Raw genomic sequence first — 72089 nt, 5'->3', positions numbered from 1 at the left:
ACTATACTCCGCTAACCACCAAGCGGTGTGTGGCGGAGGGCACAATTCGCGCCAAAATCATATTCCCCCCCCCCCCTCCCCCTCTGTTCCACTCGCGGATCGCGCGAGGGAAAAACGACTGTCTGAACGCCTCAGTACGAGCTCTTATTTCCCTTATCTTTGAATGCTGATCATTACGCGATCTGAAAGTTGATGGTAATAATATATGCTCTACATCCTCGGTGAAGATCGGATTTCGGAATTTAGTGAGTAGCCCTTTCTGTTTAGTGCGCCGTCTATCTGCAGGTGTGTCCCACTTCAAACTTTATATGAGATTTGTAACGCTCTCGCGATGGCTAAATGTACCAGTCACGAATCTTACCGCTCTTCTTTGGACCTTCTCGACCTCTTGAATCAGACCCAACTGGTCAGGGTCCCAAACAGACGAACAATACTCCATGACTGGACGAACTAACGTATTGTAAGCTATTTCCTTTGTTGAAAGACTGCATCGCTTCAGGATTCTACCAATAAACTGCAATCTAGAGTTCGCCTTACCCGTTACTTGTGTAATCATTCCATTTGAGATTATTTCGAATAGTCACACGCAGATACTTGACGGACGTTACCGCTTCCAAAGACTGGGCATTTATTTTGTACTCGTACATTAATGGGGATTTTCGCCTTGTTATACGCAGTAGGTTACACTTATTGAGAGATAACTGCCAGTCATTACACCACGCATTTATTTTCTGCAAATCCTCATTGATTTATTCATAGGCACTTGCAATATTTCTACGGAGGCCTGACAGTGAACAAAAGCACGGTGAGTAGATGGGCGAGGCGTCTCTCACCATCGCAACATGGTCACGAAAATCTGTCCCAATTGCCTGCCGACCGCACACAGCTGTGCTTCCCGTCAGAAACTTGAACTGACGACTTCAGCGCGTTCGTAACAAAGGAAAAAAAAATGCAACCGAAGTTCTCCATGACAACGCATGGCCACGTGCGGAGTCGAGAGGAGATCACAAAATTTCATTGGTCTATTCCTCCTCATCCACCCTATGGCCAGGATCTCGCACCTCCCGACATCTATTTGTTTAGCTCAATGAAGGATGCACTCCGCGCTGAATAATACGTGGATGATGGGGAGGTTACTGATGCAGCAGGACGTTGGCTCCGACGTCCAACAGTAGACTACTACCATGCAGACATACATGCCCTATAAGTAAGGAGGCGTAAGGCCGTCGCATTGAACGGAGATTAAAAATTAGGATTTTTAGCCAAAAGAGTGGGAAATAATATGGTGTACTGGAATACTGAATAAAAACAGCCCGCCCTCTCAGGAAAAAAACGTGTGCTGTATTACTTATTGAACGCCCCTCGTAAGAGTAGTTCTAGCTTGCAACTACTCGCACTTCCCCGATCGTTCGCCTCGCCGCCGTTATAGAGAGTTTTAAAACTGTGACTCTAATTATTTTTCCCGCCAACTACCAGGTTAGACATTCAGGTTGCCTCGTTAACAGGTATGCAGAAAATTAATAGTGATATGTACAGGGTGTTTCAAAAATGACCGGTATATTTGAAACGGCAATAAAAACTAAACGAGCAGCGATAGAAATACACCGTTTGTTGCAATATGCTTGGGACAACAGTACATTTTCAGACAGACAAACTTTCGAAATTACAGTAATTACAATTTTCAACAACAGATGGCGCTGCGGTCTGGGAAACTCTATAGTACGATATTTTCCACATATCCACCATGCGTAGCAATAATATGGCGTAGTCTCTGAATGAAATTACCCGAAACCTTTGACAACGTGTCTGGCGGAATGGCTTCACATGCAGATGAGATGTACTGCTTCAATTGTTCAATTGTTTCTGTATTCTGGCGGTACACCTGGTCTTTCAAGTGTCCCCACAGAAAGAAGTCACAGGGGTTCCTGTCTGGCGAATAGGGAGGCCAATCCATGCCGCCTCCTGTATGTTTCGGATAGCCCAAAGCAATCACACGATCATCGAAATATTCATTCAGGAAATTAAAGACGTCGGCCGTGCGATGTGGCCGGGCACCATCTTGCATAAACCACGAGGTGTTCGCAATGTCGTCTAAGGCAGTTTGTACCGCCACAAATTCACGAAGAATGTCCAGATAGCGTGATGCAGTAATCGTTTCGGATCTGAAAAATGGGCCAATGATTCCTTTGGAAGAAATGGCGGCCCAGACCAGTACTTTTTGAGGATGCAGGGACGATGGGACTGCAACATGGGGCTTTTCGGTTCCCCATATGCGCCAGTTCTGTTTATTGACGAAGCCGTCCAGGTAAAAATAAGCTTCGTCAGTAAACCAAATGCTGCCCACATGCATATCGCTGTCATCAATCCTGTGCACTATATCGTTAGCGAATGTCTCTCGTGCAGCAATGGTAGCGGCGCTGAGGGGTTGCCGCGTTTGAATTTTGTATGGATAGAGGTGTAAACTCTGGCGCATGAGACGATACGTGGACGTTGGCGTCATTTGGACCGCAGCTGCAACACGGCGAACGGAAACCCGAGGCCGCTGTTGGATCACCTGCTGCACTAGCTGCGCGTTGCCCTCTGTGGTTGCCGTACGTGGTCGCCCTACCTTTCCAGCACGTTCATTCGTCACGTTCCCAGTCCGTTGAAATTTTTCAAACAGATCCTTTATTGTATCGCTTTTCGGTCCTTTGGTTACATTAAACCTCCGTTGAAAACTTCGTCTTGTTGCAACAACACTGTGTTCTAGGCGGTGGAATTCCAACACCAGAAAAATCCTCTGTTCTAAGGAATAAACCATGTTGTCTACAGCACACTTGCACGTTGTGAACAGCACACGCTTACAGCAGAAAGACGACGTACAGAATGGCGCACCCACAGACTGCGTTGTCTTCTATATCTTTCACATCACTTGCAGCGCCATCTGTTGTTGAAAATTGTAACTACTGTAATTTCGAAAGTTTGTCCGCCTGAAAATGTACTGTTGTCCCAAGCATATTGCAACAAACGGTGTATTTCTATCGCTGCTCGTTTAGTTTTTATTGCCGTTTCAAATATACCGGTCATTTTTGAAACACCCTGTAAATGACAATAACGAAGAGCGCTGTGGGACGCCATAACGCATCAGCGACAACCTTCTGGAGTAGATGCGAAAGAACATTACGGGGAAGCGTCGACTTAACGACCACAGGACTCAGCAATGTACTGGATTTACAGTATGGTCGTGAAACTCATATAGGGGCTTCTGGTAACACGCCCTTGATTCGTTGCCACGCCACATGGAGTGCTGCAAGTTTATCAGTCCATCATCCCGCTTTCTTATTAAATGATAATTAATTGAAACCCTCAGCTGCCGACAGGTGTTGTTAATACCTCGATGGGGACAGCTGAAAATGTGTGCCCCGACCGGGACTCTAACCCGGGTTCTTCTGCTTACATGGCAGACGCCCTATCAATCTAAGCCACTGAGGACATAGATGAATAGCGCGACAGCAGGGACGTATTCCTTGCACGCTTCCCGTGAGACCCACATTCCGAACTGTCCACGATCTACATACGTAATGTTCCTAATAGATATTTGCCCATCCACTCATTACTCGCGCACACTAAGATGACGGTTCCCGTAAGAGTTCGGGCAACCTGTGCGCATTCGCACAGACGAAGGTCAATGGCTGGGTAGCCTTTAACTATTTATATGAAGATAGTAAATGTTCTCGAAAGAACAGATACCATTGATGACCGTGCAGCTTCTCTAGAATAAATTATTGGCTGATATTTAGTCTTCCACGTTTTTTTTTCATTCATAGTTGACAGAAGTTGGTTTCGTCACATTGTCCTTCTGGTTACGACTTCTCGTATGTGTTGCACCCTTTGAACTGCGTTGTAAACATGTTACTTGCATTCTGATTGAGTTCTTCTTGCATATGTACTATTGGGTGGGGTAAACGATTCCAGTTTGTTTTTGTTACATATAAAACAGAAACTCCTTTAGTTGTATGGTGCTCTGCGGAATTATGTGTATCTGTTATTGCTTACGAATCCGAGTGCGAATTGTCCGATTTATATCCATATTATTGCTCGTATTCTACGTTATTTTTGTTTGCGTACGTTTTTCGTACTTTCTCGCTTTTAATGGAGAGCTCCATGTTAGCAGGTTTCGACAATATTGGCATTAAACTTTATTAAATCTTGCCGCGAAATGAGTATAATATTCAGCTTTGAATGATCTTGCTTCTTGCCACAGAGTTCCAAGCATTTCACACAGTCTTGCAGAGTATGGATGCAGGTGCAGTTGATTGAGCAAAAAAATATTGCAAAAAGATAGCAAACGAAGAATATGGGGCATGGATAAGATGAAAGAACCAGAAATCGTTGAGAGTTTTACAGGGACTAATAACCAACGTTCGATTGAAACAGGGGAAGGAAATACGGCAAAAGACGAATGGATAGCTTTCAGAAATGAAATAATAAAGGCGGCAGAGGCTGAAACAAATAAAATGACATCCTGTAGTACTATATAGATGGGATCTATAAGGGGATTTAACTTGAAGACAATATTATTGAAGGGGAAGAGGAGGTAGGTGAAGATGAGATGGGGAAAAAAGTTTCTGGTAAAAGAATTTGAGAGAACACTGAAACATCTAACTGGAAACAGGGCCCCTGAAGTATGTCTTTCCCTCAGAATTATTGAGACCCTTTGGAGAGCCAGTCTTGGCAAATTATTCCACCTGGCATGCAAGATACGGTATTGGTCCGAAAATGAGTCACCGCCGCATGCAAACCGCATCCATAAATTTCAAAGAAGAAATAAAAAAAATATTTTGGGTGAAAAGAAGAGAGGAGAAAAATTACCAAAAAATTATTTGTACTTACATGTAAGACGTAGGTATGTACACTACAGATTTGTTCTAATATTAGATACTATATATTGCAACATATTTTGTCTTATTTACTCTTATCAGTATCAGTACCTGTATTCACTTCATCATTCTCAATCCTATAATTTTTTTCATTCTGTTCCCTCAGTACGTCATCTTCACTAGCATCCAGCGCATTCGATATGCAGCATTCCTTGAACCCCTTGATGACGGACTCTGATGATATTGAGAACTATGAAACAAGAATCCACTGGCACAAAAGGGTGACTAGTGGCTTCTTATTCTTAACAGACGGTATAAGAACATAGTCTTCTTCCAGAAGCCAATATGATTACATTTTTTCGGTGGTTGTCTTTGAGCAGATTGTTTATGGTCACATCTAGTAACTGTAGTTTTGGAGTCGTTCCTCTAGGTATTACGACAAGATCTGTATTTTGTGCAACAAATTTATCTTTTACTTCAGCAGTTAGCTGTCCCTTAACAGCATCCAAAATTGACATGTGTCTGTTACCAAGTAGTGCTCTAGGTCTGCGATTCCAAACAATAGACAACCAGTCAACCATAAGCAGCGTTGTCATCTAGCTGTTGTCTTGGCAGCAAATCACTAAGCCCATAGGGAAGTTTTCTTAGGACGTGGTTTTTACCTTCAGAATTAGAGAAGGGAGAATCTTTCCCCCATCGGCAGTAACAGTTAACATCACGGTTATTCTTTTTTATCATTCCTTGTTGCTCTTAATGAGATACTTTTTGCCCCCTTCATGCCTACTGTCCTATTGCGCGGCATGTCAAAAAATACTGGTGTATCATCAGCATTGCATACCTTATGAAAAGGCTATGAGTGACACTTTCGCAAGTGAATGACGTAACGCTTTAAGTTGACCAGCTCCTCCACGAAATCTGCTGACATTCTCTATGCTAGCGTAGTACTTCGTCAGAGAGCAAGGCCATTTCTCCTCATAAACCGACGACAACAACCAGTACTTGCACGAAATTCTCGGTATGGCTCGTTTAAGATTTTGGCGACTTATAAGGCCTCTCGTGAGATAGGCATCTCATCTTTCCTGTTATCTACACGTAGATAGGAACCTTAGCTTCAAGTTCTGGATACCACGTTTCGGTCCCCTGAACAATTTTCTCGCTGAAAGTGCCTTTTTCCATTTTTCTTCTGAAGCAACCCAACGTCGCACATTAGATTCGTCAAATCCATATTTTCTTCCGGACTCTCTGTTGGTTGTGGTTTTGACATAACGCACAACTGTAAGTTTGAACCTTGCGTCATAACTACGCCGAATTCCTTGTCTTGATAATGGTTTTCGCTCTAAATGGTCATTCATACCGTCATAAATCAGGCTTTCTTACCGATATCCAACGGAAAGTGAATTATAAGCTAACGAAACGATTCTAATAGACCTATGCAATGTTAATATCAATTTCACTGGTAAAAGTTTGCATTGTTGCGTAATGAAATGGCTTGTCGCCAGTTTCGGCTACAGACGCTAGATGTGGTGTTGTAAATGAGTTTCAGTTTTGTACAGCAATCGTTTGTAAAGGGACAAGGTAGTGAACATAAGTCGAACCACAACTTTTTGAGGGTGAAATCTGGATAAAGAGAGCGGGTCAATACGGTATATGAGACAGGTAAAATAACCTCAGACTTTAGGATGAGGTAATAACTCCAGTTCCAAGGAAAGCAATATGGGGTCCTCATAAGTTTTCATGGAACGCAGTTACACGAAATATATATGAGACTGTATGAAGTTAGCAGAACACATCATGTGGACGTATGGACCAACCTATTATCAAAAATAATTAATTTTGTAAAACTGAATCACAGACGATATGCCTCGTATGGACATATTATGGTAACTGTATTAACGAGAATTACTGTCTATGGTTTTTCTGTATGTGTATAAAAGACAATATACGCTCCTCTTCTCTTGTTCGTCGTCCGTCTTGTTCTCTGGTTCTCTTGTTCTCGTAAATGTGATAACAGCTTACGTAGCCATATTAGGTCGGTAAACGTATATGTAATGAACTAACTTTTAAAGTAGAGAATCGATTAAAACTAGTTATTTTATACCTTTATTTTGTAGTTTTGTGTGTCGTGTGTCAAATATCTGCATTATTTTAGCGTTCATAGCAGGCAGACGACGAAACAAACTAGCAGCGCCTGATCGATCAGATCGCTGCCATTAACCGGGAAAATTTGAATTTAAACCTTTTTCTTCGCAGCAGTGCTCATATTGGCGCAACAAATAGTTATAACTAAGCGGACCTGGTGTAGACAGTATCCTTTTTTCAAACAGGTATACTTCAAACATTCTTTTTTGTTGTTGTCCTAGCTACGTATAACAAATATTTTCTCTGTTAAATATTATGAGAGCAGTTAAGTGAGAATTGTCTGCTACTTAATTTTGTTGAGAGATTTCACATGGAGATTTGTGTTACAATATCTGTAGTAGTAGTACATAGGGGGTTAGGACTAGCCATAGATGTGTGTTTGTTATTCTCTGATTTTAAAATCATTCTTTTATGCTAAATAAGGTAGATGGTATCATTAATTGCAATAATTCATTACAAGAAAATGAAAGAAACACGTGGAAAAGTTGATAAAAGGTGCGAGGTGCTGGGGCAAGCAGTGTATTTAACACTAAATTCTTCTAGAATCTACATATGTAAATGATGCTCTAAGCCCCCCCTATTCTAACTCCGACTTTTGCTGTTGCATATGGATTAAAAAAATATACGCCAACTGACTGTAATCAACCCTGCAAGTGGAGTAGAAAAGAGTTTGGCACCTGCAATAATTTAATTTGATAAATAAGTTAAATAAAGGAAGGTTTCATTAACGTAGTGAGAAATGATGGGTTGCTCTACCGATTAACAGAATGAAAGTTCTGTCCAAAATAACAATATGATTTATTAAGACTAAACACAAAATAATAAACAAAAACACATGAAACATTTATAATACATCAAATTGGCTCAAATTGGATACTCAAACAAACGCTGTGAAGGTGAAGTTGTCCCTAAACTAGATTGTGAGGTTTATGACGAAGTGGTATGTGGAGCCAATTCCTTGCCACTCAAATCTTAAGAGAGACACACAGCTAACCCAACATTAATTGCTGCTACTCAAGACAGAACAAAGTTAGAAAAAGACGAACAGGCGCGCTCTGCTGAGCTCTGATTATCACCTAGGAAAATCCCTATCTGCCGGTGCTGCGCACATACATTACCAAACTGTCTTCTTAACTGCCAGAACATGATCTGGCGTACCGGAGGCGATGGCTGGTTGCTTCGACGTCCTCGACTGAAAGGCGAGAGCCGACTACCTAGAGCATCCGTACAGGCCGAACACACAACATTCCCGCCCCCACGACAGTGGCCGTGGTTAAACGTTCCAATCAGCAACTCGAAAACCGGTGCAAAAATTCCACTCCATTGCTGGAGCACTACCATTCCACCAATGGAGATTCTTGGCGCCAATTTCTGCGCTGATTTTGCTACGTCACGGAGCTATGCCCTGAGCAAGCCAATCACAGTTACTATTTTGCAGAAAGCGCGGGAATTTTCCCGCCACAACTGCCTGGGTACACAAGTCATTCCCACGCCTCGCTGGTAGCCCGCCAGAAAGTGTTTTCGCTAAGATTCTGCGAAGTAACGGAACCTCTAGCCCAGCCGCTACTTCAGACCTCTCCGGGCGTGTCTTTTGACAATGTCGGCGTCTGCAAAGCATTCACTCGACTTCCTCACACCCGTCGGCTTAACCCTTTCCAGATCAGCGGAGCCCGCCTGTCACCGGACCACCCGGGTGACGAGAGACGCTGCGTGGGAAGTCCGCGTGTGAAGGAATAGCGACTTTTCACTGCATGCAATTAGAGAGGAAAATCGTAAGATAGAAATATGAGAGGGGGCTCATGCCACCTCTCAAAGGCACATTATGTATGTAGGCTTGAACCCAAAGAAAATACACCAGCCACATTTTCTATAAATGAACTTCAACTATGACAAACCTTAAAAGCTAAATAATAACCAAAAGTAATAATCAATATTCATTAAAACATTTTCTCATTAACAATAACATTTTAGAGACATTATATCAGTTACTTACAGGTATGAATATTACCGAGACACTAGTTTAATAAGTCTTTACAAAATCTTCACACAAATTATTTACAGACCAGTGGAAAAACTGGTAGAAGCTACCACTCAGGAAGTCTGTATACAGCTTGCACAGAAACAGGGAAACAGCGATTGATAAGAGAGTAAGACAATGTTGCAGACTATCCTCAATGTTATTCAATCTGTAAATTAAGCAAACAGTAAAGGAAACCAGAGAAAAATTTAGAGATGGAGTTTAACTTCAGGGAGAAGAAATAATAACTTTGATGATTACAATAACATTGTAACTCTGTCAGGATCAGCAAATGACTCTTAAGAGAAGTTGAACGAAATAGATAGTTTCTGGGGAAGAGGTTACAAGATTAGCATCAACGGAAGTAAAACAAAAATAACAGTATGTAGTAGAATGAAATCAGATAATGCCAAAGGCAGCAGATTAGGATACGAGACGAAAAATAGTAGGTGAGTTTTACTATTTCGGCAGGAAATTAACTGATAATCACCGAATTAGGATACGAAATGCAGACTGGCTATAGCGAAGAAAGCGTTATGGAAGACATGAATCTGTTAATATCGAATATACATTTAACTGTTGGAAATACATTTTTGAAGGTATTTATTTGGAGGGTACCTTTGTACGGAATTGAAACTTGGATGATAGCCAGTTCAGACAAGAAGGGAATAGAAGTTTTTGAAATGTAGTGCTACAGATAAAGATTAAATGGGTATTTCGCGTTGCTAATGACGAGATACTGAATCGATTTGTGGAGAAAAGAATTGTATTAAAAAACTTGATTAATAGAAGGGATCCGTTGATAGGCCGCGTTGTGAGGCATTCGAAAATTGTCAGTTTGCTATTGAAGGGAAGTTTCTAGGTGTTTGTGGGGGAGGGTGTAAAAATTGTAGGGGGAGACCAAGGTATGATTACGTGAAGCAGCTCCAGATGGACGAAGGCTGCAGCAGTTACTCGGATATGAAAAAGCTTGCATAAGAGAGACTAGCATGAGGAGCAGCATCTAACGAGTCTTCGGACGGAAGGCTACCACCACCACAACATTATCTTGTACAGGTATTTGAATTCGTGACGGTAAGAGTTACCGTGAGGCTGCACAGTATCACTAATACCGTGTTGCCTGCAGCAGTTTGTGATTTATTCAGTATTATATTAATCACCATATTAAGTGATCCTTAATTTATAAGTCTCAAAGTTAAGGAAAATAAATTTTACGACCCCGTAACTACAAAAGCTGCTTCTGTGCGGGCAGTGACTGACGTCACCAGTGCAAGGATAAATGATTGTTAAGTGAATTCGAAAATAATTACAACTAATTAATTCAAAGACAAATTGTCTGCTATAGGACTAACAATCGAGCTCTTTTATAATTTTATTAGTGTTTCACTGTAATGCGAATGTTAATCAATCTCCAATGAACAAATCTTAACTGCACTACACTTTTCATTAATTAAGTTTCTAATAAAAAATATAACAAATTATCATTCTTTTCATTAGATTGTCACTTTCCTTATCGTTTTCATTACAAAAGCTTCGAAATTTATGTCTTATGGATCTACTAGCCTATATACAAGTAATCACGACTAAGCTAAGGGCCCTGGAAAGCCCTATCCTTCCAATGTTAAAGTAGCGCTTATAAATTACACTTATTCTCAGAAAGTATTTGATCTAGGAAGTTGAAATTCTTACAGGTTATTTATTGGAGTATTGGTTACAATTTAACGCAGGTATTTTTAAAAATTTGATTTCAGTTGTGAGGATTTTTTCTATTACGATGAAAATTCACCACTTTTTTTGTGACATTTTTTGCTTATAAATTCAACAACATACAGATTTTTAGAAAAAGTCTGTGTTAAGTTACGCAGAAGGGACTGTGTAACATTTCCTGAAAATCTGAAGCAAATTTGTTTAGCAGATACTCAAAAAACTTGTAATTTATATGAAAAAATAAAACTTTTGAGAATCGAGAAACGAAGTTTGGATTACCTTCATCTTCTGCAAACTCCTCCTCCACCTTCCTCCTTTGTCCTCCTACTGTTTACCCTGGCTATTTATAGCCATTTCAGCAGCACGAAGACGTTCATTATCTAAAGCAAGCATCGTTCGTACATGTTGAAACCTATCTTTATTCCCATATTTCGAAATGCATTGCACCTTACAGCGTTACCATCATTGAAAGTAGCAACAGCATCATACACACCAAAGTGAAGTGTTTCCGTTCCAACAAATGAAGTCTTGGGGATTTTGACCATATAACACTATTTACACCTTCATTGGGGTTTTGAGTTTTTCCATGAACACACTTTTTCAACAGTTCAGGTGCTACTGAGTCTCTGAAAATAGGTTTTATCACCTCTATTACCGCATCAGGCGAACTATGTTTATGAGTGTACACTCCGTCAGTTAGTATTCCCTTGTACTTACATCAGTTGTTTACTCCTTTAGGAAACAAGTGATGATGAGGGCTTTCATCGGTTGAAAAAGTATGAAAAAAAGAGAGACCAAACAGCCTTCTTAATTTCATCAACACTGTGTGTGTTTTGCCTAACAGTCACTCCATAATAATGCTGTATTTTGTCAATTACACTGACAGTTAACCTTCCGTTCTCATCCAACCCTTTACCATCACCGAGTTTTTGTTTTTTGTACGAAGGTTTCAGTCGCCGGAGTCTAGATCCCATTCGTTTCTGTACGTGTTCAATAACTCAAGTTTTAGCACTACAACAACACTAACATAGGGTTTCAGTTCCTGAATACCTTTCAAACTTGTAGAATCACCGTCACCAAGGTAATTCGCATATCTCATTTTATCACACGCAACAGAACTTCGATATATGGTAGCAACACCAGCTACTTCCATTCCTCCATACTGCCACTAAAGGTGCGATTGTTTTCATGTGTATCTTTATTTTTTTGTGGGCATCTACAATATTTAGCTATTACTGCTACATCTAAAACACTCCCTGTATACATACTGGTGGCAGGTACTACACCATGAAGAGATGTATGGCCACATTTATGCCAGGTACCATCGAATGCTGCAGTCAAGTCTCTGTTGCCACAGTTTTCTATTATTGCCTCTTCCACAGCTTTCTTCATAGAGTCTATACAGACACATCTTCTATTTTTGACCCTATACATCTATTATAGTGCTTAAACTTGGTTCGTGGATTGGAAGATTCGTCATGCCACAGAAGACTGCAGCTGCAGTAGCACCCTTACCAACTGCACGCATGGCATAAACAAATCTAACGTTGTGTTAATAGATTTTGCCACCATTTTCTTCATTTGGAGCTACTGCAACACTGTTGCAAAGGTGGTCATGTATGAGCACTTGCCACACTTCAGTTCCATTTCACTGGCAAGTCCTACGTGATTTTTTATAGGGAGTTTCAGACCGACTTCACCATACTGAATGCATCTTACACAGTTTGCAAAAATTTTCGTTCAGAACTGACATATCAAATATTTCATTCGCATCAGATTCGTCCATAAAACATTCATACTTTTCATTAACTGGACCAAGCTTGCTCTGCGAAGAACTTTCTCTCTCACTTTCATTGCAATGGGCAGGTGTAGCAGCAAGGTTAGGTTGACACACTTCGTTTCGTCTTTATTGTTTACGGTAATAACACCTACATTAGGCTTTCCAACATTTCTCCTTTTGTTAAAAGCCTTCAGAGGATTTCTAGTCACTTTACGTTTTCCCATGATTATCCTTCAATAAAACAGGGACTTCAATGAACAGAACTCACTAGGAATATTTTCAGGATTACAAAACAGTAAATAAATATGAAACACACGACAATCGAGCGAGAGATTACAGGGTGAGTCACGAACTATTGGCACCAAGAATAACTCCGAAAGGATGATAGGAGCTGAAAAATTTGTGGGACAGAAGTTGCATGGGACAACGGGGGCCATAATATGACGTTGGTTTTTTGTTGTTAGGTGGGGTCGCGTCAGAGATACAAAGATCATCTTTGTTTTTTGAATAGGACGCTATAGTTTGGTACTTATTTGCTGATAGCGGCTATTGAGACGAATCCAATGATGTGTAACTATAAGATCTTTGAAGGTCAACGAAGTTCAAAAAGGTTCCATGAACGGCCATTTACAGAAGGTGTTCGAAGTGATGGCCATTATTATCAATGCAGTGCTGCAATCTGCTTATCATGGATTGAGTGGAATTCCTTATAATATCGGCACTTACCGACGCACATGCTCTGACAATTCTCTCCCGAAAGTCTTCAGGTGCAGTTGGAACGTCTTTATAAACAATGTCTTTTATGAATCCCACAAGAAAAAAATCCAGAGGCGTCAAGTCTGGCGAACGAGCCGGCGACGACGCTTCTCCTCCGCGTCCAATCCAATGATTTGGGAATTGTCTCTGCAATTTATGTCTAGCCATCAGCGAAAAATTTGCCGGACACCCATCGTGTTGATACTACATTCTGTTCCCTGTCACCAAAGGTATTTCTTCCAATAACAGACTTAATGTTTCTTGCGGGAATGTGGTGTAGTTCCTACCATTAAGATTTCCTTGAATGAAATAGTGGCCTATAATTCTGTCCTCCAGAATCCCACACCATACATTCTCCGACCACGGTTTTTGGTGTGCAACTTGCCGCAGCCAACATAGATTTTCAGTTGGCCAATAATGCATGTTATGCAAATTAACATTTCCATAGTTCGTGAATGTAGCCTCGTCAGTAAATAAAATTAAATTAATAAATGTATCATCCTTCTGAATCTGAAGTTGTGCCCATCGGCAGAATTCAATGCGACGCATACAATCCGTACCAGTTGATTCTTGGTGGAGACTGATATGCTAAGGATGATATTTATGGCGATATAGAACACGAACAACACTACTCTGACTCATACCAGATTCCCTTGTGATTTGACGTGAACTAACATAACGATCTCGAACCATAGTGGCAACCATAGTAACTTTCCTTTGCCGGATATGTTTCCGATTCGTTAAAGAGCCAGTTGTTCTCAATTTATCAAACACACATTTAAATGTACGCCGTGTAGGGTGAGTACGTTGAAAATATCTTTCAGCGTATAAGTCTCTAGCTCTCACTGAATTTCTTTGGCACTCTCCGTAAATGAAAAGCATATCGACTTGTTCTTCAAAGAAATAAATCATTCACATTCGTTTGATTCGAAGATAGTAGTCTTACCGTTCCTATTGGTGTTGTATTGTGAAACCGTTGAATGGTGTTTACAAGTCAATGTCACGTTAGATGGATACGCCGTATTCGGCGAATATTTACTATTTGCACGATATACGAGAGAGAAATGTCAGAGCATGTGCTTCGATAAGTGCCGAAGTGAATCCATGAGAGAAGATTGCAGCACCGTATTGATACCAGTGGTCATCACGTCGAACACCCTCTGTAAATGGACGTTCATGCCACCTTTTTGCCTTCGTTGGCCTTCAAATACCTTACTGTTACAAGTCATTGGATTCGTCTCGATAGCCGCTATCGGAAAATAAGTACCAAACTATAGCATCCCATTTAAGAAAAACAAAGTTGAACTTCATATCTCTGATGCGACCCCACCTAGCAACAAAAAACTAACGTCATATTATGGCCCCCTTTGTCCCATGCAACATTTGTCCCACAAACTTTTCAGCTACTATCATACTTTCGGAGTGATTGCAGGTGGAAATAGTTAGTGACTCGCCCAGTACATCGAACTATCAAAGGTTATCCACAACACTTATTTCGTAACACGTATTTTCTCTTACATTACTAAAATGTACATGATGATCACGTAGTTTCGTGAGTACAACATTTAACAGCAGTTTAACAGCGCCACTGTGAGTCACACCCAAGCAGAAGTTATTTCAAAAATATTTTAAAAATATTTGTATTCTTCTAAACTGAATAAAATATATATCAATTGAAACGGGAATGTCTGTAGATTTTTAAAACGCTAAAAAGGAATAATTGAAACTTTCATGATTTCTAACCTTTCCAGAGCCCCTGAAGTTGAACGAAGTGCGAGAGTTACATATGGTGACAGTTTTTTGCGAAATTGAAGTAGAATTTTGGACAATGAGTTTTAAAAATCTGAGCTGCAATAGACATTCCGGATTCTGTAGTGGAGGTTGTAGTCACTATAAACTATCGCAGCTAGCATAAAGAGTATAGCGGGGAGGGAAACAAAACACCGAGAAAGACAGTTCAGCAGTCGTGGTAAACGCAAATTACGTGGCCATAAGGCAAAAAATCATAGATTTCAGTCAGAAAAGTTCTGAACAGGGAGTCGTATACCTAACGTGTAAGATCGAATTAAAACGGTGTCATAACCTAATCAAATGTAGAGTGTCTGGTAATTCACGAAGGAACGTGGTACTGCAGCCAGAAACGAAGTACTTGAATAGTGATAACAAAACTAGCGGCTGTATTTGAATCTACGTCATTGATTCATTTTGACACAAGGTACCAGTTTCGACACCAAATGGTGTGATATTCAGCCCCCAAGTGCAGCCTCCCATCCACAACCGTTTTCATGTGAAATGAACATAATCGTGTGCGGCGGGCCAAAGTTAACTGGGTTTTGTATGTTCTGCGGCAATAACAAGCCCAACGTGGTCGCCTGAGCAAAGAGTGAATCAGTAAATACGTTGGACATTATGTTGCATAATAAAATACGTTTTTGGCCAAACCATTGGAAGAGCACAGGGGTACTTTCGACAGCAGAGTTAAAGAAATAACGACAAATAGGAATTGCAAACGCAGTGTCAAGAAGTTTCGTAACCTTGAACAAAAGACATCTCGCAAAATCAAATCAATAAACGAAAAACACGAGACTGAAAGAAAAGAAAGTAGCACAGAGCTGTCAGATGACTGATGAGCCACATTATTATAACCAGCGACTTAATAACGTGGCCCTCCCTGGAACACAATACAGCGGCGACTGCACGTCGCATGGATTTGATAAGTCCTTTGAAGGTTTCTGGAGGTATATGTCAACAAGTATGTATTCACAGGCCATGGAGTTCCCGTGAATTGAGGGACTATGATTTGTGGACGCGGACCTTGCGCCGATAATGTTCCAGATGTGTTCCATCGGCATCGGAGTTTGCTGGCGAAGACGTAACTGTGACTTCACTATCATGCTCCTCAAACTGTAGTTGTACAATTCTGCCATTGTGACACGGACAGTTGTCCTGCTGAAAGATACTGTCCTCGCCGGGGGAGACGTCAGTCCTGAACAGATACAGATGATCTGCAGGTATCATGGTGCCTCCGCATATGCAATGGGAACCCAGAGGAAAAGCGAAATGAATCAGATGAGATACCTGTGAGGTTCTACGGAGATTATGGAAAAGAATTTGCTTCATTCCTAGAAGCAGTTTCTTGTAGATCACTGGAGCAACGAAAGTACTTAGCGACCGAAAAAGTGTAGGTCATTCCCGTTTTCAAGAAAGGTCGTCGGATAGACGCACATTAATTACAGACCTATACAGTTGAGCCAATCTGTTGTAGAATTATGGAACATGATTTACACTTTTATATTAAGACATTTATGGAAAACGAAAATCTTCTCTATAGCAATCAGCATTGATTTTGCAAACAGTTCATGCGAAACGCAGCACGCTCTTATAATTGCGTAGGCTTCCGTGGTCAATGCCAGTCAACACAAATATTTTCTGAGTACCGCACCGCATCGTAACTTAAAAAAAAAAAAAAAAAAATAAAGTTTCAGCCGTGTGCAAGGCGTTGGTTTCTCCAGTGTACTTCTTTTTACATTATGACGCGGTACGATACTCACAAAACCTTCATGTTAATTATCTCGCTGTGTTCGTTCACAAGACCTAGGGCGCCGTAGACAAAGGCTCTCATGTTGATGCCGTGATTGTTGACTTCTTGAGGGCATTCGACACAGTCCCACAATATCATTCAGTGAGCAACATACGACCTTAATGAGTACCGGACCGTAATTGTGACTGGATACAGGAATTTCTTCTAGACAGAACTCATCACGTTGAAATCCAGCGGATGCGACGCGAGAGCGTTGAGGAGATTCTCAGCAAGCTCGTGTGTCAGCCTCTACAAGAGAGGTGTTGTTCATCAAAGACAGGTTTACTGTTGAAATTTCGAGAGCACACTTTCCAAGAAGATCCGGGCAATACAATACTTCCTTCTACATCCGCCTCACGAAACGACTAGGACGATAAATGTGAGCTTGTACGGGGCTTTACCAACATTCATTCTTCCAATAAGCCATTCATAAATGGAACAGGAAAAGTGAAAAACATGGACTTATCAGATGCTCCCTTCTCCATACAACGTAAGGAGACTTGTAGAGTGTAGATGAATAAGTAAGTAATAGTAGATGAGTGTCGCCCGTAGGATAATAATACTCCCCAGCGGGCTACATCCGCGGTCGGTGCGTGTTTCCGGTAGCCGTTCACCTGCATGACGGTGTGTCCGGGCACCATCGACCAGGTGTAACATGGAACATGATTCATTTGACCAAGCGACATTGATGTTGGATCTGCGCGCACTGCGACTGTAATCGAAGAACACGTTGGGTCAACATGGGGACAGGTAGGGTTCAAATTCTGCAGAGCCCCATGTCCAACAGTGCTCGATGAAATACTTGTGGCTGCAAAAGCTTTATACCTTATCGTCAGACCATGCACAGACTTCCGTCCATCGTACTTTACCGAGCAGCGAAGCCTCCTAGCTCCACAATCTGTGGTGAGACATGAATATCGAATACCTTGTCGCCTACTCGTGGTTTCACCGCCTTCAGCCACTTCCCGTAGATGCACACGATGGAAACACGCCAACAACCGAGCAGTTTTACCGTTTCCGAGATGCTCGTTTCTGAGAGTAGGGCCATAACACTCCGCCCCTTGTCACAGTGGCTAATGTGAATGGATTTCCTCATTCCTGTTTTCTCCCCTTATGTACACTGCGCATCACTATTAAGGGGTCACTATTTTTAGAAACCCCGTAATTGTCTCCTACCGCGACGCATAAGTTTGAAACTTGGCTCAAAGGTGCGTACAAGCTTCCTCTGTAATGGTGAAAATTAGTGGCACCCTGCGAGTCACCCTCGGTCTCGGCGACAATTCATGGCAAATTACTCGATAGAGTAACAGCAGTAAAACAGAATGTTAGTGGCAAAAACAAAGTTTTGATAACTAAGGAAAGGCAGATCTTAAAGACAAAGTAGTAAATGAATTAAAATCAGTAACATCAAAAATTTATGAACGTATTGGAAATTTTTAGAGTATTAAGAGCCTGTTAGCCAGTTTGTCGCTACAAAGAGCATGCCACAGTCAGCTAAATGTCGGATACAAGAATTCTACCCGAAAGGAAAAACACATAAATACATCTGGTGGCATTCATGGAGACGTGTAGGAATTTAATTGCCACAGAACAGCCTGCAATGAACAGAGATTTAATAGTAGTAACGAAATACAACTGAGATGCTCGAAGTAGAGTAGTTCGCGCAGCGGAAGGTCGTGACATACTGCGGAAGTTTTTGGTTCGTTTTAAGGAAATGAATGACTGTCTAATACTTTCCGTTTCACGTAATGCACCGAAAATTACCCTGGAATGTTCAAGGTTATATTAGTTCAGGAGAATGGGACAGGGCCACGTCGATTAGAAGAATACTGAGTTCTTCGTATGGAATCGAGCGCATGAGAAGTGATTTAATGGAATTTGAGCATGTCCAACCTCAATAACAACAACATTAATAACAGAAAAATTTCGAATATGCATGAGAACTGCCAGAGTAAATAGAATTAAGAGAGGAGAAATATGTTCCGGATCGAGGGGAAGGAGCAATAATTGTAGGCAATTCCACGTAGATAACCGTCTTAAAAATAGAAAAGAGCAACAGGAGAGGGGTGTACTGGAGTGGATAGAGGCAGTAAGCGGTAGTATCATTAGTGCACTAACAACAAGATTAGTAATAACGACACGAATAACGTAAAAAAACTCGAGCAGTTTGAGGCAGATATCATAGTGCAAAGAGGTGTACGCAGAATGACCCTCACATATGAGATAAATTAGATGTATCTAAGAAAAATCTAGACGTTAAAGCATCAGCGTCTCTGAAGGACACAACAGACGCAGTTTGGGCAGTAGCATCGCAGTATCCGCTGATGGAAAAGTAGTCCGTCAAAAAGAATGATGAATCTGTGAATGTGAAGGAGTGTTAAATACAAATCGGTCGAATATACTACGGGTCAGCACAGTGCATTAGAGGAAGAAAACTAAGAGGCAGACCGGTCGGAGAATTAAACTTTTCAAAGCTAATAAAGTTAGCGAAATTACGGGCACGAGCATTCCCAAAAAAGATGTTTCTGAATTCCGATGAAATTATGCGATTTAGGGCGAAGGGGATTGTCAGCAAATAATTTTTTCGTCTGTCGAAGATAGAAAAATTAATGGAAATGTGCAGACGAGAAGAAATTGTGGGCAGAGACATGAAAGTTAAAAGTTCATTGATCAGATAACGGAAAAGTAGATCATACTGTGTATAAAGTCGGGGCTGACGTTATACGTCTTACCGTAGTTAAAAAGAAAATAGAGTGGAGAACCTGCCGCGTTAATTATATCAAAGGTAGAGACAGGTTGAAGAAACCTCCAGATGAGGGATCAAAAAAATGGCTCTGAGCACTATGGGACTTAACTTCTGAGGTCATCAGTCCCCTAGAACTTAGAACTACTTAAACCTAACTAACCTAAGGACATCACACACATCCATGTCCACGCAGGATTCTTACCTGCGACCATAGCGGTCGCGCGATTCCAGACTGTAGCGCCTAGAACCGCTCAGCCACTCCGGCCGGCGATGAGGGATCAAAACAGTATGGTATTGTAAGGAACAACTTAGAAGTACATCACTATCCACTGTCGAAAAAGTACTGATTATGCGGCTGAATGTCGCTGCTAAAATGCTTTAGATCTGATGATGGTTGAAAAGCCGAACCCGGTAATCAATTTTAATAAGATATTTTGTGACCAAGATATTGACTCATATAATCTAGAGCGGTATGAAATTGACTGATCTCCTCAGGAGGTACAAACGACTTCATTCCGAAAAATAATCGCAACGGACGACTAAAAACGCTTAATATGTAAAAAACAGTGGCTGACAAAAATTCCAACTAAACAGCCGCATTAGGCAGATATTTTCGGGAATATTGCCAACATTGTCACAGACTGTGGGGCAAGTATGTCAAAGGAACTGAAAATGTTATTAATTGTTTAAAAGAAAGTGTTGGGAAATGTTTTAGGCAGCGCCTGACCTTCCCTAGTCGGAAATTAAGTAAGTGCGCGGCCTGACAATGTAAACCTTGCTTACTCGAAGTCTGAGAGGCACGAGAACAAATGTAAATATCAGTGAAAGGAACATAATAATGGAACAAGAGTTAAACACGAAAACGACAACTAAACAGAGCACGTAAGAATTGTATATTTCTTAAAGAACGAGATACTTGGTGTAGAAAGCTTTAATGACGAGTAGTTCTGCGCCCGACATCAGATAGTTACCAGTGTCCTCCATCGAGAACACTGTCACTGCGAGACTCTATGGCTGCCACCAGATAGGCCTCGTAGTGTCCCCTAAGCACCGCTTCTCGCCCTGGCCTTCACAGAAAGTGGCTGGCTCGGCGGAAAGCTGCTCAGAGACGCTGCGCGTGCCAAGCGAGTCTTCGTCGTTACTCTGTATACAAGCAAACAATTACACTTTCACATACACCGGGGTCTTAACTTTTAACTGCGACATAACGTCCCAGAACTGAATGAAATTCCCAGACTTTTTGTTAAGTTCTAAGGCAAATGACGGAACTGGAAATCTCCCCTGAAAACATTCTCAATTTGGATTCCCTCTGTCCCAGACTACCTACTAAAATGTATCTGCCTCTAAAATGGCCCGAACTGCAATAGCCTGTTGTGCCTTTAGCAGCCAGTGTTGTGAATACCATCTACACGTTTTGCTACGCTTCATCGGACTTGTCTTTTCTTTGACCGCACTTTGACCGTTTGCTGGTAGCTCCGGTGTTGGAACTTATGCTATGAACTGGCCTTTTTTTTTACGTTCCTGCACCAGGTGTCTCTTTGTCTATGACGACTCTGCTGTTCTGGGTTCATCACTGTGTTTGTATCCTCTCCTACAGTGCTTCTACGATACTACTATAAGAAACATGTCGTTGTACAATGCATGAACTCAAAATTACAACAGAACGACGCGAAGAGTGTTAATGTTGAACGGTGTACTTACGGGAGTTCACCGGGTTAATGTTCCCATTTTTTGCATAATATTTCGACGACCGACCCAACCGCCTTTCTCACTTGTTGCGACTTCAGCTGTTACGTGTACTCACTGCCTAGACTCCAACCAGACTGTGAACTATTGTTAGTCTCGCGCGTGCTATTTAGTAGATTGGCCAGCGTAGTATTAATGTTTTACAACAGCAAAAGAAACATTTGGACAGTTATTAAAATTTTATGTTTCGACTATGGCATGACTGCGTCAAACATCTTACTGAACATAAATTTGTCACTTACCGGCCATCACTGTGTGCAAATTTCTCTTTTGTCTGTCGACGGGTGAAAATGTCTTTCCGGCAGGAATTCCAGTCGGGAAACTCCTTTTTGAGATAAGAGTAACAAGTAGTAGTTAAGGTAACTTGCCCGTGAATCCGTTTCAAAAAATTGGTTTTTTGTGTCTCATCTGAAACCGATATTTACAGATTTTCGAACAAAAGAACTGAACAGACATCAGGAAGTTGTTTAAATATCAACTTAAGGGAAGGTTTACTATCTTTGGCCCAAAAAAAGCGTGTTCTTTGAGAATTTTACTCTCGGAATATGTTATAGGTATCAATGTGAAATTTAGTCAAAATGTTTATTGATATTTCCTCTAAAAACTAATTTTTTCGATCGGAAATGTCGAAGAGCAAAGGCGAACGTGCCGTCGGAACGAAACAAAATTTTGATGTAGACCTCCACGCGCGGTAAGTCACAGGTCAGTTGGCTCGTCTGAAATCAAATTGAGTTGACGTATGAGAAGTATATAAGATTCTTTAGGAGTTGTACCTCGCTTAAATTATCTGGACTATAGGAAACAAAGTGGCGGCCATTTGAAAAAAATAGGTTTATTTCATCGATTTTTCGAATTTGTCGGCCAAGTAAAAGTATTTATTGTTGATGGGTTTGGATAAAAGTGGTACAACTCCTAGACAATTTAGTTAGGTTTGTCGGAAGCAAAGAATCATTCCAATCGGTTCAGAAGATTTGAAGTTACTATACCGCGCGATAAAAAAAAGTCATTTCGAGAAAAACGCGTTTGAAGTTTTGACTACATATAAATGCAGTATTACGTTCAATCTGCTATTCCGGGTCCATAAACTAGCCCTTCCTCTTCCTCATAGAGGACGTTATGCTCGATCTGGCCATCCTGCGCTGCTCCAGAGCCGCTCGTACGGCAGGTGACAAGCGGTTTTCGGCCGCTTGAATCCGGTGGTCGTCCGAATGCTTGGCGAACTGCTTCGAATAGAGTGCCAGGGTGACGTCCATCGGTGTCATTGTCTTCAAATTTCTGAATACCCTTCGTTGAAACTGCTAACTGCCAGGAAAGTTGCAATCTCCATATTCTTCGCACCAGAATGCAAATGGTTGTGGCTTAACTTCCAAACAAACGCGTTCAAACTTTCATTTGAATTTTGTGTGTTTCCTCCCAAGCAGCGGTACAAACACTCGTCATCCGAAAGAAAAGAACTGGTTCGTCAAAAAGGCCTATTTCAGGCAGGTGCATTTTTGTTCAACCGAGAATAACAAACATTTCCGTTCCGTATTCGGAAAAACCGTTTGAGGGGTGGATTCTAAACACTTTTATGGATCCAAAAATGTAATTTAAAAAAAATCGATTTTTTGAACACAAATATAGTAAACCTTCCCTTAAAGATGTCACGGTGTGCGTCCACTCCCACGTTTCCGCTGCTTCACACGTCAATGTTGTTATTAGACTCCTATTCGAGAAACATACATTATACGTCTGGTTTTAAAGTTAACAGCCCTGTTGAAAGCTACACTTTGCGATGATTTGTGTTTCGTTTGCATATATTTGGTTTTCGAGTGTTGTTTTCCTTATGAACTTTTGTGCAGTTTGAGTTATCGCTCTGTCGTCATTATTGAAAATTATCTTGCCTGTAATGCGTTTAATGTGGGGCAGTCAGCAGGTGTGAAGCTCTCGAGTTGCTAGGAACTGGCAACAATCCATTCCATAAGAGTGGCCGCAGCTGAAAAGTGGGTCCTTGAGGCAACTAAAGATGGCAGGATAAAAAGGAGACCAAGGAAGAGAGAAGATGAGGAACGTGTAAACCAAGAATATTGTGCGAGTCATAGATCAAACAATACTTTGAATTACATTACCCGACAGTTAAATTTTCTAACTTGTTCATTTCATGCACAAAAAAATCTATTTGAGCTAGAGATCTGAAATTGTTTCGGATGTTTCAAGGTACTACTTGGAGGAAAGCAAACTACAAAGACTAACGTTCTATCAACAGGAAGGAAGATACATACTGGTTAATTATAAAAAAAGTAGTCTTTATTTTGATTATCAGACGAAAATATTTCCAGAATACCAACGTCTGACTGAAATGACATGATTGTTGTCTGCTTTTTAGACAGACGTGTTGTTAATATGTACCCAAAGTTTCAAACGTTTAATAAGATACTTAGTTAATGCATAGATAGTCATGGACCGTCATGTCAAAATGTAATTTACTGATCATCACAAAAATTGTAATGAAGCCAGTACGAGAACTAAAGTTATTAATTGTATATCAAAATGTTCAGGAAGAAACACTTCCATAGTCCTACGATTTTCATCTTCCTAAGAGATCATTTTGTTCGGTTGGAGCCATGTAATCATACTGAAAACTATTAGTTTTTTTAGGCATTCACACGCCATGTATTCCTACAGCTGCTCAAGTCAAATGTTTGTGCTGAATGCTAATTACCATAATGTGAGATACTTTTAGGGTCGTTACGTCGAGTTACTTTTCTTAATCTTGCTGGTTACCATCAAATCATTGAATACTATCACGTAGGACTTATATAGATAGCAACTTGTAATCATTATATGTCCAGTTATGAAATTTCAGACCCAAAAGTCTTAAAAAATCAAGACTTCAAAGTGTTAACAATCTATGTTTACGACATTGTCAGCTAATGTGGAGTGAGTTGTACTGGCTGGAAGCACGTTTCCCCTTACAGGTCCTTAGATAAACATTTAATGATATTGCATCCAGAATTTACGACCGCTTAGCAGGAATTCCACTTCCACACTAATCCTGTCACTTTGCAACGCAGCTTACTACATACCTACAAGTTATAGGCACTAAACGTGGAAACGTAGGTTTAATACCGCTCCAGTCGTACGTACACAGCTTCATAGCTACTGCTGTCTAAAACAAGCATTGCTATACTTACTTTTATGTCTTTTCAGAGCGACCAACAGCGCTGTTTCCTTAGTCGTACTCATTAAGGAACAACAGTTCTTAGTTAGACATTATTTCTAAGATTGGTATTAAAGTCCCATTTACATCGAGATCATTAGATGCGAAGCACAGGTTCGGAAAGAAGAAGAATGGGGAAAGAAACTGAGCTTGTAAATTTATTAATCTATCCAGATACTCGTGTCAATGGATTTGAGAAATCTGTGGAAAAACTTAGGAATACGAATTCATAGTCATAATCATTGGCCACCAGCGTCGGTAATATGTTTCATTTCATTGGTACAGCGCAGTCGAACGCAATAGTCTAAACATCAAAATATTAGATTCAGTCAGTCGAAAGACGTCGCCTGAATGATATCTTCTGGTCCCATTTACTGACTGTTCATTGTGTCTGACATTTCACCTCATTGTCTGAGAACATATTGTTGGTGGAATAGATGTGGGATTTTTCCTTAACAATAACAGCAGTGATCGGATAATTCCAGATTGAAATCTCTCCTCGGCGTTGGAACAGTCGTCATGGTTTTACTGCGTAGTGATCAAGGACTCTCGTTAACCTAATGTTCTTAGGTTCGTTTAAAGATCGATCACTTCAAGGCATCAGTGCGAAAAATTGAGGTATAAACCACACGTGTTTTAAATGCTTGACGGGAGAATGCAAATGACACAATTTACTTCACGAACTAAAAATGCTTTTAAGTTAAAGGTGAAATTTTTGAAAATGAGTTACGAAATGAAATTGTCAATCAGTACAGGAAGGTATTAGAATCGTTAAACAGTAACAACGAATCACGAATAAATAGCGTAAACTTGGATTTAAGGGAGAATAATTTCATTTAAAGCACGATGAAGCACAAAATCGTCCATGAATAAAACACGTCTTACAATAGATCATCCCAAAGGTAACATGTGCCAAAAAGAATTCCATATGCATTAGAAAGTGTTGTAAAGAGTCCATTAGATGAGCGTGTGAAGACTTCAAAGACACTAGTTTTCGGAGGGTCTAATGTAAACCTGATTCTGTACCGTTTTTTGAAATCTGACCACGCCACTAAGCAACGAACTGGATATGCAGTAAATACTATTGTGCGAAGCCTCGCAATGGAAGCCAAAAGCTTGGCAAACGTTTATCGCACGAGATATGAGAACGAACAACAGAAAAAGACTTCAATTCTATGTAATACATTATTGAACCTTAGCTGCACCTCTGCACTTGGAAACTTAGCGATCGGAGTCCCAAGACAGACAGACAGACAGACAGACAGACTACAACTCGTTTTGTCCTGCCAAACACGTTCACGCCAGCGTGTACCATAGGTGGCTCACATTACAACCTGGCATCGGTCGACGTGTACCACCGGTGGCTCTACCAATTATGCTACCAGCAATACACTAACGTATGATGTGTTAGCTGTCAGCCAGGCCCAACGAACGGTTGGGAATACAACTTTGCGTGACTCTTCAATGAGCTATCTTTCCAGACAAATGAGATATCACATAATTTGTGATTAAATTAATCTAAAATTATTTTATCTGCTCTCTCGTTGTTTTAAAAGCATGCAATTTCAAAGTAAAAATGCCAGTTTGTTAAAACAGTAGCCTAGGGAATTTGAATACGATCAGTGTCCCACGGTGAGAAACAGGAATAGTACCGCCTCTCGATGAAGGGAAGAACGAATACGTGCACCTCCTCAAAGCGGGACACAGTTCCCAGCACAGGCGTATACATGTTAAACTGACATTTGCCCAGCGTAATAGGAGGCGCGTTCGGTTCTGAGAGGCTGCCGTTATAGCTCCCAAAAATGTTCCCCACACACATTTCCCTGCTGAGTTCGTGAAAGACAGTGGTACTTTCAGAGCTTGATTGTTCGGTACAGAAACATCTTTTGCAGAGCGTCTGCAATTTAGCAAACGAGGAAGGAAATTCAGTTCTGAAAGTTGCGGTTGTGACAGACAACTTTCGACGTGAAAGATCGAATTACTGTTGTTAACGAAATGAAGTTTCAAAAATGGACCGACTAAGCCGGTGGCGTAAGGGGGCGAGAGAATATTCAAAATATCGCGCGGGGCGCGTGCGGTGGAGCTTAGATGGCTTTGTAGACCAGTTTGAGGTTCTTTTCCGGTTAGATAGATCATAAAAACCTTTCATCAAATTGTTCGTTTCGGCTTCCCCGACGGCACTGTGGTACGTCGGAAAAAATTATCACTCACACCATCTATATTTATTTATATGAAGCGACTGCAGGGATGCTCCAAGACCACGTAGATGGAATGGGTATCGAATCGACGATCCTAGGCAGCAGATGGAAGTTATCTGTTTTATTTGAATATTTGTCACTTTTAATAGAGTCAGTTTGTTCTGCTGTCGATTATTTTCGAACCCAGTAATCGACATCCGTTGTAACGTCTGGTACGGCGTTATATCTGCTGAAGTTCTTTGGCAAATAGGTAGCCTAGTCAACGAAATGCTGAGATGTGCAGTCGCTGGCCATGCTTTTGCAAATTTCGAACACTGGCTTTTTTCCTATTCTGTTCGCGAACTGTGGTGGTCAAATGGTGTGTTTATATTTGTGTGTGCACGAAAGAAGCAATGGTCTGTATGTGGGACATATTTTAAGAGGCAACAGTTTTGCATTAGTAGACGTGGACGAAACACGACAGTTTGTCGAAATACGAGGCCTGTTCAGAAAGTAAGCTCCGATTGATTGCCAAATTGAAACCACAGTGAACATCAGAAATGTTTTACTTGTAACAATTAGCTACACCTTTCAGCTACTTCTCTACGTAGTCGCCGTTCTGACTTAGACTTTTGTCATAGCGTTGTACCAACTTTTCAATAGCCTCATCATAGAAGGCAGCCGCCAGTGCTTTCCGCCAATTCTCCACGCTGGCCTACACCTCGTTGTCTGTGTCAAAATGTTGTCTTCAAAGACAGCGGTTCATGTGACCAGAGATGAAACTCAGGGGTAGACAATTGCGGACTGTATTGTGGGTAATCTAACATTTCCATTTGAAAACGATGCAGGAGCATCTTCATTGCCCCTGCAGAATGCGGCTGAGAATTGTCGTGAAGACGAAACAGCACGACAGTTATGTAATGTTAGCTGCATAGCTTCAGGCGAAATTTCTCACCAGGCCCTCGTACTTGGCGGCAGACACTATTTTCTAGACATCTTTACGCACTCACTGCGAGCTCAGAAATGAGAAGAGCGACGTGATGCTAACTGGGGTTATACTAGAGACACTACCCAACACATCTGTGCAAAGCTTTATCGGATTTTCATAGTCATTTCCATTTCGCGACCGATCGGAGCTTACTTTCTGAACGCCCCTCGTATATCTGCCTGAGATGCTGAACTCAGATATTATGTTAGGCGCGTAATGGGGACCCTTAGGAACATGGCTTACAACGAGGGGATGGGAGCCAGTGTGCACTCCGTCTGCATACCGGGAGGAGTCATTCCGGGTGCTGAAAGGGTATTTCCAGATTTCATGAAGAGTTCAGGGTGCAGCCAGCTGCAGGTGGTGGCCCATGTCGGTAGCAATGACGTCTGTAGCTTTGGATCGGAGGAGATTCTCTCTGGTTTCGGGCGGATAGCGGAAATGGCAAAGACTGCCAATCTTGCTTACGAGATAAGGCGGAGCTCACCATCTGCAGCATCGTAGACAGAACCTGCTGTGGTCCTTTGGTGCAGAGCAGAGTGGAGGGCCTGAATCAGAGGCTCAGGCGATTCTGTGACTGTGTAGGCTGCAGATTCCTTGACCTGCGTCATCGGGTGGTGGGTTTCCGGGTTCCGCTTAAGAGGTCAGGAGTCCACTACACACGGAAAGCTGTTATACGGGTAGCGGGGGCTGTGTGGAAGGGACTGGGCGGTTTTTTAGGTTAGGGGGGCTCAGGAAACCACAGAAAGGATGTCTGTCAAAAAAAAGGGCAGGTAAAACACAGTAAGGTAGTTGTAGAAATTATCGGTATTGTAGTTGTAAATTATTGTAACTGTGTTGGGAAAGAACCAGAGCTTCAAGCCTTAAAAGAATGCACTGAAGCTCAAATAGTTATAGGTACGGAACATTGGCTAAAGCCGGAAATAAGTTCAACCGAAATTTTTTCAAACGACCTGACAGTGTTCAGAAAGAATAAATTTAATACAGTTGGTTGTGGAGTGTTTATCGCTGTCAGACGTAGTTTACCTTGTAGTGAAATTGAAGTAGATAGTTCCTGCGAAATAGTGTGGGTAGAGGTTACACTTGACTATCGTACTAAACTATTAACTGGATCGTTTTACCGACCCCCTGACTCAGAAGATATAGTTGCTGAACAGTTAAAAAAAACTTGAATCTCATACATTTGTAATCGGTGGTGACTTCAATCTACCTTCGATACGCTGGAAAAATTGTACGATTAAAGCAGGCGGCAGGCATAAAACATCGTCCAAATTTGTACTGAATGATTTCTCAGAAAATTATTTTGAACAATTAGTTCATGAGCCCACTCGAAGCGTAAATGGTTGTGAAAGCATACTTCAACTCTTAGCAACAAATAATCCTGTACAGAAAGGGAGTATCATGACGAATACAGGGATTAACGACCACAAGGCAGTTGCTGCTATGCTGAATACCGCAACACCTACAACCATCAAAAAGAAACGCAGAGTACATCTATTAAAAAAAAGTTGATAAAAATGGTCGTAACGCTTTTTAAGAGACAGTCTCAGATGGTACTGATCCACATTGTACACAAAACGGGTCAGATCGCTGTTACAGAAGCAATGAAAAAAGCGTGCCAAATTTAAAAGAACGCAAAATCTCAAAAATTGAGAAAGTTTTCCAGAAGTTCAGATTACAGAGCTTGCTTCAATGCTAGATGCTTTTAATAATTTGCACAAAGAAACTCTGTCTCGGAATCTGACAGAAAACCCAAAGATATTCTGGTCATACACAAAGCACAACAGTAACAAGACGCAATCAGTATCTTCACTGCACGATAACAACGGTGAAGTCACTGGTGACAGAGCCTTTAAAGCAGAGTTATTAAACACTGTCTTCCGAAACTCCTTCACCAAAGAAGACAAAGTAAATATTCCTGAATTCCAATCAAGAACAACTGCGAAGATCAGAAAATAGACGTAGATATCCATGTTGTAGCAAAGCAGCTTAAATCACTTAATAAAGGCAAGGAATCCGGTACAGATTGTACACTTGTCCTTTCAGAGTATGCTGATACAATAGCTCCATATTTAGCAATTATATACAACTGATCTCTCACGGAAAGTTCCGTACCTAAAGACAGGAAAATTGCTCAAGTCACACCAATACCCAGAAAGGGAAATAGGAATAATCCGCTGAATTACACGCCCATATCACTAACGTCGATTTGCTGTAGGGTTTTGGAACATATACTGTGTTCGAACATTATGAATTACCTCGGAGAAAACGATTTATTGACACATAGTCAGCACGGATTCAGGAAACATAGTTCTTGTGAAACACAACTAGCTCTTTATACTCATGAAGTAATGAGTGCTATCGACAGGGGATGTCACAATTATTCCATATTTTTAGATTTCCAGAAGGCTTTCGACACCATTCCTCACAAGCGTCTTCTAGCCAAACTGCGTGCCTATGGAATGTCGCTTCAGTTGCGCGACTGACTTCGTGATTTCCTGTCAGAAAGATCACAATTCGTAGTAATAGACGGAAAGTCATCGGGTAAAACTTCCCCAAGGAAGTCTTATAGGCCCTCTATTGTTCCTGATCTGTATTAACGACATAGGAGACAATCTGAGTAGCCGTCTTAGATTGTTTGCAAGTGATGTTGTCATTTACCGTCTTGTGAAGTCATCTGATGACGGAAACGAATTGCAAAATGATTTAGATAAGATATCTGTATGGTGCGGAAAGTGGCAATTGACCCTGAATAAAGAAAAGTGTGAAGTTATTCACATGAGTACTAATAAAATCCGCTAAATTTCGATTACGCTATAAGTCACTCAAATGTAGAGGCTGTGAATTCAACTGAATACTTAGGGATTACAATTACAAACACCCTAAAATGGAACGATCACAAAGATAATGTTGTGGGTAGAGCCAACCAAAGACTGCATTCATTGGCAGAACACTTAAAAGGTGCAACAGGTGTACTAAAGAGACTGCTTACACCACGCTTGTCTGCCCTGTTCTAGAGTATTGCTGTGCGGTGTGGGTCACGCATCAAGTGAGACCGACGGGTAACATCGAAGAAGTTCAAAGAAGGGCAGCTCGTTTCATACTATCGCGAAATAGAGAAGATAGTGCCACACACATGACAGGTGAATTGGAGTGGCAATCATTAAAACAATGGCGTTTTTCGTTGAGACGGAATCTTCTCATGAAATTTCAATCACCAGTTTTCTCCTCCGATTGCGAAAACATTCTGTCGGCACTCACCTACATAGAGAAAAGTGATCATCATGATAAAATAAGAGAAATCAGGGCTCACACACAAAAATTTAAGTGCTCATTTTTCCCATGCGTCGTTCGAGAGTGGAACGGTAGAGAGACAGCTTGAAGGTGGTTCATTGAACCAGCTGCCAGGCACTTCATTGTGAGTGTCAGAGTAATCACGTAGATGTAGATGTAGGCTGTATCTTACATTGATTTACAAGGTACATTGAAGTAATAATCTTTGTGTGGGTATATTAAAGACAGAAGGTGTTTAATCTCTCGTTAATAGTTGTGGACCATGCAGATTCTATATGTATGAGGAACAATAATGGTCCAAGTTAACATAAAGCTTATACCTTTTATTTCAGAATCCATGCCGTTCATGTAACCAGTTAAATAAAGTAAAATTCTTGCAACTACGAGGCAATGCATGAATGTTTTGTGTGGAAATAACAAACTAAAAAAACATTTTCATGGCCATTTCAGTATACAAGGGTTGTCCAGAAAGTAAGTTCCGATCGGTCGCGAAATGGAAAGCACAGTGAAAACCAGAAACGTTTTATTTGGAACAATTAGGTACACCTTCCACCTACTTCTCTACATAGTCGCCGCTCCATCTTCGACTTTTGTCATAGTGTTGTATCAAATTTCGAGTATCCTCGTCATGGAAAGCAGCCGCCTGTGTTTTCGGCCAGTTATCAGTACTGGTCTGCATCTCGTCGTCTGTGGAAAAGTTTTGTCTTTATAGCCAGCGGCTCTTGTGAGCAGGGATGAGACTCAGGGGGAGCCAATTACGGACTGTATTGTGGACGATCAAACACTTCTCATCGGAAACACTGCAGGAGCGTCTTGATTGCCCCTGTAGTGTGCGGCCGAGAATTGGCATGAAGAAGGAAGACAGTTGTGTTATGTAGGCTGCATGACACAGGCGAAATCTCTAACCAGGCCCTCATACTTGGCGGGAGACGCTATTCCCTGCCCTCATTTACTTGCTCACTGTTCACTCAAAACTGAAAAGAGCAATGCGACACGATCGACGGGCATACTAAGAGACACTGCCCAACACATCTGTGCAAAGCTTTACCGGATTTTCCCAGTGGTTTCCATTTCGTGACCGATCGGAGCTTACTTTCTGGACAACCCTCGTATATTTCATTTAGCACCACTTTTGCTCGTGACGAATGTTCAGAATTAAGGCACTGTTTGTGTTACTATACTGCTTACAGGTTACAAAAGGTAATTCACCTCAAGGTCTTCAAGAGGGCAGCTGCATCACATTCTGGTTGGATGTTTTGTGATACGATGGTATTTCAACCTCGCCATGACGAAGATAATCTTGGTATATATAAATGCACAAATTTGGTGCCATATTTATTAACTAGAGAAAAGTTAGAAGTTATCGATATTCAGTCTGGGTTCAGTAAGAGGAAAGTAAACTAGAGGACAATGTCGAATCCTTTCAGGCATCAACTATAACGTCTGTTGCGCTATTTAAGTATCGGTTTCTGAGTACCATAGCTGAGAGTAGTCAGACTGTGTTATATTGATTCGGTCTTATTAATGTAGTAGGAAGGGCAACCTTTATTTGGGACTCAGTCACCATCAAGTGTTGCACTTTAAAATATAAGCAAAAATCTTCACTCGACAGACAGAATGTACAGCAAACAGCACAGCATGTCTCGGAGGACAGTGTTCTGGCTGGGCATGCAGCTCGGAATCGGCTAACAGCCGAGGCAGTGCCGGTGACGTGGCCGTGTTACTGGGTCACCGTAGGATCACCAAGGCGCGAACTTCTGCCTCCAACATCTGGCTGATGGCGTCCCGCTATGGCAATTGCTAGGAGGCAATGGCTAACAGACAATGGCTAATAGACTCCCAGTTTGAGACTCGGGCCCATCGGTACTAGATGCAGGATTGTGTGGCAAATGGTGTCATTGAATGACGCCCACTGACGCTGATGGCCGTACGAATGGAGGATGATAGAGCAACGACGGTTCTTCGGACTTCTAGCCAGTAGCCTGACCAACAGTGATTTCCACCTCGATTCCCTTTGCAGCATGGCCAGGCGCTATTTATACTCGCCCCGACTCAGAGTGTTGTCGCGTAGATGCCCCAAGCGGCACATAATTGCTCTGTCGTAATGCTAAAGTGGTGTCCCAGATTTCGGTAATACTGTTGGTTGCCAAATGGCGGTCGTACCGACGTGCTGGGGATTGATAACTGGCATAACGCTGCAGCCATCTGCTTGCAGAATCTCTGCAGCGGTTATGCACCCGTCATGTTGTGACCTGCAAAAGTTAACTAGAAACGTTGTAAAGCATTAACTGCTTCGGAACAAGTTTCTTAAAGAATAACTGCAATCAGTCTAGCTATAACACAAACATATATATTTTGCATCAATAAAAGAAATTATAAGAAACCTAATTACATTCCTCCATGTAGCACACAAAATACTTTTATTTGGTAGTGATCGCAAACGTGGCGCTCAATTGTAATTTTTTAATTAATGAATTAGACTGCGAATATTAAAATAGATGTCATGAACATTTAAATAAGAAATAAGACAAAGATTCAAACAATAAAATAACGCTTAAAATTAGGTATGGAAGCTATGAGTTCAGGAATAGAATCACTTGACACCAATCACGTGGTCTTGTGGTCAGCACTGCACACTCTCGATCACGGGGTTCCGGGTTCGATTGCCTAGCAGTGAAGCATATCTTATGAGGAGAATGTAATTTTTTATCTTTTTTGTAAATTTCAAATATCAGTTTAATATTATCCGGAGGAAAGTAGATTTAATTCACAGATTGTTTATAGCCTAAACCGGCAAAGACTGCATCTAAATGTTACTCATGTTTTAAAACAAAAGTAAGGAAGCGTGGTCTTCCTCATCCGATCTTGACTTCTTCTTGTGTTTCCTTAGTGAACACAGGTACGTATAATTTGCCTGTGTAGTTCGTAATTATTTTCCAGTAAAACTGCCAACTCCACAACTAAAAATCGTTTGTAAATAATTTGTAGAATCCTTTAGTATGTCACATTAATTTTTTATGTAATTTTCTTTGTGTTACAGAGGAATACATATCAGGGTTGTGCATCCATTGTTTGAAAGCAGAACGACAGAATGCTACACACATCAAAAAAAAGTTTAGCGTCATCCCGGTTCCCAGAACTCCTGAAGATAGACGTTGATATTCTGTCACAGACACAGTCCCTTTGACTGTTCAGAGATGTCACTAAACCCGCCCAAAGATGTAATCAACGGTGCATGAGCAGCGCCTATTAGACGGAGGGGGTCTGACAGCCGGTCAGTTCCAGTCATTCCAACAGGAAGGAGGTACACGGCTCCTGTTGTCTGTAGTTCAACCATGACCAGATGGTCAATACCGCGGTTCGATCGCGTCCGCATTGTTACTTTGTGCCAGGAAGGGCTCTCAACAAGGGAAGTGTCCAGCCATCTCGGAGTGAATCAAAGTGATATTGTTCGGACATGGAGGAGATACAGAGAGACAGGAACTGTCGATGACATACCTCTATCAGGCCGGCCAAGGGCTACTACTGCAGTGGATGACCGCTACCTACGGATTATGGGTCGGAAGAACCATGACAGCAACGCCACCATGTTCAATAATGCTTTTCGTGCAGCCACAGGACGTCGTATTACGACTCAAGCTGTGTGCAATAGGCTGCATTAAGCGCAACTTCACTCCCGACGTCCATGGTGAGGTCCATCTTCGCAACCACAACATTATGCAGCGCGGTACAGATGGGCCCAACAACATGCCGAATAGACCGCTCAGGATTGGCATCACGTTCTCTTCACCGATGAGTGTCGCATATGCCTTCAACCAGACAATCGTCGGAGACGTGTTTGGAGGCAACCCGGTCAGACTGAACGCCTTAGACAGGCTTTCCAGTGAGTGCAGCAAGGTGGAGGTTACCTGATGTCTTGGAGTGGCACTATGTGGGGCCGACGTATGCCGCTGGTGGTCATGGAAGGCGCCCTAACTGCTGGACGATACGTGAATGCCATTCTCCGTCTGATAGTGCTATCATATCGGCAACATATTGGCGAGGCATTCGTCTTTATGGACGACAATTCGCATCCCCATAGTGCACTTCTTGTGAATGACTTCCTTCAGGATAACGACATCGCTCACTAGAGTGGTCAGCATGTTCTCCAAACATGAAACCTATCGAACATGTCTGGGACAGATTGAAAAGGGCTATTTATGGTCGACGTGACCCATCAACCACTCTAAGGGATCTACGACGAATCGCCGTTGAGGAGTGGGACAATCTAGACTAACAGTGCCTTGAAGAACTTGTGGATAGTATGCCACGATGAATACAGGCATGCATCAATGCAAGAGCTACCGGTGTGCACAGCAATCTGGACCACCACCTCTGAAGGTCTCACTGCATGGTGGTACAAAATGCAACGTTTGGTTTAGATGAGAAAAGAAAAGAAAAAAAATGCGGAAATGATGTTTATGTTGATCTCTATTCCAATTTTCTGTACAGGTTCCGGAACTCTAGGGATCAAGGTGATGTAAAACTTTTTTTTGATGTCTGTATATCGCGTCGCGTCGTTTAAATATTGGTTACATACGAAGTCGCACCTGCATATCTTTTCTTGAAGTCCGAACTGATTCTTGTCACTACATTTTTACGTGGAAATTATTGCAGTGTCCTCACGGTCAAAAAATGCTTTCAAACGATGAAGAAGTACAATAGTCGCCATGATCTGTTACATCATCACACGATGGCAATTGTACGGTAATAAGTAGTCCAGAGCGAGGGTAAATACAATATTTCAAGGTTTATGCCATGTATTTTAAATTGATAACTGCATCGTGCTGTCGCTCTCGTTCTCGCTGATGTAACGTACTTTTTCCGAGGCAAACCATACTTAAATAGATTGCATATGTTATGATATGTCCAGATATTTTCTCAAATTTTATTCAGTAAGGAAAAGTTACGTTACACCGGTCGGGGATTTTCTCCGCACAGGACTGGCTGTGTGTGTTGTCCTCATCATCATTCCATCATCAACGAGCAAGTCGCCAAAGTGGCGTTACATAAAAAAGACCTGCGCCAGGCAGCCGAACTCCCCGGAGCAGGACTCCTGGCCAAAGATGCCACACCCACATTTCACTTCGGTTAACACTGAACCCTATCAAATAAATGGCAACTAAAGTCTGAGCAAATCTGAGCCGCAATAAAGAAAGTAAATAAACAAGGTGAAGGCCGAGATGGGTTTGCATGTTAAGAAGACTTACCAGTAATGTAAGTGTTTGTGTGAGAGGGAAATTCGAAAACGTGCTTCGTGATATTGTAAGAACTGAACATATTATGAAACTGGTACAATAGGAATTTGGGAAGGTTGATTTGAAGTTGACTAACTGCAGTTTATAATACCTTGTAATATATGAAGTTCTTATTTCAATAGTGGTACAAGTCCATTTTTGTGCATTCTGAGATACAGAGTCATAAAGTCAAATGAGCGCTGAAAAATCTGCAGCTGAGATACCAGAAATATTCAAGTATATATACCTTAATATTTCAGGAATCTCAACTGCAGATTTTTCAGCGCTCATTTGACTTTAGGACTATGTATCTGAGAACGTACAAAAGTAGACTCGTACCACTATTGAAATAAGTCCTTCATATGAATAAGAAGGATTTGAAAAATTGATTCAACTTGAAACGTAAGACCGAGAACAGGAGAGGTGGAACTGAAGAGACTGCCGAGATACAGAAAATAATAGGACAGTCCCTTTAATACAGCCAAATTCATCCACATGATTGTATAAGTGATGGATGCCAAAAGAATATTTGGAATGTGAAAAAATATGTTTAATCTAACAATGTTTAATACGTATGAGATATCTGGACATGGTCATTATATGTGTACCTCATGTGTCCCAGTCTTTTATCAATGTACTAGATAGTATATGTGTATGTAAAAGTTTTTGAACGATTTTGTGAATTATATACCGTTGTGTGAATTTAGGAGTGCACTGCTCTTTGTTGCTGGTCCTGGGCCTGGGTATGGGCCTGGTTCGGCTTACGCCATCGTGTGCAAATGTTGTTCAGTAGTATGTAAGAGAGAAAGTCGTTGTGTGGATGAATGTCTCGCTGGCTGCACTGGTCTGGCGCGTTTATTGAGTAGCACGATGTGTATTACGTGTAGGACTGTTTGTATGGTGGTGGCACGTAGTCATTAATGAACTCAATAAGTGTCTTGATGGACGTTTTATGGAACCATCTAAATAAAGATAGCCTTTGTTCCGCATTTGATAACTTATATGTTAACTTGCGTTCGCCACAGGCCTTTCCCTCTCCAGACAGTACTTCATCCTACCAATAAGGTTGTTGAGCTTGCTCACTAAACACTCCGCCCGCCAGGTCGAAGGCCAAAAAAATAGGTGAATGAATAACAGGGGAGGAGCTTACACACTTAATGCATTTGGGATGCAGTACGTTTCACGAGTTCATGAAACGCCCCCATATTCATAGAAAATGCAGATGCGCGAATACTAGAGAAACAGTTGAAACACAAAAGGTTATGTCGAATGTTAGCGAAGCTCGAACAAACAACAGTGTAATATGGTACAGTGTACAGTTTGTACAAGGAGGACAGAAGAAGGCGTAACAGCATGTAAGCATGAGCGAGTGTTATTTAGAACAATACCTGACGATTGTGAACGAAATAGACTGTTTTAGTTAGATGTTCACCTAAAGCGGGTAGACTCTAGTGGCCCTAGGATATTGGTCAGTAGTATGGAATAGCCAACGAAAGTTATGAAGAAATAGCAGATATGAGAAGGAGTGGCATATATCAGAAAGGGTCGAGACTAAATCCAGACTTGTATGTAAAAAATCTCGACACTGATGTATCCTAATGGCGTTACATGTTGATCTACATTTCATTTTTTCCCATCATTCACAGTGCACCATTTGATTCGAAATTGATTCGTCGACTGAGTCTCTTGTGTGCTCTTATACCTCTCCTTTTTGCTAAGGGCGTCCCATATTGATTTACATTTTATTTTTTCCCATCTTTCATTGTGCGCCATTTGACTCGTCATTACTGTCACAAGTAGGTAATAATTTCATCTACCCGTAGGTGAGAGAACAAGAACTGGACGTGTAGCCACTGCACAGTAATGCCATTTCCCAGCTACTGTTATTACATGAGCGGACACCATGGACGTGATCATCAAAGACAATGACGGACGACGTGGCTTCTGTGGTAGGAGGGTAGAAACATTGGTGATACCCACAGGCGGATGGTAGCACGAAAAGTCCTTTCGCAACACGACAACGCTTGTCACCATACGTGTCCTAAAACCACGGCTGCCCTCATTCCAGTGTGGCTCCAGGTACTTCAGTACCCACATTATTCCCCTGACATGATCCCTTTAACTCCTGAAGGCCCTCCTCGAACCACTTTTCTGGAGTTTGTCGCACCGGACAGCTGCTCGCAGTTCCTGGAAGTCTGGTTCAAATGGCTCTGAGCACTATGGGACTTAACTTCTCAGGTCATCAGTCCCCTAGAACTTAGAACTACCTAAACCTAACTAACCTAAGGACATCACACACATCCATGCCCGAGGTAGGATTCGAACCTGCGACCGTAGCGGTCTCGCGGTTTCAGACTGTAGCGCCTAGAACCGCTCGGCCACTCTGGCCGGCCCTTGAAGTCTGTGAGAGGTTTTTTTCTTAGTACCGAATAGGAGGTAACCAGAAGGGGCCAAGTCCGGAGAATACGATGAGTGTGACCCAATTTCAGAGTTGGCAAACCGTGGTTTTCCGATTCGTATGGCAACGAGAGTTGTCGCGTTGCAAGAGAACTTTTCGTGACGGCGCATTCTCCAAACACTGCCGTTCATTACCTGTGAATATACGCAGTGTTTATACTCTCCTTCCACAGAAACCATGTCTCCCAGCGCTGTCCCTGTTGATGACACTCTGTTGTTTTTTCACATAACGGCAGCAGCTGGGACAATAAGCTGTACTGCGCAGGGATTACACTTTTGGTGATCGTCTTGTCACCTATCGTTAGGCCAAATACTACATACTTGCGACTGTGATAGAGTCAAATAGCGCACCAATAATGTCGGGGGAAAATTAAGTTTATATCAATATGGAAAGCCCCTCGTAAAGATGAGAGACGTAGAAGTACGCAAAAGAATCTATCAATGAATCAATTTGTGTATGAAGATGTTCAAAATGGCTCTAAGCACTATGAGACTTAACATCTGAGGTCATCAGTCCCTTAGACTTAGAACTGCTTAAACCTAAGTAACCTAAGGACATCACACACATCCACACCCGAGGCAGGATTCGAATCTGCGACCGTAGCAGCAGCGCGATTTCGGACTGAAGCGCCTAGAACCGGCTATATGAAGATGCTAAGTCAGCGGGTGTGGATATGTTTTTCAGTTTTGCCTGATTTCCACTATTTGCGTCATTACTGTAGTTTGAAATTAATGTGTATTACGTCTCATTAGGTGCAACTTTCGTACCAGAGTCCAAACAACGTTATGTTTCACTAATTATATTCTTACTCATACTCAGAATTTTCTGTCGGAAGAGTATGTTGAGAATTTTCTTCCAACACTTTCATGAGCGACCTGATACACACTCGGGAGGATGGCGGTTCAAATCGCCATCCGAACGTCAGATTTACGTTTTTCACGATTGTACTTCGTCTCTAATAACTTCTTCATCGACGTTTCGTTGAACTCTGATATTCCTTCTTTTTCTTCGGGATAATCACTGGGTTTTATTTGTGATGTTTTGTCTTTTTTATTATTTTTAGTCATTTCAGCAGATAGCACGATAGACGTGAGAGAACGCAACGCCCCTGGCTGCGATTAACGTAGGCAGACTCCGCTTGACATACTGGTAACAACTCGACGTTCTCCGGGCGCTGCGGGTATGAATTCATGTTACAGACGACTTCTGTAATGATTGAGGGACTTTTCTGAAGAACCACTCACTTTCTTCTGCTTTACCACGCGAAAAATCTTCTAATGGATGTAGAGGAGAAGAAACAGAGAAAGATTAATTTCCCTCGCTTCAAACGAATATTGGGATGATTGCCCCAAAGACGACGCTGTAGACTGCGTCTCCTCTTCTACTCCATCTTGAAGACGCTGTCAGTGACACAGATTCAGGTTCTGACACAGTGTATAGGTTGTGAAATGTATGCAACAAACAGCTACTATAACGTTACCTGTCTGTTTCTTTCTTGAAATGTAACTCGCGAAGAGGTGATCGTCGATGAAGATGATAATATAACTCGCTATGATTGAAGATGATAATATAACTCGCTATGATTGCGGAGAATATATTGTATTTGATATTAGTATAAGGAAAAAAATCATCAAGCAACTACAGACATAACTACAATTATCAAAAAAAGTATTGCATCATCCTGGTTCCCAGAACTCCTGAAGATAGACATTGACTGTGGATGTTGTATCACAGAGACAATCCCTCTGACTGCTCAGAGATGTCACTAAACCCGCCCAGAGATGTAAACAACCATGCACGAGCAGCGCCTATTAGACGGAGGGGGTCTGACAGCCGATCAGTTCCAGTCACTCCACCAGGAAGGAAGTACACGGCTCCTGTTGTCTGTAGTTCAACCATGCCTACCGCTGATCGATCGCGTTCGTATTGTTACTTTGTGCCAGGAAGGGCTCTCAACAAGAGAAGTGTCCAGGCGTCACGGAGTGAACCAAAGCGATGTTGTTCGGACATGGAGGAGATACAGAGAGACAGGAACTTTCGCTGACGACTCGCTCAGGCGCCCAAGGGCTACTACTGCAGTGGATGACCGCCACCTACGGATTATGGATCGGAGGAACCCTGACAGCAACACCACCATGTTCAATAATGCTTTTCGTGCAGCCACAGGACGTCGTATTACGACTCAAGCTGTGCGAAGTAGGCTGCATGATGTGCAAATTCACTCCCGATATCCATGTTGAGGTCCATATTTGCAACCACGACATTATGCGGCACGGTACAGATGGGCCCAAAACATGGACCGCTCAGGATTGGCATCACGTTCTCTTCACCGATGAGTGTCGCTTATGCCTTCAACCAGACAATCGTCGGAGACGTGTTTGGAGGCAACACGGTCAGGCTGAACGCCTTTAATACACTATCCAGCGAGTGTAGCAAGGTGGAAGTCCCCTGCTGTTTTGAGGTGGCATTATGTGGGGCCAACGTACGCCGCTGGTGATCATGGAAGGCGCCGTTGCGGCTGGACGATACGTGAATGCCATCCTCCGACCGATTCTGCAACCATATCGGCAGCATATTGGCGAGGCGTTCGTCTTCATGGACGACAATTCAGGATAAAGACTTCATTCGACTAGAGTGGCCAGCATGTTCTTCAGACATGAACCCTATCGAACATGTCTGGGATAGATTGAAGAGGGCTGTTTATGGACGACGTGACCCACCAACCACTCTGATCGATCTACGCCGAATCGCCGTTGAGGAGTGGGACAATCTGGACCTACAGTGCCTTGATGAACTTGTGAATAGTAAGCCACGACGAATACAGGCATGCATCAATGCAAGAGGACGTGTTACTGGGTATCAGAGATACCGGTGTGTACAGCAATCTGGAGGGCCACCGCCGGCCGCGGTGGTCTCGCGGTTCTAGGCGCGCAGTCAGGAACCGTGCGACTGCTACGGTCGCAGGTTCAAATCCTGCCTCGGGCATGGATGTGTGTGATGTCCTTAGGTTAGTTAGGTTTAAGTAGTTCTAAGTTCTAGGGGACTGATGACCACAGCAGTTGAGTCCCATAGTGCTCAGAGCCATTTGAACCATTTGGAGGGCCACCTCTGAAGGTCTCGCTGTATGGTGGTACAACATGCAATGCTTGGTTTTCATGAGCAACAAAAAGGGCGGAAATGATGTTTACGTTGATCTCCATTCCAATTTTCTGTACAGGTTCCGGAACTCTCGGAAACGTGGTGATGCGAAACTTTTTTTGATATGTGTATTTTAATCCCAGTGGCCGCGCGCATATTACGATCAAACACGATAGTATAATTTGGAAAAAAGAGTCATTGGGTAAATCGACGCTATGATGTGCTGAAATTGCGTTAAAATTAGTGAAGCATGTTTATGTCTTAATGACTAAATTTTTAATTGATGCTTAAATTCTGCACACGTATGAAAATTGAGTTACCGTTTTTTGACAGACTATTACGTCCGACCGAACGAAGTGTTACAGAGGTCAAGCCACTGGACTCCTAATCAGGAGGAGCGGCGTTGAAATCTCCGTCCGTTAATGTTTACTATGTTGTTGGCATAGAACACCAGTGAGCATATTAAAACAGGTTATTAGTCAATTCTCACATGCATCTCCTCAGATCTCCTGCTTGAGTCCTCTGGTGACAAACTTCGATTCGTTGGCAGGCTACTGGTGAAGTGTAGTCAGTCTAGAAAGGAGACTGCTTACAAACCGGTTGTTAATACGTCCCATCTTAGAATTCTGCTCAAGTGCATAGCTCACATACCAGATAGGACTAACAGGGGATATTGGAGGTACAGAAAGAATGGCAGCGCAATTTTTGCAGTGTACCACATGAGATTAGAGCAGAAAGAAAGCCTAACGTGAGGTACCACGTTAAATGCCCTCTGCCATGCAGTTCACAGTTGTCAGCAGAGTATGTAATAGTATGTAGACGTAAACAGTAACAGCCACATTGAGAGCTTCCCATTTACAGCGCTACATCAGCAAAACCGCTATTTACTATTAAAATTTGCACCCCAATGCAGTAAAAGATAACAAAGACAATATGTAGAACAGAAAACCAAACGGGCACTTGTTGCTAACAACGTGATAATGGAATCTTAGCGTATGGGATTTTACGTTGAGAAAGAAATTGATGAGAACCGAGACTGTTTGACAGAAGCAAACAAATAACCATCTAGAGAATTGGAATGGAGGAATAATAGCGAAGCAAGTCTCATTGCCCATTAAAGGAACAGCCGAACGCAGCAACAGAATGTGGAATAAATATGTGGGAAAGCTGGAACAGCTAGCTAACATAGAATAAGCACGTTTAACCAGTAGCAGTGTCTGAAAAAAAAATTGTAAAACATTTGCTGGGTTTCACAACGCTGTATGTCATTTCCATGAGGGTTCATCACATTGGGCTATATAGTCCTTGTTTAGTCATGACAGTGCCACTTTAGAGGCAATAAAGTTCACGGCGAACGTAATTGTGGGCCCCCGTTTCCTTGGTAGCCGTAAAACTCTTGAAACGGCTCAATTTCATGCCGTTTACGTTATGCAGTATGATAATGACAACCGCCACTGATTGCCTGCAACTGGAGATGTGGTCTGTCTAGAGTACTTAAAGAGCGGCGACGCAATTCTGAAACGACCATGTAATTCTCCCGTCGTGACGAAGGTCGCCATTACACTGAATGTTGACCTGTCTTCAGGTTTTTCCTTTCATTCCTACTGTATCACAGTTTCTTTACTTTGTTGCAAATACGGCTTGTAAATGTGAAAAGAAAGTACTATGTTTGTACAAACAGAGACGGTCCTTTCCCAAACTCCCGCATTTCCAGCAATATCAGTAAATTAATTACGAATGACGAACGAATTTTCGCAGTACAAGCTGAATCAGTATCTCAAAGAATTGATACTATACACCAGTAGTAAATTAAGACGTCTGTCGCACAGCATTCCAGAGGTGTCAGTAAAATGGACAGTCTGCAACAACGATCGCAAATTGTCATTTCGTATGCGGTCACAAAACTAAAATTTTCAATAAATAGGCAGCTATTGTTGAGTATATCGTCCTGATATGGGAAAAGTTAAAGCATATGTTACTTATACATCGTTACTGGCGCTGTCACAGAGCCGACAGTCTAGGGGTGTAGCACGTGCCTCCTCGTTAAATTGTGGGTCCCCTTTCTCCGGTTTGGTAACTGGAGGATACACTCTAAGACGAAAAACTAAAAGACGCACCTCGAAGGAGTTATCTGAATAGGACGGAAATCAGAAGATGCGATGTAACGTGCGGTATAACAAATGACAACAATTTCCGAAAAAAATGGATGACTTATTCAAGAGAAAGATCTCCACAAATTGAGCGAATAAAAAACACGTTGGTTCTCCTCTGGCCCTACACAAGCGATTACTCGGTTAGGCATTGACTGATAGAATTTTTGGTTATCCCGGATATCGTGCCATATTCTGTTCAGTTGGCTCGTTAGAAGGTCAAAATCCTGAGCTGGATGGAGAACCGCGTCCTTAATGCTCCAAACGTCCTCAATTGGGGAGAGATCCGGCGACCTTACTGTACAAGGTAGGGTCTGACAAGCAGCAGTGTGCGGGCGGGCATTATCTTGCTGAAATGTAAGCCCAGGATGGCTTGCCTTGAAGGACACCAAAACGGGACGTAGGATAACGTCTACGTACCGATGTGTTTTAAGGGTACTGCATATGAAATGACACCCCAGACCATCACTCCTGGTTGTCGAGCGACATGACGGGCGACAGTCGGGTTGGTATCCCATAGCAGTCTGGGTCGTCTCTAGTCACGTCTTTATTAACCATCGGGCCTCCTTTCTAAGCGGAACTCACCCCTGACGACACTTCTACTCTAGTCAATGAGATTCCGGGCCTAAGACGTTTCTGGAGACGCACCGGACAGCTGTGGTATAGCAACTGATTGTCTCCCACCATATGGGCCGACGACCGGTAGTGATGGTCTGGTATGCCATTTCTTTTCATACGTGATCCCTTTGGTTGATATCCGCAGCGCCCTTTCATCATAGTGGTAAATCGACGATATTCTACACTCCATTTTTCTTGCCCTTCATCAGAAGCTATGCTGAGCTTGCATTTCAGCAAGATAATGCCCCGCCCCGCGAGAGCTTCTTCTGCTTGTGTACTTGCTTGCCGGACCCTACCATGGACAGCACGGTGTCTGTATTTTCCCCAGACGAGAACTTTTTGAGCATTATCCGCAGGACCTTCCAACCAGCTTGAGATTTTGACGATCTAACGCTACAGTTGGACAGAATTTGGCACGATATCCCTCGCAAGGACATACAACGACTCTGTTGATAAATGCCAAGCCCAATAACTGCTTGCATGAGGGCCGGAGGTGGATCAACGCGTTATCGACTTCCTCAATTTGTGAAGCTCAAAAAAATGCTTCAAATGGCTCTAATCACTATGGGACTTACCATCTGAGGTCATCAGTCCTCTAGACTTAGAACTACTTAAACCTAACTAACCTAAGGACATCACATACATCCATACCCGAAGCAGGATTCGGACCTGCGACCGTAGCGGCTGCGCGGTTCCAGACTGAAGCGCATTGAACCGCTCGGCCACAGCGGCCGGCTTGATGATTTGTTTGTATGCACATGTACATCACATCCACCTATTTCCGTCCCTTTCGGACAATTCCTTTATGGTGCGTCGTTTTTTTGTCTTGATGTGTGTTAGGGACACGCAAGTCGCCGAAGTGGCATCCAGTCGAAAGACTTGCACTCGGCCATTGAATCCCACGTAATTATTATCATTATTACTGGAAGCCTCTGAAAACAGTTAGGAGACGTCCTTTCTAGTGTTTCCGAAAAGAAGATGTGTATGCGACAAGGACGTGCTAAAAAGTCCTCCACGTCCATGTACGAACCATCAAGATAATGTAGTTCACGACGAAAAACATTACCCAGCTAGTACTCCAAACACTTCAATTATACAATCATACATCTCAAATCTTACAAGACCTGGAGCCTAATGACCATACCCGCGGACTGGAATTTGCTGTGGAAGCAAATTACAGCACTGTTTTATAGTAGTAAATAGGTATAATACTCTTATCTCAATAAACACAGTCTGTCATTACGCCGAGAAAAACGCATTATATGCTACAGTGTTGTACCTAACGAACTGTAAGCAGTTAGTTCTAAACTATTCATAATGTTGAAACCTGAGTTACATTTAATTGCTACAATGGACAGATAGTGATTTCATCGCTTAGGGACATGAAAATATCTGATGTAGAATGTGACTGTAGTGTCTGCAGACCTTGAACGAAGTGTTTGAGTAACAGCTTTCCACTATATGTGCAAGTCATGTTATCACATTTTATAATTATATGTATACTGAAAAAGAATAAAAACACCAAGAAAGAGTTGTGCGATACAAACGGAAGTTGGTAGGTGCGATTCTACATGTGAAAGATGATGTCTGTTCTTATTCTGAACCAGTTGCGTAAGAGTGATGCCATTAGCGCCACTATGAGGACGCAAATCAGGTTTGCTTTATATACACGCTGTAACGGTCGTGAGCGTTACTTACCTTTGAGACTCGACGTGGTGACTCGATGTTCGTCAAGAATGCCTTCATGGTGACAAAGACGCCATGATCAACACCGTACTGAGTTTGAACAAGGTTGTGTAATAAGGCTACGAGAAGTGGGATGTTCCTTCGGCGATATTGCAGAAAGACTTGTCAGAAACGTAGCCGTAGCCACTGTGCTGAAGGCGGTGGTCGCGAGAATATAGACTCGCAAGGAGACCGGGCTCCTGATAGTCACATGATACTATCCAGAAGGAGAACCATCGTGTTCAGCGTATGACTCTGGCACATCTAGTGCCTCTGCAGCAGCAATTTGAGCAGCAGTTGGCACCACGGTTACGCGATGGACTGCTACAAATCAGTTACTTCAAGGGCGACTCCGAGCCAGGCGACCTGTAGTGTGCATTCCACCGATACAAACCATAGCCATTTGCGACGTTAGTGGTGTCAAGCGAGAACTCATTGGATGATAGGGTAGAGGTCTTTTGTGTTTTCTGATGAAAGCTGGTTCTGCTTCGGTGCCAGTGATGGCATTGTGATGGTTAGTAGGAGGCCAGTTGAGGGCCTGCAGCGAACCTGTCTGTGTGCTGGACACATTGGATCTGCATCTGGAGTTATGGTCTAGGGTGCGATTTCATATGACATCAGGAACACTCTCGTGGTTATCCTACGCATCTCGAAAGCAAAATTGTATGTTAATGTGGTGATGCGACCTGTCGTGCTGCCATTCCTGAGTAGCATTCCTGGGGGTGATTTCTAATGCTGGTCGACGTACTGCTGCTGTAACCCAACATGCTCTTCAGAGTGTCGACATGTTGCCTTGACCTACGCGATCACCAGATTTTTCTCCAGACGAACACATACAGGGAACCATCAGCCGACAACTCCAGCGTTACCCTCAAATAGCGGTAACCGCCCTTACATTAACCGACTATGTGCAATGGGCATGGAACTCCATGCCACAAACTGACATCCGAGGCACTTCTACAACACAATGAATGCACGTTTGCATGCTTGCATTCAACATTCTAGCGGCTACACCGGTTATTAATGTACCAACATTTCACATTTTCAACGGCTGATCTCGCGTTTACCTCAACCTATGATCGTGCAACGTTAATTACTAAAATACTTACTTTAGGGTAATCCAAATATGATACTTAAAAAACTGTATCACCCACCGTTTCTTCACATTTTACAGTTAACTTTATTAAATTAAGCGAATTTTGAAGACTTTAACAGCTTTTATATAGTTAAAATAACCTCGTTTTCCCGATTCCTGTACATGAACTCAGTACAATGTCAATCGTGGTTGTAAAAACTCTGCTGACAGTTTTTGTTATATTTGTGGTGAATTTGTGATTAAAAAACACCAAATAAACATTAAAGACTTTGTGAAAAGGGTTTATCTATCATACTTTGGATCTAAACTTGGTGATCAAGATAAATCTTGGGCGCTGCATAAGGTATGTTATGTGTGTGCTCTAGATCTGAGAAAATGGTCAAAAAAGGAGAAAAAAGCGCGTTTGGATCTGCTGTTCCTATGTTATGGATGGAGCCAAGGAATCATTCCAATGATCGCTACTTTTGCAGTGTTGATATTACTGGTCATAATTCGACAAACAAGAAGGTAACAAGCTACCCTAATCTTCCGTCCGCCATTCGATCAGTATGGCATGGTGTAGATTTGCCGGCTCCTGAACCACCAGATGATTTAAATTCTATTCCAACATAAGTATTTCCTGATGTACAGTGTGATTTAGATGAACCAGATGATGATGAATTCCGTTGTAATACAGAAAGTCTAGCGCCCAAATTGTTACTCAGATCAAGCTTAACGATTTGGTTAGGGATCTGGTCTTAACGAATGAAAAAGCCGAATTGTTTGGCTCTAGGTTACAAGAAGAGAAGTTATTGGCAGTTGGAACCAGCATATACATGTATAGAAAGAGGGAGCAGCAATTTTTTAAGTTTTTACAACAAGAAGGTGATTTAGTGTACTGCTCAGAGATTCCCGGTCTGATGAATGAGTTTGGTATTGAATACAAAAACGAAGACTGGAGGCTGTTTATTGATTCATCCAAAACTATTTAGAGGCTGTTTTACTACACAATGGTAACATTTATGCATCTATACCTGTTGGACATTCTGTACATATGAAAGAAAGCTATGAAAACCTAGAAATAGTGCTAAATAAAATAGGCAATTCTGCTCGTGGTTGGATGATATGTGGCGATCTAAAAGTAACATGCATTCTCCTTAGTGAGCAAGGTGGCTTTACCAAATTTCCATGTTTCTTGTGTGAGTATGACAGTAGGACTAGGGATCAACACTGGTGCAGAAAGAACTGGCCTGTGAGGGAGTCTTTAAAACCTCGAGAGAAGAACATTCTACGCAAAAACCTTGTAGATCCAAAAAACGTACTCCTACCAGCTCTACATATAAAGTTGGGCATAATGAAACAAAAATGGCTCTGAGCACTATGGGACTTAACATCTGAGGTCATCAGTCCCCTAGAACTTAGAACTACTTAAACCTAACTAACCTAAGGACGTCACACATATCCATGCCAGAGGCAGGAGTCGAACTTGCGACCGTAGTAGTCGTGCGGTTCCAGACTGTAGCGCCTAGAACCGCACGGCCACTGCGGCCGGCCCTAATGAAACAGTTTGTAAAGGCTTTGTCTAAAGATGGACCATGTTTTAAGTATCTCTGCCAAAAGTTTCCACACCTTTCAGAAGCTAAACTAAAAGAAGGCGTCTTTGTCGGTCCTGACTTTAGAAAGTAGATGTATGATGTTAACTTTGAATCCAAAAGAACCTTAAATGAGAAACAAGTAAGGATTTCATTCAAGCGAGACGTTACAAAGTTCTTAGGACATGAAAAAGACCCAGAATATGTTTCTATTATAACTACAGCGTTAAATAAGTTTAGAACTTTAGGATGTTTAACGAGCGTGAAAGTTCACTTTTTGAACAGTGACCTTGAGTACTTCCCGGACAATATGGGAGATGTTAGTGAGGATCAAGGAGAGCGTTTTCACCAGGACATTAAACTGATGGAAAAAACTACCAACGCCGCTGGAACACCAACATGATGTGGGACTACTGTTTGTCACATCATCGCGAAGTTCAGCAAGCGACTCATCGTAGAAAAAGCTACACAAGAAGCTTCAAAGAAAAAATAGAAAGAAAATATAAAGCAATTCCAGCTGACAAGTGAAACCTCTATAACACATATCACTGTTTTAAGTAGCTTACTGTAAATGCAAACCATGCTAATGTTGTAACAAAGCGTTTCATTAATTTCCCCGTTTAGCGTATACCATAGGATTTTTATACTATACAATAAAAAGCATATTGCTCGAAAAATATAGGTGATACAAAGAAAGTAAGGCTAGATTTGGATTCAGCTCATAAAAATCTATAAAGATCAGCTATCAAAGTAATGTTTTTCAAAATATTTTTTTGGTGGTCTGTGGTATTTCTTGGTGTTGCGATTTTTTCCGTCACTGCATTTAGTAGTTGTCTTTCACTTATGCAACCAATAAGGATTGTATTTTTCACCATATTTTTGAAACAAGTTGTACAAAACGTATGTAGATTTTTATTATTATTTCGCAAAGCACACGGTATATTCTTGTGGTATCGTCACCCGCCGGCGGTCGACAGTTTCGATAGCGTGCGTTGTTCTACGCTTCTTTGTTTTTAGAAATATTTTTGTTTAGTGAACCATTATTAAAGTACCCATTAAGGCTACCCACCGTCCATATTTCAAAACAAAAGTTTAATAATTACAGTAAAAAAAAATAATAATAAAAATGGAGAGGTAATGAAAAATGAGAGAGGTAATGAAAGAAAATAGCAGAGAAAAAACGTAAGAACGATGTCAGTATTTGTGGTGGGTACAATTTATACGAAAGGTTTGAAATAATCGTAAGTAATTTCAGTGAATAATGTACTCTTTTTTTTCTGCAATAGCTTCAGTAATCTCGTGATTCGAATGGGAGTGGATCGGGTATTGCCGTACACGTACCTGTCCCATTAGTTACGTAATGGAGACTCAGTCATCCTTTCAAAATTGATTTCACATGCAATGTCATCTTGATGTCTGAACTGCTGATGAAAGTATTTACCTCTATTCTGTTATTATCTTGGTATCTCGCCATTCGCTTCCTCTGCGGCATGCCATGCCCTTACCCTAGACACGTAATATTTGGCCAGAATACTCTCACCTATTCTCAAGATGTTAAATTTCACATATAGCCACGTTTCCAAGAGAGGAGTGCTCTAAAACTGCTCTCTCCTTTCTGTCAACAGTGACTCGTAAATTGGAGATTACAGTGTCAACGGTAGCAGACAGGTGCCATGTCTTCTCAAGGAGACAATGCAGCAACCCTTCGCTTCTGAACTGTGTCAGACTGCTTTTGTAACGTGATGATACTTACGAGCTTCCAACGGTCACCTAACCACAGTCTCAACTACCACATCTGGAACGCAGTGGAATTAGATGAGCGCCTATTGGATCCTGTTCCGACCGACGTCTGTGAGATGTGGGAGGCAATTCAGTGCTTAAGGATCAAGATGGTTTGGTTTTGATGTCCGAAGGAGTTCATGTCCAGAACTGTCGCTGCCAAGAAGGTGTCTCTGACTCACTTGTTCATGAGCACACTATGTACACTGTTAGAGGAAACATACATTTACACACATATCGATTACCGAGTGAGAGCCGCACAGTGGGCCAACTCGCTTCAAAACCTGTACATAATAGAAAAATGACTATAAAATCCCACAAAACTGTGTTCTTTTTAGATTCTTTAGGTCGCTGATTAGGAATCTGGTATCGAAAATCCAAAATCCAAAATGGTGGATCCAATTTTGGGGACCAAAAATTATAAATTTAGCGGATTCGAGTAAAACTTCGGATATAAAGCATTGTGAGGTCGCCGATAACGAATCAGAAGTCGAAATTGTCACATTGAAATTTATTATTCGATATTTTACATTTTCAAATCGAAGTCATTATCATACTCGTCGCTTGCGTCATTATTGCTTTCAGAAGGGTCGCAGTCGAGTTGACGTGTGGCAATTGCTTCGTAAATCAGAAGATCTTTTATCTCAGGTGGCATCTGTTTACCTTCTTCTGTTGTCATTTTCTGAACGCTCGGGATGAATGGATCCGAAGATGCCAGAAGCCGACGGAATACTACATGCATCGTTTCCACACGTGAACTTTTGCGTGTAAAATGTTCTCGGTAACGCCGAGTTCCTTCTTCCGAGCTACTTGCGCCTCTTCAGGTAGCCGACCCATCGGCAACGGAGTACCTTCGATTATTGCATAACCGTGGATCAAAATTGTGTGGACTGATATCGGCATCGGGAATTATTGCAGAATATTGTGAGTCCGTTGAATTTGGCATCCGACTTTCGAGAAAATTACATTTTTTCTATGTTATTGATACACATGTTTTAGTAATAGCGCTCTCTGGACTAAATTAGAATAGATCTGCAGGATTTCGCCAAAAAAAAGAATATTACTTGGGGAACTTCTCATCCTGTAAAAAAATTGTCAGTTTGCTAAAGAAAATTATGATCACAATTTCGAATGGCTCCCCAATAATTCTCTAGAAAACCTTAATGATACTTTTTGTGCAGAAAATAGTTTACGAGGTAATTGCCATAATGATGGACTAATTTTTGTCATGTGGCACTGTCACACGGTAGAAAAATGATCGTCCATTAAAACCGTGTGAATATGTACAGGCAAATACATATGAACTTGTTAACTATACTATTAAGGTAGCAGGAGAGCCATTTACGAAAGTGGTGCTAGGGACAGGGAATTTTGTAGCGAATGATTTTTTATTTTATCGGAAGTAGTTAAGTTTTAAGTCGATGTGCGTCATTATAGCGGTTAAAAGTGTCATAAAAATACCCTCTGGAGTGCTGCCCATCTTATTTTATCTGCATACGGCGCTATACGCGCGCGAAGCGCATGGCGCCGCGCCCGGATGACCAAATACGCTTTCCTTCTTCCGGTGAGACCAGCATATAGGGAACTGCAATTAGAAAGCACATTCAGTCTGTTGGACTTACTCTGTGCGTGCTGAAGCTCTGTTCGACGTTGATATTAATGTTTTTCGTGTGACTAAAAGTGAGTACGAGTGATACTGATGAAAGATTAAACAGCATACTAAGAACTGTAAATGATGGTGACGAAACTTCTAGTGACGAGGAATATTATCTTTGTATTCAAGGGGGACTATATGAAAGTGCAGAAGTGCTTTATAGACTAAAAGTGAGGGCGACAAGTTGGATTTGTAGTAAACTTAGTATCGAATATATGGAGGAAAAACTGTTTGGGAACATAGAATTCATAATTCACGAGGATAACACCGAAAGTATCAGTAGGTTTGAACGACCAAATAGAGCTAGGATGTGGTATGCAAGAATACCAGCACATCGAAATTTGGTTCGAATAAAATCTGTGAGGTGTTGTTCTTATAAAAGCCGGCCGGAGTGGCCGTGCGGTTCTGGGCGCTACAATCTGGAACCGAGCGACCGCTACGGTCGCAGGTTCGAATCCTGCCTCGGGCATGGATGTGTGTGATGTCCTCAGGTTAGTTAGGTTTAATTAGTTCTAAGTTCTAGGCGACTGATGACCTCAAAAGTGAAGTCGCACAGTGATCAGAGCCATTTGAACCATTTGTTCTTATAAAGAAAAAGTAATTGACGAACCTCTTACTCCAAGAAGTCAAACAGTATTACACAAAATGACACTCAGGTACCCGAGGTGTATTCATGATCCTTTCACAGCAACTTTTGTGACTCCTTTAGAGTATGACAAACCGGACATTGCTAAAATGTGGTGTTGGGACTATGAGGAATTTTTTGAGGTACTACTGTGAGGTGTCAGGTGATTCTGACAAATGGCTATGGGAACATTTTGATAGACATAATTTGTTCAAAACTGCGCTTACGATAGTGGCATGTGGCTATCAATATACGCATGCAATTACACGGATCAATATGTGTAATGGACATTTAAGCGACTTTCGGCGGGACAGCTATGTAACTACATTATGTCGCAAGTGTTATTTGCAGTATTTAGTACTCAAAAAGACAATTTTCGAATACTAGTCAGCACTCATACTCACGTGAACAGGCAAACTGCTAAATGTAACAAATAATTATCATTTCCGGATCAGCAGAGATATGAGCCATATCACATTGACTTTTTTTTTACAACAAGAAGAAGTTTTCGAAACTATATACAAAAATTTTGAAGAACTATACCGCTGCAGATGCCTACAATCTAACTTCTAGTGTAGATTTGAGAGTTGTTTTACTATTAACATACTGACATGTAGACAAAATGGACCGTCAATTAAGAGGTATGTTTAATTTCAAATGGAAAGTCAACGATTTGGTGACGAAGGAGACATAGCATGGGCTGACAACGAAGTGGAAGAACTCGTGCAAGACATCGACGAGATTTTAGACGACGACGATGACAACGACGACAACGAGAATCCTAAGACTCCACAAAACACTCAACCTCCAAGGGAAGAAAACATTAAATAGGAACGGAAAACGGTTCGCATCGCAGAAGAAATCGAGGAAGACAAACTGGCAACGCCAAAGAATTCTTACAAAAGACGTAAGTTGGACAATTCTTACACTTCAAGAATTCAAACTTCAATTATGACTGTTTTAATGGAAACTGCAATCGGAATGGATAAAGAATCTTGGAAGAAACTTTTTGGACTAGGTAGTAAGTATTCCGGGGTGCACTCAGCCTCGTGATGCCAACTGAGGAGCTTGTCGACCGAATAGTAGCGGCTTCGGTCAAGAATACCATCATAACGGCCGGGAGAGCGGTGTGCTGACCCCACGCCACTCCTATCCGCATCCTCCACTGAGGATGACACGGCGGTCGGATGGTCCCGGTAGGCCACTCCTGGCCTGAAGACGGAGTGCTTTAGTAAGTATTCCAAAAAACTTCCGATTAGGATTTTATCAAGTGTACCCTGCACTTGGTCAAGAACTTCAAAGATCGTCTCTGTACAACTGTATCAAAGGAATGGAACTCGATATTACGCATCATGTATTAGAGTGGGATTCCTTCTTCAACAGTACACAGCCTATTGTCAGTTTTGCAAAAACACTTTACGAACATCAAAAGTGAGAAAGACATTATAGATTCTGGTACCTCTGCTTGGAGTTCAACGAAACCAGACCGCACACACACGTCCTCCACAACTGCCGTCGACCTTGGGGCAACAGCAGATGTGCATAAGGACGATTTTTCATGGCTGCAATGGGAGGCTCCAACTTCCTCAAGGTCGCAAATTTCGGAGACCGATGTAGGAAAAAAAAAAAAAAAAGATGAATACCATCAAGTATCTATGTGGTAAGAAACAAACAGAGTACTACATTTAAATGGAAACAGGACTTAGAGAATCCGTTTCATTTTACCTTGGACTTCTACGATGTGAGCAAGATGAAGAACCTGGCGAAACCGAATCAATTGAGAGCGGAACTTGAACAGATCAAAATGAACTGAGCCCCGTCGGATCCGAGTTGTGCGTTAGGCAAGGCAGTGAAACAAATGATTACACTTGCCCGGAACAATATGGATCATCTACAGAAAACCAATCCAGAGGAAACAGAAGAAGTCGTGGAACATTATCACAGCTCGTTGAATTGATTTCAAAAAAGTGTAAGTTGTCCATTAAATAAAATAACTCATACTGAAGTGTGGTTTAATGATACTTATTTGTGTACTATCAGTGAAAAAGTGTTAGCTAATCTGTCTGAGAATATTCAAATAGATATTATGAAAATGAACGTTAATGAACATTATTGTTTTTTGAAAAGTGCTTCTCACCTGTATTGAGAAGCTTTTGCTGTAAATGTTGATGAATATCAGGATCGCTTTCAAATATTAAACTGACCTCACAAACAATATCTGAAAAATGTACCGTCGTCCGATGCACTGTTTAATGACATTTCATTAAAAATAATAATCGAACATAATCAACAGTTACCTTTTCTTTAAATATTTGTTTTTTAGTTAATTTACCTTTCTATCCTTCTGTACGTACGAACTTTGTTGTAGGACCTCTTATTTACGTGTGGTAATAACAATTCATTTACACAGAATTAAGTACATTTAAAATTACGGAATTCATATTAACTGATTAAGAATATTTAGTTGAGAATTAAATCCTTTATATAATTCGGCCTTGGCACACATTTTCTAAATGCAGTGTTTTTTTTTTTAATATTTACTGAATTCTTTCCCGTCGTTAGCTATGGAACACAAGACTGTCTCTATTAGCACAAAATGGTTAAATATTGCCAAGCCGACGTTTAATTATCACTGATAAAACACACTTCACTATACATTTAAGTTATTTGAAAGAACCAAAATTGTTAAATTTCAACGTTAACTATCCGCCTATGAATGCACAAATGTGAAACTAGTAATAAATTCCGTCAGTCTCAGGATCGCTGTAAAAGAAAAACATTTTCTTAAATGCAGTGCCAATTTTTATCTGCTCCCGATTTACGGGTTTGGTTAATTTTTCCTAGCGGGACAATTTTTTAAATGTGCCGCCGCTGCAAATCGTTCGGTCGCGGCACAGCCCAGCAACACCGCTAAAAATGCTGAAAATTCTTTAAAGAAATATTGTAGATGACATGGGCAAGCTAATTTACATTAATAATACACCCTTTTGATAAATTATAATGTATTTAGACCACAACAATAATTCAACTTACATTAGTTTGTAATTTCTCCTCTAATGGTGGCTAAATCTAGATACAGACAAAAAAAGTCTACCCATTCATAAAATGCTGCGTCACAGCTTGCTCTCACTTTCAGCTCTCCAGGAGGACGACAAAGAATACACACTACGTGGTGGTTTTTATGCTACTGCTGACCATTAATATCTCTTTGTAATCTTACAACATTATTTTCCTCTGTGGCTGAATTTTACATTTTTGTTATCGCAGATATTGACACATTTCGCAATTACATTATGAGTAAAGAAATATTACAATAATAACGAATGTCCTTTACACAAAATTAAATAATAATTTTTTGTTAAATAATTACAGTATATACAAATTGCTTCATAGCGGCGTATGTGGTACAATTAAATTTTAGTTTATCAATATTGCGAGTTTGCCAGGGAACGTTACAACTGTTTACTGTCAGCTGTAATGGCGCGTACCATATCGACTTCAGACTAGAATGACACAGCCGCATTGGGCAAGTATGCACCATTACAATCTTCACAAGATTCGGCGTGAGTCGGAACGCGCACCTTTTCTTCTATATTTTCTTCGGGTTTAGAAGCGAGCTGGCCCACTGCGAGACACATTGCTTGAGATATTGGGTCGTAGCTGAGAGGAAGGGGCGTCACATCCTTCAAATCAGCGCCCGGCCCTTTTGATTTGGGTACTGTATGATTTTCCTAACCGTTTTGGGCAAACAGCGCGATCAGCAAATGAGCGGAACGACTTCCTCTTCCATCCTTGTGGTATATAGGTATTGCTGCTTCTCCAAGAATCTCATCGTTGAAGAGACGTTCAACTATAACCTTCTTTCTTCTTTACATTGTTGTCTCTCATGCCTCCACATTTTTAAAAAATGTACAACGATGAATATTTTATTCTGAGTGGCGTACTTACAACTTTTTCATGGAAAGGTAGGCTTAAATAAAGTGCTGTCTGAGAAGCAATTTCACAAGGGGTAACGCTGATGTACCAGGTACGCATGTTCATGATCGTGCTTCATGGTCAGTGGTAATGTCCGATTTTTGGCTTCAATATCGAACAAGAGTGGCTTACCCTGATGCCGAACATATCGGTCACCATAATTTTCTTTTGATAAAATGTCCCTAAAGCTGCTCCAGTTAAATTTCATAACTTGTAAAAAGTATAAGAGGCATTGAGAACCGTAAGGGCCCAAAGCACAGAAACAAATTTTTTAGAAAACAGACGCTTGTGACAATCACTTTCGTAGACAAACCATCAGAGTCATAGGTCAGAACTGTTTTTTATCCATGTCTTATACTTCCCATGAAAAGGTTATATTTATTATTGATGTTAATTCACAAAATTTGCATATACAAGCTAGGGGTAACAATATCTTTTGATAGTTGTACAGTTTGTAATCAACATGAAAGTAGAATCACAATATAAAGAATAAACACTAAATTCAGTGCGCACACAGTTACGAGCTATTCCAGCACTTCATGGTCCTCGTTGTCATCTTTTTCATTAAGCATCTTCTGTGGCTTGAGGTTAAGATAAAACTGCCAGTACATGTCCGATTATGAACTGTTACTGCTTTGTACATGATATATACACTAAACCAAGTTGCCAACAATTGAGCAGCACAGAACAACAAAATTATGCTGTGAGCGTTGAGCCCATATGGAAATGAATATCCGAGAAATCACTGAGACAGCTTTTCGTGTATGTCCTTATATTCAGCGTGCGGTTGCAGACAAAGATGAAGATGGTTCACCATAAGATCGAAACATGTCAGGAGCTTGCATACATGCCATAATGTCAAAATAATTCATAATGTGTTTTAGACCCTTATGATTCTCAACCCCTGAATTATGAACAGTGGAAATGTCAAACTTTCTAAGAGCCAGATCTCACTTTTGTCAAGAGAATAAACAAACAAACAAAAAAAATCTCCTTTTGTACCTAACTTATTTGTATTCGAAATACAGGGAAAGTATTGTGACATCTCAGAATTATGCTGGTCTCCTCATCACTGCAAAAACATGTTCAGACAAATTAGGAAATAAATAATTTATTAAGAACGTTCTAAGTGCCATACCAGGGAACTAATTGGTTCTAAGTGCTAATAAGAAAGTTTTTGCTTGAAGTGCCATTAATACCGTGGCACTACGTTTTATACAGGGTGAGTCACCTAACGTTACCGCTGGATACATTTCGTAAACCACATCAAATACTGACGAACCGATTCCACAGACCGAACGTGAGGAGAGGGGCTAGTGTAATTGTTTAATACAAACCATACAAAAATGCACGGAAGTATGTTTTTTAACACAAACCTACGTTTTTTAAATGGAACCACGTTAGTTCTGTTGGCACATCTGAACATATAAACAAATAAGTAATCAGTGCCGTTTGTTGCATTGTAAAATGTTAATTACATCCGGAGATATTGTAACCTAAAGTTGACGCTTGAGTACCACTCCTCCGCTGTTCGATCGTGTGTATCGGAGAGCACTGCAACATACATCGCGTTTCTACAGAATGATCTGCCAACGTTGCTCGAAAATGTCCCACTGGAAACGCGTCGACGTATGTGGTATCAGCATGATGATGCACCTACACATTCCGCAATTAACACTAGGCTGACCTTTGACAGGATGTTCGACGGGCATTTCATAGGACGTGGAGGACGCATAAATTGGCCAGCCCGTTCTCCTGATCTTACACCTCTGGACTTCTTTCTGTGGGGTACGTTAAAGGAGAATGTGTACCGTGATGTGCCGGCCGAAGTGGCCGTGCGGTTAAAGGCGCTGCAATCTGGAACCGCAAGACCGCTACGGTCGCAGGTTCGAATCCTGCCTCGGGCATGGATGTTTGTGATGTCCTTAGGTTAGTTAGGTTTAACTAGTTCTAAGTTCTAGGGGACTAATGACTTCAGCAGTTGAGTCCCATAGTGCTCAGAGCCATTTGAACCATTTTTGTACCGTGATGTGCCTACAACCCCAGAGCATATGAAACAACGTATTGCGGCAGCCTGCGGCGACATTACACCAGATGTACTGCGGCGTGTACGACATTCATTACGCCAGAGATTGCAATTGTGTGCAGCAAATGATGGCCACCACATTGAACATCTATTGGCCTGACATGTCGGGACACACTCTATTCCACTCCGTAATTGGAAACGGAAACCACGTGTGTACGTGTACCTCACCCCTCATGGTAATGTACCTGTGCGTCAGTGAAAAAGACCAATAAAAAGGTGTTAGCATGTGGACGTAATGTGCTGTTCCAGTCTCTTCTGTACCTAAGGTCCATCACCGTTCCCGTTGGATCCCTACGTAATTCGGTGCTCTCCGATACACACGATCGAACAGCGGAGGAGTGGTACTCAAGCGTCAACTTTAGGTTACAGTATCTCCGGATGTAATTAACATTTTACAATGCAACAAACGGCACTGATTACATATTTGTTTATATGTTCAGATGTGCTAACAAAACTAACGGGGTTCCATTTTAAAAAAACGTAGGTTTGTGTTAGAAAACATACTTCCGTGCATTTTTGTATGGTTTGTATTAAACAATTACACTAGCCCCTCTCCTCACGTTCGGTCTGTGGAATCGGTTCGTCAGTATTTGATGTGGTTTACGAAATATATCCAGCGGTAACGTTAGGTGACTCACCCTGTATTTGATGATACAAGTACAGAAATATAGCAGTAATACTTTAACCAGAAGATCTTTGATAAAAAAGCAAGGCGTAGATACAGCTAACAGACACCATAGCAGAGACGAGTAAGGCCTCTATACGATCATAAGAAAAGTGAACGAAGCCCAACATCTCTACAGTTACCCGGCTCTGTAACGGAATGAATGAATGGAGGTGGTCACACTCGTGCCAAAGAAGATCTACAGGAGTCAGTGAAATGTAAGTGATATGCTCTGATCCTTCGCCACGCTGTCTATCTTTCAATTTTTTCCAGGAGAATATTAAAATTAAATTCAAGAAAGTCTTTCATTATTGACTTCTGTTTCTTACACAATTACATTCTTGGAATTCTTGGTATCCGATGTTGCTAATTTTACGGTAGAGTTCCTTGTGCTGTTGAGGAAGAAATGGCTTTTCATAAAATTTTTCATTTTTCAGATACACGTTGTTTTTCGAATCCACTTCTCCAACGTTTTTTACTATTTTTGAAACCAAAAGTACCTTTTGCCACTACAAAGATGTTTTACTGATACAAACTAAAGTTTGCATGCACCCTGCTTACCATACAAACTGTGCATCAACTAAATGGAGGAGACATTGAATATGGCACTTCCAAGTCCAGAAGGAAGCAGTACTTGGCATAAAGAACATGCGCCATTTAGTAATGAGTGTTTAAAATATTTGCTCCATGATTTGGCACTTGGAATAAGTGTAGCTATATGCAATACAATACCGAGAACAAAGAAGCACTGAAGTCGTGTTTTGTAAATATAGCACGTAGAAGATGTGACATTTCCACTGCGAAATGACTGCGTTAGTACCTCTGTGTGCTTTAATTAGTGTCTTCTTGTCTTTGTAGGGAGTCGTACTCTGTTCCTAGCTTCCATACTTAAAGCTGATTTCTGAAATATATAATAGGCGTTCATCTTCAAGCGTCTGACAATCTATATTTTTCAGCATCTCAGTGACTCTCTCTATGGGATCAAACAAGCCTCTAAACATTCTTGTTGGCCTTCTATGCATACATTCAACATCCCGTACGTCGTGTGAGTACCGCACCTATAGATCGCATTCCGGGATGTGTAAAATAAGTGTTTTGTAAACAATCTCCTTTGTAATCTGATTGCATTTCCCTGGTATTCCGCAAATGAATCGAAGCCTGCCACCTTCTTTGTCTACGCCTGAACCTATGCGATCTTTCCATTTCACATCCCTACAAATTACAACAGCCGATTCCATCTGAGACTCATTGATACTGTACTCGTACGTTTTTTCGTTTTGTCTTGTAGAGAACTTTACATTTCTGAACATTTAATGCAAGTTACCAGTCTTGACAACACTTCGAAAACTTATCAAGAGCTGACTGAATATTTGTGCACCCTTTTTCCGGCAGTACTTCATTACAGATAACCACAGCATCTGTGAAAATGTCTGAGGATACCATCAGTAATGCAAGAACGGCCACTAATATACAACAGGAACAACAAGGGTTTCAACACACTTCCATGCGGGACAGTTTAAGTAGCTTTACGTCTGTCGATGACTCTTTATTAAAGATAACATGCGGTGTGCTCCCTATCAAGCAATCCTCAATCCAATCACAATTTCACTTGATGTACCTTGCAATCGTACTTTCGATAATAATGGCAGGGGTGGCACTGACTGAAGTGCTTTTCGGAATTCAAGAGATACTGTATCTGCCTTGATCCATGGATTTTAGGATATCATGTGAGAAAGTGCGATTTGAATTTCACGTGACTAATGTTTTTGGAAGCCGTACTCGGTGCCATGCAGGATGTCATTCTGTTCGAAAAACCTCATTACGTTTTAGCTCGGAATATTTTCTTCAATTATATGCTAAATGGATATCAGGGATGTGATATGGTAGTTTTGTGTATCATTTCTGCTAACCTTCTTGTAGACGGATGTGACCTGTGATTTCTTGCAACTGCCGGGCATAGTTTTTTGTTTGACAGATCTACAGTGTGTTATTGTTAACATATGAGCTAACTCAGCCACAAATTCGTTATAAAATGTGACAGGATTCCTTTTGACCCTGGATATTTGTTCAATATTGTCAGCTATTTCTCTCCATTAGTGGCACCAGTATCTATATCACTCATCTTTGTACTGGTGAGACAACTTGGGTAGTGGAATGTGTAAAACCATGAGTCTGCATTTCTGCTTTTGTTTTGCCAGTATCGTAATCAGTTGACGTTTGATCCATGAGTATCTGGCTACTAACTTTGGTAACATTGACAGTCTTCACTTATGACAAGAATTTTATTACAGTTCTTTTGACATGATGCTGTTATGTTAGTCACTGAAGGGTTCACGCATTGCGCCTTTGATACCAAATGAGTTTCATTTAGTATTTTTCTATCTATATCCGTTTGCTTTATTTTATACCTATTGGGCAGTAGTGACTTTTTACAGATGGTAAATAATAAATAATGGCAGCAAGTTCAGATGCTGTGAACTTACTTTCTTTTGCTCACTAATCGATGTTTCCACATAAAAATTTCGACTAACAGTTTTTGATTAAGTTGTCTCATGATTAAGTTTTGCTTTAATGAACCTATCTTTCACTCTGTGCGAATAATCATTTCAAGTGGAAGTGCGGCAAGTCTTGACCTTCCCTCTTTTGCGTACGTGTGAGGCATCGCGGAAAATAAGCCATGCAACAAACTGGTTACCAGTCGACCTCGCATAAAGTACGCAGTGTATCAAAAGGCTGTTCAGCTGCAACCGCTTCACGGATGTAGCATTTATGTATTTTTGGATGATTCGACTGCTGACTTCATTACATACAAATTTTGATAATCCTGGAGCTGAGAGACTCCCGAAGATACCAAGTCAGCGAATTAATATTGGAAGTGATACAACAATATTTATTTTATATGGAAGTGAAACAACAATATTTATCCCGAGAAAATAGTGAACTCAGCTTGCATATAATTCAAATAATCCGCAATATCTGTCTGATACCTCACAAACGTATGGCTGGACGGGGATATGAACCACAAACTTCCCAAACGCTGGCCCAGTGGTTTACCAACTGCACTACGTCGTTCGGTAAGAAGAGGAGGAAAGCTTTGCTGGATACGTTGCTTGGTTGTAAACTGCAACATATCTAACAAAGCTTTCCTCCTGTTCTTACCGAGCCACTGGTCCAGCGCTCGGGAGGTTTGTGGTTCATATCCCGTTCCAGCCATACTGTTTTACATGGTTTCCTTAAGTTGCTTATGGCAGATGACCGGTTGGTTGCTCTGAAAAGGACATGATTGATTTCTTTCCCTTCTTCCCCATCACGAGCGTATACTCAACTCTAATGAATGCGTCGTTGACGGCACGTCTAACCCTAATGTGTCTTTCTTCCTTTCGTTCTTCAGTTCTCTGGTAACTCGTCGTAATGCGCATGATCCAGCGCTGTCTGAGACTCGTAATTCCGATGGTCGATGGGATCACACGACCGCCTACGAAGGAATTATTGTTAATCGTTTTCCCCTGATCAGCTCTTTGCATGGTTATGATATTTTTTATTGTTTGTTTATTTAATTTTCGTAATCCACTTTCTCGATTACAGCAATGGACCATTACATTTTGAATTACATGTGCGTGAAAGTTCATCGTAGTGCACTCATTTTCTTATCCCTTCTTTCCCGTTCTGAACTTGAGTTAAGTTTATAATGTCTATAATACCTCATATTTTTCCTGTCTTTATTTGTTTGTTTTTTTTCTGTTCTCACTCCAGTATTTAGATGGCTACCTACCGTTTTCCATGGCCTTCTGTCGGGTTTTTCTTTACTGCAGCAGAAAGAGGGCAACAGGTTTTCATTATTTCAGATTACCTTGACTAATTTACAGCTGTCATTATACCTACTGCTACTACTACTTTTACAACACCATATACTACTGTTACAGTAAAGAACAATATAACTACTACACTTACAAAAAAGTCTCTAATACTTGTACCACCACCTAGAGTTCTATTTTTATTCTTCTCTTTAACAAATGCTACTTCTACGGAAAATTATGTTACTGTTGCTGACCCTAGTACTAACATTTCAATGTTTCTACTGTGATTGGAAATGGTTAATATTTATCTTAATCGAAGCTGAGGTGGAAACACGTACATACAATTTAGTACTATCGAAATATGTCTAGTTTCCCTCTACGTTCCGTACCTGGTCTGCGACTCCGTCGTTTGAGCAATATTTTGCTGTCTCCAGACAGTGTGACGACGGGTCAGAGCATATCACTTTCACTTCACTGACTCCTGTACGTCTCCTTGGGTACGATTGTGACCACCTCCCTCGTTCCGTTACAGAGCCGGGTAACTGTAGAGATGTCGGGCTTCTTTCACTTCTCGTAGGATCGTATACAGGCCTTACTCGACTTTGCTGTGGTGTCTGTTGGCTGTAGCTACGCCTTGCTTTTTCTGAGACGGCATTAGCTACAAAATTATTAGTATCAAAGTCCTCGTTTGCTCTCATTATTTCATAAACATTACTTACCTCTCAGAGCATGCCTAGCAGTCCTTGCTATAGCTTCAACGAGGGGACATCCCCACAGAACGAGATATGGTGTGCGATTTTGTCACAGTCACAGCTAGTCATCGCCCATTTATCGATTCTGTTCAGATATGTGGGATATGGCTCATTTCCGAAAATGTAATGGACGGGCCCCCTATTTGACTCAAATAGTGTCATCTGAAGCCTTTCAGCAACATCAGGAAGAAACTGAATCTTTCTCCTTCCTTAGTCAGACGAGTTCCATCTCTGCTGCCATTCTGCAGTATCATGACTACGATGCAAGCATTAACCCGTAGTCCAAGACTGAAAAGTCACAACTGTTTGTTACACCTCGCTGCCCTGTATTGATGGGACTGCCGTGAGATGAATTCCAAAATCTGATCGCTGAATCATCTAAGCAAAAAAAAGTTTCTGGGTAATAGCTCAGAGATGTGATAGTTGGAAAGTCGCACCAAAATGAAACACTCAGTTTTCCACAAAATGGCTCAAATGGCTCTGAGCACTATGCGACTTAACTTCTGAGGTCATCAGTCGCCTAGGACTTAGAACTAATTAAACCTAACTAACCTAAGGACATCACACACATCCATGCCCGAGGCAGGATTCGAACCTGCGACCGTATCGGTCACGCGGTTCCAGACTGAAGCGCCTTTAACCGCACGGCCACACCGGCCGGCCCAGTTTTCCACAGTTGTAATACAGTTTGCCCACACATTAATAAACGTTACTAAGTCTGTTTCTGCCAACGATATATCCTCTAACTATCTTAAGTCTATCATTTTATTGAGTTCCAGAACTGCCTAGACTAGAAACATAGGAGGTAAAGTAACACTGCGGTGCGCTTAACACTCTGTCTTTACAACACTTCTAACATGACTCAATCACTGTTTGATGTCGGGAGGTGTTTCAGCTGCTAATGACGCGTCTCCGTCATTGAGATGATTGTCGGAGAGTGCTTCATTTCTCACCTGTTTTGATTTTGAAGATGCTGAACTCTCGTCTGTCGCTTGATAAATCAGTTTCATGCTTACTGGTATAGCGTGACAGTCTATTGCCAAATTACCAGATTCATAGCTGACTTCAGTTTCGATCTCGCTAGATGTAAGGCGTAATGTTTCTCCTTGCACTGGAAGAGAGTGCAGCTTCCTTTCTCTTTTCTCGCAAACTGGTGGTGTTTGAACTTGATACGTTAAAAGCTGTCAATTCTATGATTTCATTGTGAATGCTTTGAGTATTTATCTTCAGGATTCCCTGGTCTCGGCTCCGAGGTGCCTGTGTAATGCGCTTGTGGAGGAAGTCCTGTAAATTCCATTATTCTAAAAAAACCTAAAAGTACGCTCCAGATGTGATGTCTTCCCCTAGAAGCTAATACTCCTGTGTTGCGTGGTGGTGCCTGTGCTTAGATTCCCCAAGTTTAACACTATTTTATAATAGTAGTCAATAGAGTGTATCGTAACGAAATTGCGTTTACACAACTCAAGATCAAGTAAAGGAATGCTCCTTTGAAGCATCTCCGGGTCTGTAAGACAGTTAGTTTGTTGAAGAACATGGCCCGCCTTCAGGACAGGTTGATTCTCCAGAATATAAACTTCGTATACAAAGTAATGTTGAAAATATATTCAAACGTTTGAGAGGAAACGTGTCAGAAAAATGTTAAAATTAATCAAAATCTTAAATATGGCTGCGAAACAGCAAATGTGTAATTCAGAATAGACTGAAAAATCAGCCGACCAGTTGCAAATAAAGGTTACTATCCCCTGATCACGATTTCGATATTTGTAAAAATATCTTCTTCAGAAGTATTGAGCTTATTACATCACATGAAACAATAGGCGTCACAAGATAAAGTATTTACGTAAGTTACATGTACCTTATGTCAGAGACTAAGGCCAACCGCTTCTGAAGAAGATATTTTTACAAATATCGAAACCATGGTGAACGGATAATAAACCTTTATTTGCAACTGATTGGCTGATTTTTCAATCTATTATTGAATTAATCCCTGAGTTAAAGAAAATGTAGTTCATGTTTTCTACTTTTTAGAATAGAAAGCCGGCCGGTGTGGCCGAGCGGTTTTAGGCGCTTCAGTCTGGAACCGCGTGACCGCTACAGTCGCAGGTTCGTATCCTGCCTCGGGCATGATTGTGTGTGATATCCTTAGGTTAGTTAGGTTTAAGTAGTTCTAAGTTCTAGGGGACTCATGACCTCAGGCGTTAAGTCCCATAGTACTCACAGCCATTTGAACCATTTTTTAGAACACAAAATTCAGGTTCTTGATATTAGTACATCCTTCACAAAAGGGCGTACTGTAGTCTAGGATATAAAGGAATTTATGTGTCGGTGGTTTGTGTTGGGACTTCTGATCGGTAAGGATGTCACAGGACGTATTCTCCTCCGGCGATTGGTTACCTGCCCCGTGCTGCCCCTACGCTGGTGTCGCAACCCTGTACGATGCATCCACCCTCACCTAACAGCTCTTCAATTTTTTTTAAGGGGCGAACCCCCGCGAAACTCTACCTTGGTCTTTTGTTTCCCTTTTGATATATTGTCCTCGGCCTCCATCCGGAAGAAACCCGGACGCTTCGGCCTCTTTGTCACGGCTTCTTGGAAAGCAAGGGAGCCGGCGCCTGCCTTTTGTTTCTGTTTGAATGTTGATGAGCCTCTCAGCATTGTGCTGGCCTTGATTGTCAGTATCAGATCCGGCTGGCACTTACGCATGTCTGAGAGCGTGGCTACTCCGGGCGAAGACATCTCCCTCTGCCTCCCAAGATTTGCCTAAAGGTCTGGAATTATTGCCAGAGGCTTCTAAGCGTTGAAACTACTGCATATTGCTCATTTATGTGCTTGCGAAGGCAATTTCTTTTTGTATTTTTCCACCAAAAGTTAGCTGAAAATGCACTAAGTGACAAGTAAAATTAGTTTTTATTGTTCGTTACTCCATACATGTGACGTCTCTAATAGGCCACATGTGCAAGTGTGATTAAATGCACTGACAAGGAAATCGCTGCTACGACTGACCCATCCTCTCCCCCCCCCCCCCCCCCTCCAACCCCAAGCCGATTCCGCACTCCTGGCTGACTATTTCGCTCTAGACCAGGGATAGTCAAACTTTTCTAGCTTTGTATCTCTGTTAGTTGTAAATTTTGTTACAGTAAGTCAAAGCATATCATAATAATCGCTTAATAAATACTTGTATGTCAAGTTTCGTGAAAAGCCAATGAAAATATCTTTAACTCCCAACCGCCTTCGGCCCATCATGAAAGCTTGAAGGCCCACTAGTAAGCAGTAGAGATCGGGTTGACCACAACTGCTTCAGACCAAGCTTTCTCACTACCGGAAAAATGGAAAAAAAAAAGTTTTCACCGACTTCTGCGTGTGTAGATTCCGGATACCAACATGAGAGGGTACTTCACATTTCCACAACGTGCTGGAACTACGTATAACACAATGGATACGTAACATATCAGACCATAATGTGCGTAAATTCTTTTCTTAGGCGATGATTATGCTTCCGAAGAAATAGAATCGAAATGCATATGGAATAGTAAATCCTGTCATTCTTTGACTAGAAGATGATTGTCGGGAGTAACATCATACTAACAAATAAATGTCGGGGTAAATGCTCAGGAAACAGTGACGTTTTGTTGCACATGTGTTTCGGGACGGTTTTCGCGACTTATCACCAAAACCGTGGACTTACTGATCAGTGTCGTGTGTGTTCCCTATGTGCCTATGCTATTAGCGCCAGTTTTGTGTAGTGCCACGTTGTGTGGCACCACATTCTGCAATTATCCTTGATTTATGAGCGTAAGTGTATTTGCGTGTATTTGAACATAGCCTGCTTAGTCAGCAAAATAAGTTAAAATGTCATACGAACTATACTCTCATTTACGTACGTTATAGACGGCAGGTACCTTTTACAAACTGGTAGCATTATTATGTTTGGTGATCTATGAACATAGTTTAGAAAGAATTTTGAGTTATATTAAGAAATTGTGCGGCGTGTCCTCCTGCTTGCCGAAAGAGCCTTATCGGATGCTGCTTTAACGGTCTGGTTAACGACATCGAGAAATGGAATCAAAAAGCAAATTAAATCTGTGTGTCCGACCGGGAACCAAGCCTTTTACAGCCAGTGCTATTATCGACTGAGCCGTCCAACCACGAGTCGTCACCTGAAAGGTACTGGCTGAATGAAGTAAAGTTGTGACGATGGGTCGTGAACCGTTTCTAGATAGCCCAGTATGTATGATTAATGCGAATGAATTGCATATTAAGATACAAATATATCACTCAAGTCGAAAGTAGCCTTTACACAAACTGGAGCGGGTGTTGCTATTAGAATGACAAAATTGGGTTGTCTCTTCGTTCTTCGTGGCCGTAACGAAACTAATTTGAAGAAAATCGCATCGCAGTTTACCGAAGGTATTCTTTCTTAATGTTTCTTGGGAGATGTGATCATCTTTGATGGCTGTAAACGCATAATAATAGGTCGCTTTTGACAACTGGATGTACAGTTGAATAATGGTGAACAGTTTACCACAGGGCAAATATATAACATGACTTTAGACCAGCATGATACCCTCATGAATGTGAATGTACAGTTAGCTGTTGTTCTCACTCAGCTAGAGATTTCTCACTTGAGAAAACAAAAGGTACCATTATCAACGTTACCAGCATAGCCGGTATCAGATCTTTTGCAATTATCTTGGCATATGCAGAGCATCTTTGGACGAGTTTACATATTGCGTTGCACTACAGCCTCCTGAGTGCGGAATCAGAGAGAACACTGTGAAGCCAGACCTTGTCTTTACTGGCGTGCACAAACGTGTGGCATGTTCTGTATAGAGTATGAAAAGTTTCTTGAGAAGTGTAGCACATTCTCTGGGGAGACCTGGAAATGTGGGGCAAGTTGGTTTCCCGGCTTCAGATGACGCGTCTTTCATCCCTGGTGTCACCCTTCCAGTTGATTGAGGAAGAGGATGCATGCGTTTACGACATCGGTATTACGCTATGACTTAATGCAGAATATAGTTTTCTGAACTACTGGGATTTGCCATAATATATATTCATATGATGACATGATTTGTTTTTCTAAACAGGATTAATTCCATGTTATGAAAGTAATTATAGCCAGTATTTTCTAAAATGTAATTAGTTGTTTTGAGGAAAACTACTTCTTGAGAATACTAGAGTATTAGTTACAATGTGTACTTACTATATTTAACAGAACCTTATCCCTAATGTATTCAATAGCTTTAAAGGCAATTTCGTGGAGAAAGAATATTACGAAAGTATATTTCTAGCGTAATGAATTGATTGAAGCAGTTCCTATTGTTCACGAGAAAGGATCGAATTGCTAACTGTATGTGTGTAGCGGCTGTTGAAGATTGCTGGTATTTTATTTCGTATTTGTATTTATTATTCACAATTACAGCCAATTATCTGAAACGGTAAAATAAGCCATACAAATTACAATTTCTTCTATAATAACAAACTTGTATATTAATTATTTTTTTCTGATACTTAATGTTTTTAGTATTACAACTACTTCTACTACTAAAAAACTACAACAAAACTCTTAACCAGTTACCCACCTACTAATATTACTGTTAAAATTGCAGAATCTGTTTTGTTTTTATATTTTTTCATTTGTTATTGCGCATTTAATTTGTAGACGGTTGTTTTCGCTACTGGATCCGTCCTCATAACGTTCTGCTCAACAGACATTGCTTGATTCCTTGGGCGTCGGGCAGCACGTCAACAGCATTTTCACTATAGCTAGCAATTCCACCAATCACTGTTACATATTAAAGTCCACACTTCCACAATCACTTGCACCAATGGAGTCTAAATTCTTGAGAAACTATTTCATTCATTGGTAACTGCCCTTTTTTATCTGCTCTCCATCTGCAAAGTATGTTGTCTAGCCGGAATGGATCGAGCGAGGTGGCGCAGTGGTTAGCACACTGGACTCGCATTCGGGAGAACGACGGTTCAAAACCGCGTCCAACCATCCTGATTTACGTTTAACGTGATTTCCCTAAATCGCGTCAGGCAAATGCCGGAATGGTTCCCTTCGAATGGCACGGCCAACTTCCTCCCCCATCCTTCCCTAATCCGATGGGACCGATGACCTCACCGTTTGGTCTCCTCCCCCGGATCAAACAACCAACCAACCAACTTAGCCGGAACGGCAACATGCTGATGTGTGGTTGAATGCCACGAGAAGTCATTCTTGGCATTCCTTGATACTGTGGCTGCAGTATCGTTCAGGATGGCCAGATTGACTCGCTCCTTAGCGCTGCTTTGGGATCCAATTTCCTCAATGCCTGACGACCATTACCCATCGCATCTTCGCAGAGTGCGCAGTCCCACAATGTTTGTACTAGAGTGCCCAGACTACAGCAGGCGCAGTTACGATTCATCTATCTTTTGATTTTTTTTTTATAGATACGGAGCTTATAGACCATGGCCAGTCAGATGATGTATCAGTCCACTCTACGGGTTAAGGAATCTCATTCTTAGTGTCTCCCTGATGTTAGGGACAAGTTCGTATGTTCTCTTGCCTGCGCCTGAAGTGTCCCATTCATTTTGCCATAGTTGTAATATACGATCTTCTATTGACGTTTTCGTATTGGCCTCAGTTCCGAGCATTCTTCGTGTTTCCATTTGAATGCATTTGTTTAACTAATAAAGGTCTCACCTTTTCCCAATATCCAAGTCCAGTGGTCATATTCCTAGAATTATTAACAAAGCAGCATTCGGGGTAGTGCAGTAGACCCCCATTAATCTTAGTAGCACTTCTCGTTGAACTCTTCTCACTAACGAGGATGGTTTCACTAGTTGCAATCTGTTAGTTCAAACGCTCGCACTATATCCTACGACTGATGCTAATCTCCCATCACACATTGACACCACGTCTTAAGGTAGAGCACCTGCGGTACACTGCGATTCTCTGCTCGTTTTCAAGGGAAGCCGAGTTGCCTATCTGTAATGGTTACAATTTTATTCATCATGTTTGTACCTTTCCCGGCTGCCTCCTCTATATGATGTGCAAAGTACCGAAGTTCGCCCGCGAAGACCCCCAGATATCTCGTCACTGCGCTTCTGTTCACCGTTACCATATTTAATTTTAATTTAGGGTTTCTTGCAAGGTTCCCTTTCAGCAGGAGGTACGTTGTTTTGCGAAGTGCCAATGATAATTTAACACTTCGGTATCAGCCGTCAAGTTTGTGGAGTGCAATGGTACTAGTCCTCTTATGTTACCCTTGTCATGTAACTTCTGTAATATGGAATCCAGAGCTATATCCCAAAACGCTGGACCACACTCTGGTCCCTGCGGACAGCCCTTTATTATTGTCTTCGTTATTTTCTTTGGTGGGCATATTAAAGCAGCATGACTTCCGCGCCAATTACCTCTCAGATAGTTGTAGAGCGCTCCTGGACACTCCAATTCCATAAGGCGACCAGAAAAAGACGGCCACTACGGGTTAACGACTGCGCGAGCAATATCGGTCATCATAGCTATACCGTACATAGAACGAGTAACCGTCGCTAGCGAAATCTCTTTATTAAATGTGTCTTCAGTGGACTTGCGTCTTCTAAAACGGTACTGGTGAAGGCTCTCCCCGTGTATCAGTCCATGGTGTTGTAATCTCTTGCATAATTTTTTTTTTCAAATATCTTGCCGAGAACGTTCAAAAGCCAAACTGGTCTGTAGGAGAGATTGCTGTTTTTTTTTTTTTTTTTAAAAAA

This window comes from Schistocerca serialis, chromosome 1 (assembly GCF_023864345.2).
Source record: "Schistocerca serialis cubense isolate TAMUIC-IGC-003099 chromosome 1, iqSchSeri2.2, whole genome shotgun sequence".
Classification (NCBI taxonomy): domain Eukaryota; kingdom Metazoa; phylum Arthropoda; class Insecta; order Orthoptera; family Acrididae; genus Schistocerca; species Schistocerca serialis.
Note: the sequence above shows the minus strand (reverse complement) of the source record.